Below are 72,089 nucleotides of genomic sequence, written 5' to 3' on the forward strand. Positions count from 1 at the left end.
GGTTTCATGATTTGAAATAAAAAAAACTCCATTAAATTGTACATTCCTCTCATTTTGTGAACACATTTGTGTTCCCCTGTTAGTGAGCATTTCTCCTTTGCCAAGATCATCCATCCACCTGACAGGTGTGGTCTATCAAAGTTGATAAGGCATGATAAGTACACAGGTGCACCTTGTTGGATCCATAAAGGTGCTGTTTTGTCCACAATGCTACTGATGTCAAGTTTTGTAGGAGCGTGCAATTGGCATGCTGACTGCAGGAATGTCCACCAGAGCTGTTGCCAGAGTGATTGAGTGGTAATTCCTCTACCATAAGCCGCCTCCAATGTTGTTTTGGCTAATATGGCAGTATGTCCAACTGGCCTCACAACCGTAGACCACATGTAACCACGCCAACCCAGAACCCACACATCTGGCTTCACCTTTGGGATGGTCTGAGGGTGGGTGCTGAAGAGTTTTTCTGTCTAATAAAGCCCCTTTGTTAGGAAACAACTCATTCTGTGCCTGGCTCCCCAGTGGGTGGGCCTTTCCACTGCTGCACCCCTGCCCAGTCATGTGTAATCCATAGATTAGGGCCTAATGAATTTATTTAAATTGACTGATTTCCTTTAATGAACTTGTACTCAGTAAAATATTAAAGTTGTTGCATTTTATATTTTCCTGTATATATTTACATTGTCTGTCCGTGAGAGGTGTTGTGGATAGTCTGTGATTTCAGGTTGTACTTGTAATATGGTTTTCATCTGTACCAATGACTTTATGCTGACCTTCATGCATTCCAGTTCTGGTCTGGGACTGTAGAATTCAGGGATTTCTTTTTGGTTAATAAATGACAATTATTGATGCTTGTCACGTGTACTGAAGACATGGTCAGAGAGTGTATTTAGCAGGACCCAAAGTGTAATTTGTGGACAGTGTGTCACCTGCTGCCACTGCAAGGATCAACATCTGTAGTCCTAGTGGCCTGCTGCATGTACAGCTCTATCAGCGAATCGACATTTATGGGTGTGTCGGTGACATAGAATACACATTGTTGTAGCCTCGAGTCTCGCCATTGGTAGAATTTATAAAGGCGGTTTCTTCTGGTTAAAAATCACTGCAAGCCAGGAGTGGCTTCTTTGCGGCCCTTCTTGACACCAGGCCATCCTCCAAAAGTCTTTGCCTCACTGTGCGTGCAGATGCACTCACACCTGCCTGCTGCCATTCCTGAGCAAGCTCTGTACTGGCGGTGCCACGATCCCGCAGCTGAATCAACTTTAGGAGACGGTCCTGGCGCTTGCTGGACATTCTTGGGCGACCTGAAGCCTTCTTCACAACAATTCAACCGCTCTCCTTGAAGTTCTTGATGATCTGATAAAAGGTTGATTTAGGTGCAATCTTACTGGCAGCAATATCCTGGCCTGTGAAGCCTTTTTTGTGCAAAGCAATGATGAATCAATCGCTGGTTGAAAACTGTTTTCTGCCACTCTCAAAAGAAAGAATTTTGAGATAATTGTCCCTCTTTCTGGGACTCACCCACAAACAGGCCCAAGCCTGGCCTGTTGAGGAGTGACGGACTGCATCCTAGCTGGAGGGGTGCTCTCATCTTATCTGCGAACATAGACAAGGCTCTAACTCCCTTAGCTCCACAATGAAATAGGGTGCAGGCCAGGCAGCAGGCTGTTAGCCAGCTTAGTGGAGTCTGCCACTAGCACAGTCAGTATAGTCAGCTCAGCTATCCCCATTGAGACCGTGTCTGTGCCTCGACCAAGGTTGGGCGAAACTAAACATGGCGGTGTTTGCCTTAGCAATCTCACAAGAATAAAGACCTCCTCCATTCCTGCCGTTATTGAAAGAGATTGTGATACCTCACATCTCAAAATAGGGCTACTTAATGTTACATCCCTCACTTCCAAGGAATTTATAGTCAATGGACTAATCACTGATCATAATCTTGATGTGATTGGCCTGACTGAAACATGGCTTAAACCTGATGAATTTACTGTGTTAAATGAGGCCTCACCTCCTGGTTACACTAGTGACCATATCCCCCTTGCATCCCGCAAAGGTGGAGGTGTTGCTAACATATACGATAGCAAATTTCAATTTACCCAAAAAAAACGACGTTTTCGTCTTTTGAGCTTCTAGTCATGAAATCTATGCAGCTTACTCAATCACTTTTCATAGCTACTGTTTACAGGACTCCTGGGCCATATACTGCGTTCCTCACTGAGTTCCCTGAATTCCTATCAGACCTTGTAGTCATAGCAGATAATATTCTAATTTTTGGTGACTTTAATATTCACATGGAAAAGTCCACAGACCCACTCCAAAAGGCTTTCGGAGCCATCATCGACTCAGTGGGTTTTGTCCAACATGTCTCCGGACCTACTCACTGCCACAGTCATACTCTGGACCTAGTTTTGTCCCATGGAATAAATGTTGTGGATCTTGTTTTTCCTCATAATCCTGGACTATTGGACCACCATTTGATTACGTTTGCAATCGCAACAAATAATCTGCTCAGACCCCAACCAAGGAGCATCAAAAGTCGTGGTATAAATTCTCAGACAACCCAAAGATTCCTTGATGCCCTTCCAGACTCCCTCTTCCTAGCCAAGGACGTCAGAGGACAAAAATCAGTTAACCACCTAACTGAGGAACTCAATTTAACCTTGCGCTAGATGCAGTTGCACCCCTAAAAACAAAAAACATTTGTCATAAGAAACTAGCTTCCTGGTATACAGAAAATACCCGAGCCCTGAAGCAAGCTTCCAGAAAATTGGAACGTAAATGGCGCCACACCAAACTGGAAGTCTTCCGATTAGTTTGGAAAGACAGTACCGTGCAGTGTCGAAGAGCTCTCACTGCTGCTCGATCATTATATTTTTCCAACCTAATTGAGGAAAATTAAAACAATCAGAAATGTATTTTTGACACTGTCGCAAAGCTAACTTAAAAAGCAGCATTCCCCAAGAGAGGATGGCTTTCACTTCAGCAGTAATAAATTAATGAACTTCTTTGAGGAAAAGATCATAATCATTAGAAAGCAAATGATGGACTCCTCTTTAAATCTGAGTATTCCTCCAAAGCTCAGTTGTCCTGAGTCTGCACAACCCTGCCAGGACCTAGGATCAAGGGAGACACTCAAGTGTTTTAGTACTATATCTCTTGACATAATAATGAAAATAACCATGGCCTCTAAACCTTCAAGCTGCATACTGGACCCTATTCCAATGAAACTACTGAAAGAGCTGCTTCCTGTGCTTGGCCCTCCTATGTTGAACATAATAAACGTCTCTCTATCCACCGGATGTGTTCCAAACTCACTAAAAGTGGCAGTAATAAAGCCTCTCTTGAAAAAGCCAAACCTTGACCCAGAAAATATAATAAACTATCGGCCTATATCGAATCTCCCATTCCTCTCAATTTAAAAAAAAAAAGCTGTTGCGCAGCAACTCACTGACTTCCTGAAGACAATGTATACGAAATGCTTCAGTCTGGTTTTAGACCCCATCATAGCACTGAGACTGCACTTGTGAAGGTGGTAAATGTCCTTTTTATGGCGTCAGACTGAGGCTCTGCATCTGTCCTCATGCTCCTAGACCTAAGTGCTGCTTTTGATACCATCGATCACCACATTATTTTGGAGAGATTGGAAACCCAAATTGGTCTACACAGAGAAGTTCTGGCCTGGTTCAGATCGTATCTGTTGGAAAGATATCAGTTTGTCTCTGTGAATGGTTTGTCCTCTGACAAATCAACTGTAAAATTCGGTGTTCCTCAAGGTTCCGTTTTAGGACCACTATTGTTTTCACTATATATTTTACCTCTTGGGGATGTCATTCGAAAACATAATGTTAACTTTCACTGCTATGCGAATGACACACAGCTGTACATTTCAATGAAACCTGTGTTTCAGACATAAGGATGTGGATGGCTGCAAACTTTCTACTTTTAAACTCGGACAAAACAGAGATGCTTGTTCTAGGTCCCAAGAAACAAAGAGATCTTCTGTTGAATCTGACAATTAAGCTTGATGGTTGTACAGTCGTCTCAAATAAAACTGTGAAGGACCTCGGCGCTACTCTGGACCCTGATCTCTCTTTTGACGAACATATCAAGACTGTTTCAAGGACAGCTTTTTACCATCTACGTAACATTGCAAAAATCAGAAAGTTTCTGTCCAAAATCGATGCAGAAAAATAAATCCATGCTTTTGTTACTTCTAGGTTAGACTACTGCAATGCTCTACTTTCCGGCTACCTGGATAAAGCACTAAATAAACTTCAGTTAGTGCTAAATACGGCTGCTAGAATCCTGATTAGAACCAAAAAAAAGGATCATATTACTCCAGTGCCTCTCTACACTGGCTTCCTGTTAAGGCAAGGGCTGATTTCAAGGTTTTACTGCTAACCTACAAAGCATTACATGGGATTGCTCCTACCTATCTCTCTGATGTGGTCCTGCCGTACATACCTACACGTATGCTACGGTCACAAGACGCACACCTCCTAATTGTCCCTAGAATTTCTAAGCAAATAGCTGAAGGCATGGCTTTCTCCTATAGAACTCAATTTTTATGGAATGATCTGCCTACCCATGTGAGAGACGCAGACTCGATCTCAACCTTTAAGTCTTTATTGAAGACTCATCTCTTCAGTAGGTCCAATGATTGAGTGTAGTCTGGCCCAGGAGTGTGAAGGTGAACGGAAAGGCTCTGGAGCAACGAACCACCCTTGCTGTCTCTGCCTAGCCAGTTCCCCTCTCTCCACTGGGATTCTCTGCCTCTAACCCTATTACAGGCACTGGCTTACTGGTGCTCTTCCATGCCGTCCCTAGGAGGGGTGCGTCACTTGAGTGGGTTGAGTCACTGACGTGGTCTTCCTGTCTGGGTTGGCGCCCCCCCTTGGGTTGTGCCGCGACGGAAATATTTGTTGGCTATACTCGGCTTTGTCTCAGGATGGTAAGTTGGTGGTTGAAGATATGCCTCTAGTGGTGTGGGGGCTGTGCTTTGGCAAAGTGGGTGGGGTTATATCCTGCCTGTTTGGCCCTGTCCGGGGATATCATCGGATGGGGCCACAGTGTCTCCTGACCCCTCCTGTCTCAGCCTCCGGTATTTATGTATGCTGCAGTAGTTTATGTGTCGTGGGGCTAGGGTCAGTCTGTTATATCTGGAGTATTTCTCCTGTCTTATCCGGTGTCCTGTGTGAATTTAAGTATGCTCTCTCCAATTCTCTCTTTCTTTCTTTCTCTCTCTTGGAGGACTAGGACCATGCCTCAGAACTACCTGGCATGATGACTCCTTGTTGTCCTTAGTCCACCTGGCCGTGCTGCTGCTCCAGTTTCAACTGTTCTGCCTGCGGCTATGGAACCCTGAACTGTTCACTATGATTACTATTATTTTACCATGCTGGTCATTTATGAACATTTGAACTTGGCCATGTTCTGTTATAATCTCCACCCGGCACAGCCAGAAGAGGACTGGCCACCCCTCATAGCCTGGTTCCTCTCTAGGTTTCTTCCTAGGTTTTGGCCTTTCTAGGGAGTTTTTCCTATCCACCTTGCTTCTACCCCTGCATTGCTTGCTGTTTGGGGCTTTAGGCTGGGTTTCTGTACAGCACTTTGATATATCAGCTGATGTAAGAAGGGCTATATAAATACATTTGATTTGATGATGGCACGTGTTTCCTTGCAGGAAACCATGGTTGACAGAGGAAGAACAATAATTCCAAGTACCACCCTCCTTTTTAGGCTTCCAGCCTGTTATTCTTAACTCAATCAGCATGACAGAGTGATCTCCAGCCTTGTCCTCGTCAACACTCACACCTGTGTTAACGAGAGAATCACTGACATGATGTCTGTGTTCTGTCAGACAGGTAGCTCTTTATCCACAACATAGCAGGGGGTGTAAAGCCATAACGCATACGTTTCTCCAGCAGCAGACTATGATCGATAATGTCAAAAGCTGCACTGAAGTCTAAGAAAACAGCTCCCACAATCTTTTTAGCATCAATTTCTCTCAGCCAATCATCAGTCATTTGTGTAAGTGCTGTGCTTGTTGAATGTCCTTCCCTATAAGCATGCTGAAAGTCTGTTATGAATTTGTTTACTGTAAAATAGGATTGTATCTTGTGAAACACCGTTTTTTCCAGAAGTTACTAAGGGTTGGTAACAGGCTGATTGGTCGGCTATTTGAGACAGTAATGGGGGCTTAACTATTCTTGGGTAGCGGGATGAGTTTTACTTCCTTCCAGGCCTGAGTGCACACACTTTCTAGTAGGCTTAAAATGAAGATATGTCAAATAGTAACCATTTTCCTGTTTGACCGCTAGATTTAAGTGTATTATGACACCTCCATAATCTCATGTCGACTAGCCTATCATGACAGTTGGCTACAGCAGCACGTGCCAAATCCAGGGCTGCCGTTCAGTAAATTTTTATGTTCTTTAACATTCAATTGAACGGAAACGGTGCTGTACTGAACGACCAGTTGAGAAACGGTGAAGGGTTTGGATGTGGGTTGGGGTTGGGGAATGCTGTCAGTATGTCCACTACCCTTTTAAATACATCACTCATTGCTTCAAGCCACACCCACCAAACGGTAGCAAACGTACCTCAAAGTCGGTTAAAGAATGTACAAGAACGTTTTGGGGAAACGTGTCGTTCAGCACAACCGGTTCGGCAATGTAGCAAACGTTCAAGCGAACTGAACGCACCTCAAGAGTAGGTACATATTTGTTTACATGAACTACTTCATCACGCACAGACTCTATTTGATGGAAACACATCCCTGGTGGGAAAATAGTTTTAAGAATATTCGCATGAACTTCTGTCGCCAATTGGATGGAAACCTAGCTACTGTCTGCATGCAAATCAGAGCAGAGGGTTTGCCCTCTGAAGTGTCACTGTTGACATTCTGTAACCACGTTTCCATCCACAAAAAAATCATAACAGCTGTGATGGAAACGGGATGTTTTGGTACTGTTTAATAAATGCAGACCGATAATTTGTTTATTCGACATGGTAGGATCTTATAGTGTCTGTAACATGTATTATGCAAGAAATGCCGGTGAATTCTTCTTTATGCCCAAATATTGATATAATAACCATCATAAGAAAGTTCTCTTGGAGTCACACGACGATATGGTGTGTGTGGTGCTCCCACTACGACTTGGGAAAGTATGCAATTTATTAGGCTACAGATTTTTTTTTCGTGCAATTTCTCTGTTATACTAATCTATAATGAGCCTTTGGTTGATCAATGGGGCGAACGCCTGATAGGCTGAGCTGAGGTCACGCAAACGCACATTTTAAAGTCGAACGCTACGTTCAGCAAAGAGACTTCGACTGTCATCAGGTAGACAACCAAGATCATGGATAATAAAAAATAGAAAGGGTGCCTACAATCCTAAAAAAGAGAACATTCTACATTTTCACCTCACTCAAAGCGTGCTATTTTCTGGGTGGCTAAAACCCTAATTTGGTCAAAGAGTGTTATCATCATTATTCCTGTAATGTAAGTGTCTGCCCTGCCCCTGCCCCTGTACCCTCGCTGGGGCCTGCTGCTCTGAAGAGCAAGCCACTCTCCTCTCCCCCATGTGCTCAAGAGAAAAATGTGTTCTGATAATATAACATTTCAAAATGCAATTGCGGGGGTAAAAAAAAACACAGCTTTCAAGCTTCGTACCCTTGTCCCTGTCGAAGAGTGGAGGGTTTCATTTTTCTGTAGGTATAAATTATATTTCTCATCTCTTAATATTCAGCTCAATAGCAACTATTTTAGAATCAATATATTTTATATGGCTTTTAGATAAAGAGCTGTATCCACGCATTTCACACACCGGCCATTATGAGGGAATAGGCCAATAGGTCTCATTGGTAGTAGACTACAACTGCAACTTTTCTTTTTAGGGCAAAATGCACTGTTGGATGAATACATGGCTACTAGCAGTGGGTATTATATTTAGAGTCGGTGATATAGTTAATGTGTTTTGAGTTTCCACTTCCTCAGGTGTTCAAACCCCAAATGAATTAGCCTATGATATTTTGGGGCGGCAGGTATCCTAGTGGTTAGAGTGTAGGGGGGGCAGGTATCCTAGTGGTTAGAGTGTAGGGGGGGCAGGTATCCTAGTGGTTAGAGTGTAAGGGGGGCAGGTATCCTAGTGGTTAGAGTGTAAGGGGGGCAGGTATCCTAGTGGTTAGAGTGTAGGGCGGGCAGGTATCCTAGTGGTTAGAGTGTAGGGCGGGCAGGTATCCTAGTGGTTAGAGTGTAGGGCGGGCAGGTATCCTAGTGGTTAGAGTGTAGGGCGGGCAGGTATCCTAGTGGTTAGAGTGTAGGGCGGGCAGGTATCCTAGTGGTTAGAGTGTAGGGCGGACAGGTATCCTAGTGGTTAGAGTGTAGGGCGGGCAGGTATCCTAGTGGTTAGAGTGTAGGGTGGGCAGGTATCCTAGTGGTTAGAGTGTAGGGCGGGCAGGTATCCTAGTGGTTAGAGTGTAGGGCGGGCAGGTATCCTAGTGGTTAGAGTGTAGGGCGGGCAGGTATCCTAGTGGTTAGAGTGTAGGGCGGGCAGGTATCCTAGTGGTTAGAGTGTAGGGGGGGCAGGTATCCTAGTGGTTAGAGTGTAGGGCGGGCAGGTATCCTAGTGGTTAGAGTGTAGGGCGGGCAGGTATCCTAGTGGTTAGAGTGTAGGGCGGGCAGGTATCCTAGTGGTTAGAGTGTAGGGCGGGCAGGTATCCTAGTGGTTAGAGTGTAGGGCGGGCAGGTATCCTAGTGGTTAGAGTGTAGGGCGGACAGGTATCCTAGTGGTTAGAGTGTAGGGCGGGCAGGTATCCTAGTGGTTAGAGTGTAGGGTGGGCAGGTATCCTAGTGGTTAGAGTGTAGGGCGGGCAGGTATCCTAGTGGTTAGAGTGTAGGGCGGGCAGGTATCCTAGTGGTTAGAGTGTAGGGCGGGCAGGTATCCTAGTGGTTAGAGTGTAGGGCGGGCAGGTATCCTAGTGGTTAGAGTGTAGGGGGGGCAGGTATCCTAGTGGTTAGAGTGTAGGGCGGGCAGGTATCCTAGTGGTTAGAGTGTAGGGCGGGCAGGTATCCTAGTGGTTAGAGTGTAGGGCGGGCAGGTATCCTAGTGGTTAGAGTGTAGGGCGGGCAGGTATCCTAGTGGTTAGAGTGTAGGGCGGGCAGGTATCCTAGTGGTTAGAGTGTAGGGCGGGCAGGTATCCTAGTGGTTAGAGTGTAGGGGGGGCAGGTATCCTAGTGGTTAGAGTGTAGGGGGGGCAGGTATCCTAGTGGTTAGAGTGTAGGGCGGGCATGTATCCTAGTGGTTAGAGTGTAGGGCGGGCAGGTATCCTAGTGGTTAGAGTGTAGGGGGGGCAGGTATCCTAGTGGTTAGACTGATGGGCCAGTAACCAAAAGGTTGCTGGATCGAATCACCGAGCTGACAAGGTAAGAATTTGTCATTCTGCCGCTGAACAAGGCAGTCTGTTCCCCGGTAGGCCGTCGTTGTAAATAAGAATTTGTTCTTAAACTGACTTTCCTAGTGAAATAAAGGTTGCATTTAAACTAACACACAAATAGTCTGGCTGGTTAGGACGTAAGGACAGCTAGGCGTGATTCATTTCTTTACTTGGATGCACCGGTTCACGATTATCTGCACTAACTTGTACAGTTGGTGGCAACCAGCCCACATCACTGCACCCCTTGGCGTAAGTTGTCACTAACTTGTACAGCCCATGACTTGGTCGGAATCAAATCATGTTATGAAGTCATTCATAATGATTTAGTCTATTTATTATACTTTTTAATAAATCATTATGAATGACTTTATAACATGATTACTCATGATTTGATTCCCGACCAAATCATGTACTGGTGCCGCCGACTGTAGAAGTTAGTGACACAACTGACACCAAGAGTGGAGGGATGTGGGCTGGTGTTAATAAAATGCCAGGGCTGAATTCTTGTCCCAGTCTGCCCCTGACCTATCCCCACTGTATTTACTAGCTGTTGGCTAGAGTACACATGCCAAGACCTTGCAGGCACATTTGCTATGTATGCAAAAAAAAACAACACTATCGGTATAGTTGAAAATGTGACGGAAACACATTGAACTTTATATTTTTATTCAGTACATGAAAACGTAGTTTCTTTATGCACATTTTTTAATATTCGTATGAAAATCGGTCGCCAATTGGATGGAAACCTAGCTTGTAATGCTTATTATACCACCTCTCTCATTGACTTCCCAAACCTCGGCCTGGTCTGCTTGGTCTGGTCTCCCTTGTAAACGTTCCCGGAAGTCTCGCGATGTTGCGCCTCTGGGATTAGAAACTCTGTGGTAGCAGCGTCTGTCACGGCAAACTTGTCTCCACGCAGCCACAGCGCTCAGTTGCAGATAATCGTGAACCGGCGCATCCAAGTTCAGCCGTTTATCACGCCTAGTGGTCCTTACGTCCTAACCAGCCAGACTATTTGCGATGACGTGTCTCCCATCTGTCCGCTACCGCAGCTGAAAAACAACAAATCAAACATCTCAATTTAAACATTTTAGAAGTGTTTATGCTGCCGTTATGGCAGGCCTGCATCGCACGCGTATATTCGGTAAGTATGTTTTTTTATTATGGCAGTTCTGCGCCGCTATTTCAGTGTCGCATGATTGGATACGCGGTCGATTTAGTCTACTCTTCCATTTGTTGCATTTGGTTGTTGAAACATTGGCTGATACAAGATTATGAATGAATCTATCGTTTCAATTATCATTGCAATTGTTTATTCTCACATGATGATGACTGTGGATTATCAACAGAAGCCATAATAAACCCTGCCGTATAGGATTTATAGTGATCATAAGGCTTGCTACCGTATTTTCCAAAGCAATATCCACAGACGCATAAAACTGTCAACATCATTCTAATGCCCAAGAGGCCTGCATGTATGGAAGGAAAGAAAAATAGGCTCAATCTATCATTGGCAACAAACTGCTTTGTTGAACGTGAGGTTCATTAGAAGTGCACTGATGGTTGCAATAGAGTGAATTCAAGAAGACCTGTGTTTGAATTTGAAACCTAAATCTGTCCAAGTAAGAGAAGTGTCATTTTAGTGAATTTACAATAATGTTCTAACAACATTAAATAACCCTAATTTGAATTTAGTTCTTTAACCTTTTCATAATCTAGTATCAGGACACGCTTCATATGATCCTCTAGAATCAGGACACGCTTCATATGATCCTCTAGAATCAGGACACGCTTCATATGATCCTCTAGAATCAGGACACGCTTCAGATTGTAATCTATGATCATGACACGCTTCATATGATCCTCTAGAATCATGACACGCTTCATATGATCCTCTAGAATCATGACACGCTTCATATGATCCTCTAGAATCAGGACACGCTTCATATGATCCTCTAGAATCAGGACACGCTTCATATGATCCTCTAGAATCATGACACGCTTCATATGATCCTCTAGAATCATGACACGCTTCATATGATCCTCTAGAATCAGGACACACTTCATATGATCCTCTAGAATCATGACACGCTTCATATGATCCTCTAGAATCATGACACGCTTCATATGATCCTCTAGAATCAGGACACGCTTCATATGATCCTCTAGAATCAGGACACGCTTCATATGATCCTCTAGAATCAGGACACGCTTCATATGATCCTCTAGAATCATGACACGCTTCATATGATCCTCTAGAATCATGACACGCTTCATATGATCCTCTAGAATCAGGACACGCTTCATATGATCCTCTAGAATCAGGACACGCTTCATATGATCCTCTAGAATCATGACACGCTTCATATGATCCTCTAGAATCATGACACGCTTCATATGATCCTCTAGAATCATGACACGCTTCATATGATCCTCTAGAATCAGGACACGCTTCATATGATCGTCTAGAATCAGGACACGCTTCATATGATCCTCTAGAATCATGACACGCTTCATATGATCCTCTAGAATCAGGACACGCTTCATATGATCCTCTAGAATCATGACACGCTTCATATGATCCTCTAGAATCATGACACGCTTCATATGATCCTCTAGAATCAGGACACGCTTCATATGATCCTCTAGAATCATGACACGCTTCATATGATCCTCTAGAATCAGGACACGCTTCATATGATCCTCTAGAATCAGGACACGCTTCATATGATCCTCTAGAATCATGACACGCTTCAGATTGTAATCTATGATCATGACACGCTTCATATGATCATATAGAATCATGACACGCTTCAGATTGTAATCTAGAATCAGTCTAAGGCACTGCATCTCAGTGCTAGAGGCCTCACTACAGACCCTGGTTCGATTCCAGGCTGTATCACAAACAGCCGTGATAGAGCGGCGCACAATTGGCCCAGCGTTGTCCGGTTTAGGGTTTGGCCGCGGTAGGCGGTCATTGTAAATAAGAATTTGTTCTTTAACTAACTTGACCAAGTTAAAAAAAAATAACAAAGAAAATTAAACATACTTCAAATGTTAATCTAGAACCATGACAATCTTTAGATTATAATTTAGAATCATCACACGCTTCAAATGTTAATCTAGAACCATGACAATCTTTAGGTTATAATTTAGAATCATCACACGCTTCACATGTTAATCTAGAACCATGACAATCTTTAGATTATAATTTAGAATCATCACACGCTTCAAATGTAAATCTAGAACCATGACAATCTTTAGGTTATAATTTAGAATCATCACACGCTTCACATGTTAATCTAGAACCATGACAATCTTTAGATTATAATTTAGAATCATCACACGCTTCACATGTTAATCTAGAACCATGACAATCTTTAGATTTATAATTTAGAATCATCACACGCTTCACATGTTCATCTAGAACCATGACAATCTTTAGGTTATAATTTAGAATCATCACACGCTTCACATGTATGCCTATCAAATACGGTGTTGGTTTAAACATTTTAGGATAAGGGTTACTGTTCAAAACTGTGAATGAAGCATGTCTGTAGACAACTGGAACGCAATCTTTAATGTTGATGAAGAAGTGCTAGAGACTAGTCTAGGTCAAGAGAGGGCTATTCATTCTGATATTGTGGCTATGCTCTTGCAGCCTGGTCAATGCATCAGACATAATTAATGAGCACAGTCAAACCTGGTTGGAGATGAGCCAACTAATAGAGAGCAGACAAATTATCTTCACAAGTTTCCCTCAGATAAATGGCTTACCCTTTAACACATAGGTCTAATAGTGCAGGTTTGGCAAGTAACTGATTACAGCTGCGTGTAATCTGATTACAAAATGAAAATAACAAAACATTTCAGAAAGGATGTTTGCGAAATAAATACATTATGACACCTTTTCTGTTTCTTTCAATGACTTTCAATTCAGCTGTGAAAAAAGACAGAGACCACTATGATGACAAACCAAATGATGACCACCAATCAGAGACCACTGTGATGACACACCAAATGCATTTCATGGATCCACCCAACCATGTAAATGTGTTGGGCATCTGGCATGTATTGCTTGAGAAATTGTAAACAGTCATATGGCATGCCAGCGACAGATTGGGGACCAAGTAACATCCCTTCACCAGATCCAGTTGAATAATTTCGTAGTTTTCATAGTTTGTATTATTGCCTCTCATATTCTCATAATAGCCAACGAGAATATGACTGATATTACCTCATTGTTCTCTATGACTGATATCACCCCGTTGTTCTCTATGACTGATATTACCCCGTTGTTCTCTATGACTGATATCACCCCGTTGTTCTCTATGACTGATATTACCCCGTTGTTCTCTATGACTGATATCACCCCGTTGTTCTCTATGACTGATATCACCCCGTTGTTCTCTATGACTGATATTACCCCGTTGTTCTCTATGACTGATATCACCCCGTTGTTCTCTGACTGATATTACCCCATTGTTCTCTATGACTGATATCACCCCGTTGTTCTCTATGACTGATATCACCCCATTGTTCTCTATGACTGATATTACCCCGTTGTTCTCTATGACTGATATCACCCCGTTGTTCTCTATGACTGATATTACCCCGTTGTTCTCTATGACTGATATCACCCCGTTGTTCTCTATGACTGATATTACCCCGTTGTTCTCTATGACTGATATTACCCCGTTGTTCTCTATGACTGATACTACCCCATTGTTCTCTATGACTGATATCACCCTGTTGTTCTGTATGACTGATATCACCCCGTTGTTCTAGTGGTCCAGTGCTGTGACATACTGTAGAATACATTTGGGTTCTAGCACAGGCCCAGACAGAACAAGGGCAGCATTTCTGTACAGTTTACTCCTCTATCTCTCCAAATCCCTCGCTTCACCAGCTCTGTGATATGCGTTTACCTCAACACATTGTCTTCTTCTGCACTGGCTGGCTCACTGGCTGACTGGCTAACTGGTTGGTTGGCTGACTGGCTGGCTAGCTGACTAGTTGGCTGGCTGGCTGACTGGCTAGCTGACTAGTTGGCTGGCTGGCTGGCTAGCTGACTAGTTGGCTGGCTGGCTGCCTGGCTGGCTGGCTAGCTGACTAGTTAGCTGACTGGCTGACTGACTCACAACATGAGGAACGATTCAATATCCAAAATACTGTAACGCCGATGTTCCCCCAAATGGAAATAACCTTGACTGAATGCTACTTTTATACAAGAAGCTGGCGATGGAGGGACAGATATATTAAGCCTTATTACATGGTTATTTACTATGCTGATATAGATATTAAGCCTTATTACATGGTTATTTACTATGCTGACAGTGATATTAAGCCTTATTACATGGTTATTTACTATGCTGATATAGATATTAAGCCTTATTACATGGTTATTTACTATGCTGACAGATATATTAAGCCTTATTACATGGTTATTTACTATGCTGATATAGATATTAAGCCTTATTACATGGTTATTTACTATGCTTACAGATATATTAAGCCTTATTACATGGTTATTTACTATGCTGACAGTGATATTAAGCCTTATTACATGGTTATTTACTATGCTGATAGAGATGTTTAGTAGCTGTTTATGCTTCTCCATCCTGTATTTCACTGACTGCTTCAGAAGGAACCAGGATAGGGTTGTCTTCTACCTCTGACATCCAGACAGATATCAGACCTATCCTGAGTCAGACAGATATCAGACCTATCCTGAGTCAGGCAGATATCAGACCTATCCTGAGTCAGACAGATATCAGACCTATCCTGAGTCAGACAGATATCAGACCTATCCTGAGTCAGACAAATATCAGACCTATCCTGAGTCAGACAGATATCAGACCTATCCTGAGTCAGGCAGATATCAGACCTATCCTGAGTCAGGCAGATATCAGACCTATCCTGAGTCAGACAGATATCAGACCTATCCTGAGTCAGACAGATATCACACCTATCCCGAGTCAGACAGATATCACACCTATCCTGAGTCAGACAAATATCAGACCTATTCTGAGTCAGACAGATATCAGACCTATCCTGAGTCAGACAGATATCAGACCTATCCTGAGTCAGACAGATATCAGACCTATCCTGAGTCAGACAGATATCACACCTATCCCGAGTCAGACAGATATCACACCTATCCTGAGTCAGACAGATTCACACCTATCCTGAGTCAGACAGATTCACACCTATCCTGAGTCAGACAGATTCACACCTATCCTGAGTCAGAGAGATATCACACCTATCCTGAGTCAGACAGATTTCACACCTATCCTGAGTCAGACAGATATCACACCTATCCTGAGTCAGACAGATATCACACCTATCCTGAGTCAGACAGATATCACACCTATCCTGAGTCAGACAGATATCAGACCTATCCTAAGACAGACAGATATCAGACCTATCATGAGTCAGATATCAGACCTTTCCCGAGTCAGACAGATATCAAACCTATCCTAAGTCAGACAGACCTATCCTGAGTCAGGCAGATATCAGATATATCCTCAGTCAGACAGATATCAGACCTATCCTGAGTCATATCAGACCTATCCCGAGTCTGTCATATCAGACCTATCCCGAGTCAGACTCATATCTGACCTATCCTGAGTCACTCATATAAACCTTTGTGTATGAGTCTCTGTCCACTTTCCCTGCAGCTCACAGTTTTCTGCTGTGAACAATGTGCACTGCTGGCAGCCATGCCAAGAGACCAGGGACTATAAATCTTACTACTACCCACAGTTAAAGCTACCTAGCAGCCTACGCAGTGCTGCAAAGTCAGCCTCTGTCTGTCTGCAGCCCAGCCGTCCTCCTACAGCAAGCAGCCAGCATCCTGGAACCCATGCAGAGCAGGTAGAATAGTAATTCATCATGAATGCACATTGTAGGACAGATAACTGATTGATTACTGATGGAGATACCAGTTGGTAGTATAACGACCCGAACCATTCACATGTACACTGACACTGATCATGTGGTTTCACTACTTCATCCTTGTAAAGGATGTGAACGATGTCCCCTGTGATGCAGTGGTTGTAAAGGATATGAACGATGTCCCGTGTGATGCAGTGGTTGTAAAGGATATGAAGGATGTCCCCTGTGATACAGTGGTTGTAAAGGATATGAACGATGTCCCCTGTGATGCAGTGGTTGTAAAGGATATGAACGATGTCCCCTGTGATGCAGTGGTTGTAAAGGATATGAAGGATGTCCCCTGTGATGCAGTGGTTGTAAAGGATATGAACGATGTCCCATGTGATGCAGTGGTTGTAAAGGATATGAACGATGTCCCATGTGATGCAGTGGTTGTAAAGGATATGAACGATGTCCCCTGTGATGCAGTGATTGTAAAGGATATGAACGATGTCCCCTGTGATGCAGTGGTTGTAAAGGATATGAACGATGTCCCATGTGATGCAGTGGTTGTAAAGGATATGAACGATGTCCCCTGTGATGCAGTGGTTGTAAAGGATATGAACGATGTCCCCTGTGATGCAGTGGTTGTAAAGGATATGAACGATGTCCCCTGCGATGCAGTGGTTGTAAAGGATATGAACGATGTCCCCTGTGATGCAGTGGTTGTAAAGGATATGAACGATGTCCCCTGTGATGCAGTGGTTGTAAAGGATATGAACGATGTCCCCTGTGATGCAGTGGTTGTAAAGGATGTGAACGATGTCCCCTGTGATGCAGTGGTTGTAAAGGATGTGAACGATGTCCCCTGTGATGCAGTGATTGTAAAGGATATGAACGATGTCCCCTGTGATGCAGTGATTGTAAAGGATATGAACGATGTCCCCTGTGATGCAGTGGTTGTAAAGGATACGAAGGATGTCCCCTGTGATGCAGTGATTGTAAAGGATATGAACGATGTCCCCTGTGATGCAGTGATTGTAAAGGATATCAAATCAAATATAATTTTGTTGGTCACATACACGCGTTGAGCAGATGTTATTGCGGGTGTCGTGAAATGCTTGTGTTTCTGTCTCCGACAGTGCAGTAATATCTAACAAGTAATATCTAACAGTTTCACAACATACACTCAATACACACAAATATAAGTAAGGAATGGATTAGGAATATACACTACCGTTCAAAAGTTTCACTTAGATATGTCCTTGTTTTTGAAAGAAAACATAACATAAAATTGATCAGAAATACAGTGTAGACATTGTTAATGTTGTAAATGACTATTGTAGCTGGAAACGTCAGATTTTTAATGGAATATCTACATAGGCGTACAGAGGCCCATTATCAGCAATCATCACTCTTGCGTTCCAATGGTATGTTGTGTTAGCTAATCCAAGTTTATATTTTTGAAAGTTTAATTGATCATTAGAAAACCCTTTTGCAATTATGTTAGCACAGCTGAAAATTGTTGTTCTGATTGAAGAAGCAATAAAACTGTCCTTTAGACTAGTTGAGTATCTGGAGCATCAGCATTTGTGGGTTTGATTACAAGCTCAAAAAGGCCTGAAACAAAGACCTTTCTTCTGAAACTCGTCAGTCTATTCTTGTTCTGAGAAATGATGGCTATTCCATGTGAGAAATTGCCAAGAAACTGAAGATCTCGTACAAAGCTGTGTACTACTCCGTTCACAGAACAGCGTGAACTGGCTCTAACAAGAATAGATAAGGCGGGGCTTTACCTAGCAAAGACTTATAGATGACCTGGAGCCAGTGGATTTGGCGAAAAATATTTAGCGAGGGCCAGCCAACAAGAGCATACAGGTCGTAGTGGTGGGTTGTATATGGGGCTTTGGTGGCAAAACGGAGATCACTGTGATAGACTACGTCCAATTTGCTGAGTAGAGTGTTGGAGGCAATTTTGTAAATGACATCGCCGAAGTCAAGAATCGGTAGGATAGTCAGTTTTACGAGGGTATGTTTGGCAGCATGAGTGAAGGAGGCTTTGTTGCGAAATAGGAAGCCGATTCTAGATTTAATTTTGGATTGGAGATGTTTGATGTGAGTCTGGAAGGAGAGTTTACAGTCTAACCAGACACCTAGGTATTTGTAGTTGCCCACATATTCTAAGTCAGAACCGTCCAGAGTAGTGATGCTAGTCGGGCGGGCAGGTGCGGGCAGCAATTGGTTGAAGAGCATGCATTTAGTTTTAGTTTTAAGATACAGTGCCATAGTATAGAGTACAGTATATACATATGAGATGGGTGATGCAATATTTACAAACAATTAAAGTGACTAAGATACCGTAGAATAGTATAGAGTACAGTTTACACATATGAGATGAGTAATGCAGATACAGATACATTATTAAAGTGGCTAGTGTTTCATTTCCTTAAAGTGGCCAGTGATTCCTAATCTATGTCTATAGGCAGCCGCCTCTGATGTGCTAGTGATGGCTGTTTAACAGTCTGATGGCCTTGAGATAGAAGCTGTTTTTCAGTCTCTCGGTCCCAGCTTCGATGCACCTGTATTGACCTCGCCTTCTGGATGATAGCAGGGTGAACAGGCAGTGGCTCGGGTGGTTATGGTCCTTGATGATTTTCTTGGCCTTCCTGTGGCATTGGGTGCTGTAGGTGTCCTGGAGGGTAGAACGTTTGCCCCAGGTGATGGGTTGTTGATGCAGTTGCCATACCAACCGGTGATACAGCCTGGCAGGATGCTCTCGATTGTCCATCTGTAAAAGTTTGTGAGGGTTTTAGGTGTTAAGCCAAATTTATTCAGCCTCCTGAGGTTGAAGAGGCGCTGTTGCAGTGTGGGTGGACCATTTTAGTTTGTCCGTGATGTGTACACCGAGGAACTTGAAGCTTTCCACCTTCACCACAGCGGTCCCTCTGCTGTTTCCTGAAGTCCACGGTCATCTACTTAGTTTTGTTGACGTTGAGTGAGAGGTTATTTTTCTGGCACCACACTCCCGGAGCCCTCACCTCCTCCCTGTAGGCTGTGTCATTGTTGTTGGTAATCAAGCCTACTACTGTTGTGTCGTCTGCAAACTTGATGATTGAGTTGGAGGCGTGCATGGCCACACAGTCATGGGTGAACAGGGAGTACAGGAGGGGGCTGAGCACGCACCCTTGTGGGGTCCCAGTGTTGAGGATCAGCGAAGAGGAGGTGTTGTTTTCTACCTTCACCACCTGGGGGTGACCCGTCAGGAAATCCAGGACCCAGTTGCACAGGGCGGGGTTCAGACCCAGGGCCCCAAGCTTAATGATGAGTTTGGAGGGTACTATGGTGTTGAATGCTGAGCTATAGTCAATGAACAGCATTCTTACATAGGTATGCCTCTTGTCCAGATGGAACAGGGCAGTGTGCAGTTTGGTGGCCATTGCATCGTCTGTGGAGCTTTTGGGGAGGTAAGCAAATTGAAGTGAGTCTAGGGTGGCAGTTAAGGTGGAGGTGATATGATCCTTGACTAGTCTCTCAAAAACTAGTCTCTCAAAAACACTTCATGATGACAGAGGTGAGTGCTACTAGTCATTTAGTTCAATTACCTTTGCTTTCTTAGGTACAGGGACAATAGTGGCCATCTTGAAGCATGTGGGGACAACAACTGGGATAGGGAGATATTGAATATATCTGTATGAAGGGTGTCCAATGCAGTGCAGTGATTGTGAGTGCACCTACAGCAGACAGCAGGATCCTGGAAACTATTGCGAGCAGAGAATAGTCATTTATCATGCTATTGATCACCATGATGGGAAGATGCCTATGAAAATCCTGTAATGCAGATGACAAAGTAGCTGGAACCTGTGTCATTCTACTACATGTCATTCACACATATATACACACACACGCACACACACACACACACACACACACACACACACACACACACACACACACAAAGATGAAGAATCACACACAAAATCAATGTCCAGTGGGGTACAGAGCAGCGATTGCACATGTGAAGGATGCCCTTGCAGTGTGGGGCCACTGGTTGTGAGAACAGTCCAAAAAGTGAAGGATACGGTTCACTTCCAGATGGTTAACAACATTGGTCCTTACAGAGATCATCAGGAGAGCAGAGAGGAGTCAGTCATAATGACAATCTAGCCTTAACATCACTACTGTAACGCTTGGACTTCATACTTATTTGACTTATTGACATTTTTTATTTGATTACTACTGTAATGTTGATTACTACTGCAATGTTGACTACTGTACTGCAATGTTGATTACTACTGTAATGTTGATTACTACTGCAATGTTGACTACTGTACTGTAATGTTGATTACTGTAATGTTGACTACTACTGTAATGTTGATTACTACTGTAATGTTGATTACTACTGTAATGTTGATTACTACTGCAATGTTGACTACTGTACTGTAATGTTGATTACTGTAATGTTGATTACTACTGTAATGTTGATTACTGTAATGTTGACTACTACTGTAATGTTGACTACTGTAATGTTGACTACTGTACTGTAATGTTGATTACTGTAATGTTGACTACTACTGTAATGTTGACTACTGTAATGTTGACTACTGTACTGTAATGTTGACTACTGTACTGTAATGTTGACTACTACTGTAATGTTGACTACTGTAATGTTGACTACTGTACTGTAATGTTGACTACTGTACTGTAATGTTGACTACTGTAATGTTGACTACTGTGCTGTAATGTTTACTACTGTAATGTTGACTAATGTGCTGTGATGTTGACTACTGTAATGTTGATTACTGTACTGTAATGTTGACTAGTGTAATGTTGACTCCTGTACTGTAATGTTTACTGCTGTACTGTAATGTTGACTAGTGTAATGTTGACTAGTGTAATGTTGACTACTGTAATGTTGACTACTGTAATGTTACACTACTGTACTGTAATGTTGACTACTGTAATGTTGACTACTGCAATGTTGACTACTGTACTGTAATGTTGACTACTGTAATGTTGACTATTGTAATGTTGACTACTGTAATGTTGATTTCTGTAATGTTGACTACTGTAATGTTGACTATTACTGTAATGTTGACTATTACTGTGATGTTGACTAATGTACTGTAATGTTGACGACTGTACTGTAATGTTGACTACTGTAATGTTGATTACTGTAATGATGACTACTGTAATGTTGACTACTGTAATGTTGACTACTACTGTAATGTTTACTACTGTAATGTTGACTACTGTAATGTTGACTACTGTAATGTTTACTACTGTAATGTTGACTACTACTGTAATGTTGACTACTGTAATGTTGACTACTGTAATGATGACTACTACTGTAATGTTGACTACTGTAATGTTGACTACTACTGTAATGTTTACTACTGTACTGTAATGTTGACTACTGTAATGCTGACTACTACTGTAATGTTGACTACTACTGTAATGTTGACTACTGTAATGTTGACTACAGTAATGTTGACTACTGTAATGTTGACTACTACTGTAATGTTGACTACTGTAATGTTGACTACTGTAATGTTGACTACTACTGTAATGTTTACTACTGTACTGTAATGTTGACTACTGTAATGTTGACTACTGTACTGTAATGTTGATTACTGAAATGTTGACTACTACTGTAATGTTGATTACTGTAATGTTGACTACTACTGTAATGTTGACTACTGTAATGTTGACTACTACTGCAATGTTGACTACTGTACTGTAATGTTGATTACTGTAATGTTGATTACTACTGTAATGTTGATTACTGTAATGTTGACTACTACTGTAATGTTGACTACTGTAATGTTGACTACTGTACTGTAATGTTGATTACTGTAATGTTGACTACTACTGTAATGTTGACTACTGTAATGTTGACTACTGTACTGTAATGTTGACTACTGTACTGTAATGTTGACTACTACTGTAATGTTGACTACTGTAATGTTGACTACTGTACTGTAATGTTGACTACTGTACTGTAATGTTGACTACTGTAATGTTGACTACTGTGCTGTAATGTTTACTACTGTAATGTTGACTAATGTGCTGTGATGTTGACTACTGTAATGTTGATTACTGTACTGTAATGTTGACTAGTGTAATGTTGACTCCTGTACTGTAATGTTTACTGCTGTACTGTAATGTTGACTAGTGTAATGTTGACTAGTGTAATGTTGACTACTGTAATGTTGACTACTGTAATGTTACACTACTGTACTGTAATGTTGACTACTGTAATGTTGACTACTGCAATGTTGACTACTGTACTGTAATGTTGACTACTGTAATGTTGACTATTGTAATGTTGACTACTGTAATGTTGATTTCTGTAATGTTGACTACTGTAATGTTGACTATTACTGTAATGTTGACTATTACTGTGATGTTGACTAATGTACTGTAATGTTGACGACTGTACTGTAATGTTGACTACTGTAATGTTGATTACTGTAATGATGACTACTGTAATGTTGACTACTGTAATGTTGACTACTACTGTAATGTTTACTACTGTAATGTTGACTACTGTAATGTTGACTACTGTAATGTTTACTACTGTAATGTTGACTACTACTGTAATGTTGACTACTGTAATGTTGACTACTGTAATGATGACTACTACTGTAATGTTGACTACTGTAATGTTGACTACTACTGTAATGTTTACTACTGTACTGTAATGTTGACTACTGTAATGCTGACTACTACTGTAATGTTGACTACTACTGTAATGTTGACTACTGTAATGTTGACTACAGTAATGTTGACTACTGTAATGTTGACTACTACTGTAATGTTGACTACTGTAATGTTGACTACTGTAATGTTGACTACTACTGTAATGTTTACTACTGTACTGTAATGTTGACTACTGTAATGTTGACTACTGTACTGTAATGTTGATTACTGAAATGTTGACTACTACTGTAATGTTGATTACTGTAATGTTGACTACTACTGTAATGTTGACTACTGTAATGTTGACTACTACTGTAATGTTGATTACTGTAATGTTGATTACTACTGTAATGTTGACCACTGTAATGTTGACTACTGTACTGTAATGTTGATTACTGTAATGTTGACTACTGTACTGTAATGTTGACTACTCTACTGTAATGTTGACTACTGTAATGTTGACTACTGTGCTGTAATGTTTACTACTGTAATGTTGACATGTGCTGTGATGTTGACTACTGTAATGTTACATTACTGTACTGTAATGTTGACTACTGTAATGTTGACTACTGTACTGTAATGTTGACTACTGTACTGTAATGTTGACTACTACTGTAATGTTGATTACTGTTCTGTAATGTTGACTACTGTACTGTAATGTTGACTACTGTACTGTAATGTTGACTACTGTAATGTTGACTACTGTACTGTAATGTTGATTACTGTACTGTAATGTTGACTACTGTAATGTTGATTACTGTACTGTAATGTTGACTAGTGTAATGTTGACTACTGTACTGTCATGTTGACTGCTGTACTGTAATGTTGACTAGTGTAATGTTGACTAGTGTAATGTTGACTAGTGTAATGTTGACTAGTGTAATGTTGACTAGTGTAATGTTGACTAGTGTAATGTTGACTGCTGTACTGTAATGTTGACTAGTGTAATGTTGACTAGTGTAATGTTGACTACTGTAATGTTGATTTCTGTAATGTTGACTACTGTAATGTTTACTATTACTGTGATGTTGACTAATGTACTGTAATGTTGACGACTGTACTGTAATGTTGACTACTGTAATGTTGATTACTGTAATGATGACTACTACTGTAATGTTGACTACTGTAATGTTTACTACTGTACTGTAATGTTGACTACTGTAATTTTTACTACTGTAATGTTTACTACTGTAATGTTGACTACTGTAATGTTGACTACTACTGTAATGTTGACTACTGTAATGTTGACTACTGTAATGTTGACTACTACTGTAATGTTGACTACTGTAATGTTGACTACGGTAATGTTTACTACTGTACTGTAATGTTGACTACTGTAATGTTGACTACTACTGTAATGTTGACTACTGTAATGTTGACTACAGTAATGTTGACTACTGTAATGTTGACTACTACTGTAATGATGACTACTGTAATGTTGACTACTGTAATGTTGACTACTACTGTAATGTTTACTACTGTACTGTAATATTGACTACTGTAATGTTGACTACTACTGTAATGTTGACTACTGTAATGTTGACTACTGTACTGTAATGTTGAGGGAGCTAGCGCACAACCTTTATACCTGCTGTAAGTTTGATTTGATTTGATACTCCACATGAATACCCTGCAACTCGCTGCAGCTCCCGAGTGGCGCAGTGGTCTAAGGCACTCCATCTCAGTGTTTGAGGCGTCACTACAGACACCCTGGTTTGAATCTAAGCTGCATCACAACCAGCTGTGATTGGGAGTCCCATAGGGCGGCGCACAATTGGCCCAGCGTCGTCCGGGTTTGGCTGGGGTGGGCCCTCATTATAAATAAGAATTTGTTCTTAACTGACTTGCCTTGTTAAATAAAGGTTACATAAAACAAACAAAACATTGGCTGCTATCTGATCCAGTGAACAGAGAGAATCTGACTCCAACAGGGAGATTTAGAGGGAATCTGACTCCAACAGAGAGAGATTTAGAGGGAATCTGACTCAAACAGGGAGATTTAGAGAGAATCTGACTCAAACAGGGAGATTTAGGGGCAAGAGAGAATTGGATCAACTGAAGAAGCAAAATATTTTGCACAATCACTCAGGGATCATCCTAAAATCCTGTTCCAAGTAAAGAAACAATTATCAAGAGTATCAATTTGATTTAATCCACAATGACTATCATTGATGCTGTTCTTGTTGCTGTTGTTTATGTGCATTGGGCGTGTATGAGCTAACTACATGTGAGGTCAGTAGTGTCCATTCACATCACATATTGGTCAATGAAATTACATTGAAAGTAATGTTTTGTGAGTGGTAAAACTCCAGAAACATGGTCATAGCGGTTGTTTTGGAGTGTCTGAGATGGAACTGCGTTAGAACTGTCAAATCCACAAGTGGCTCCTTGCATTTTACCTAAAGCGGACATTGCCATTGGCTGCAGGGAGTCGCATTAACAGAATACAGCCTGGTTTACAGGTTGGAACACTGGAATGTGAGATGTAATCTACACCTCCATTAGGAACACTGGAATGTGAGATGTAATCTACACCTCCATTAGGAACACTGGAATGTGAGATGGAATCTACACCTCCATTAGGAACACTGGAATGTGAGATGTAATCTACACCTCCATTAGGAACACTGGAATGTGAGATGGAATCTACACCTCCATTATGATGATAGAAACCCTCATTATTTAGTTGAATGATTTTTCTATTTTCTATACAGCCTACACTTTCTCCTTCTGAACTTGTAACGTGAGTGGGACGGGTGTGGCAATGATCTCAAGATGGCTTCCAACGCAGTTCCATCTCCAAAACATCCGCTAATCGGGTGTCTGCTATCGCCAGTTAGCTTGATTTGATTGGACCTATTCCATAGTCTTTCTCCTGTGACCTTCAAGTCTTGTCCTTGAAGCTAAATGTAGAATACAGCACTGTTGTATACGTCAGCCCCTCAGTGATGAAGAGCTGCTTTCCAAATGGCACCCTGTTCCCTGCATAGTGCACTTCTTTTGACCAGAGCCACTATGTAGGTAATGGGGAGTCATTGGGAAGGTACCCAAGGTTAGCCACAGGCGCAGCCATGTGGGAACTTAGGGAGCACAGAGCCAGAGCAGTACTATGATAGTTGGCCAATAGCCCAGTGTAATGGATGTGGTTCAGTGGAACATGTTTCCATGATGCCATTCGTTGCCTGAGACCTGCCTGAAGGCTTGTGTTAGCTCCCTGAGCTCTAGCCTTTAGCTCGGCGGGCTAACACAAGCCGTATGGTGTGACTGTTCAGGAGATGTAGGATCAAACCCAGTTGATCACAGCAGTAGTGTTAGCCCGCTGAGCTAAAACCAAGGCATGCTATGTAGCCTACCAGCAGAGATACCAACATAGGCCCCTAGCCCCCTAAACCCCTAGCCCTTAAACCCCTAGCCCCTAACCCTTAAACCCCAAGCTCCTGTACTCCTAAACCCCTAGCCCCTGCAGACTGGCAAGTTATCCAGTGGAGGGTTGGGGGTTTCTCACTTCTGCTAACTTTTATTTATGCATTAGCTGCTGAGAGGAAGAGACCCAGAAAAGTCACTTGCTTCTGAACATCCGCTCTGGCTGTATCAGTGAAGGGATTTAAATGTTTACTTCTCTGTGAAGCTTTTTATCTTGCAGCTGGGAGAGATTGGAAACTTTTTATCTTGCAGCTGGGAGAGATTGGAAACTTTTTATCTTGCAGCTGGGAGAGATTGGAGCTATTTAGCTGGTGGCTGGGAGAGATTGGAACTTTTTAGCTGGTGGCTGTGAGGAATTTAAGCTTTTTAGCTTGTGGCTGGAGGGATTGAAGATTTTTAGCTGGTGGCTGGGAGGGATTGAAGATTTTTAGCTGGTGGCTGGGAGGGATTGAAGATTTTTAGCTTGTGGCTGGGAGGGATTGAAGATTTTTAGCTTGTGGCTGGAGGGATTGAAGATTTTTAGCTGGTGGCTGGGAGGGATTGAAGATTTTTAGCTTGTGGCTGGAGGGATTGAAGATTTTTAGCTGGTGGCTGGGAGGGATTGAAGATTTTTAGCTTGTGGCTGGAGGGATTGAAGATTTTTAGCTTGTGGCTGGAGGGATTGAAGATTTTTAGCTTGTGGCTGGAGGGATTGAAGATTTTTAGCTGGTGGCTGGGAGGGATTGAAGATTTTTAGCTTGTGGCTGGGAGGGATTGAAGATTTTTAGCTTGTGGCTGGAGGGATTGAAGATTTTTAGCTTGTGGCTGGGAGGGATCGAATAATTTTAGCTGGTGGCTGGGTGCGATTGAAGATTTCTGGTACATACAGTACCATGAGCCTCATTCTTTGCTCTGCTTAGGAGCCCTAGCTTTACACACACACACACACACACACACACACACACACACACACACACACACACACACACAAGTGATGTGTTTGGAGAGCCAGCAGAGACAGAGCCACACCAGGAAGAGAACAGTGATGGGTTTGAGTTTTAATCAATGTGACAGAAGTTCTGCCAGCTCCACTGGCTTGTCCTTATCTAACTACAAGCCTCTGTGACTCTGCATATAAAAGCCACGGCTTGGTAAATGGAAAATGTGTTTTGAAGGAATAAACCTCTGTCTTGTCTTGGTAACTCTTTCTGCCATGTGGCTGGGCCGGTGTCCTGGCGTGTTGAAAAAGCCTGTTTTACAAGACTCCTTGACTCTGCATAGAGAAAGCCACGGCTAGGATGGAAAATGTATTTGGGGAATATGGAATAAACCTCTTTTGGTAGTCTCTCTTAACAGACTGTTAACTTAATCGAGGTAGCTGGCCTGCGCACACAATATTTGGTTCTATGTTCCACGATTGGTATTACTGTCTTGCCTCTTGGTGACACTTATTGCCATGTGGTCAATGACCTGGGCCTGGCCTGGTGACAGAAACACAGGGGATTAAGCCCAGTGTGACACCATAGTGTAGTAAGCATGTTCAGACAGTGTGGAGTGTGATACTACGCTGTTTGGACTCTAGGCCTTACTAAGCCATCTGGGACAGGCTGGGGTTAAGACTATGCTGTGGACAGGCAGCGGACTGCTGGGGTTAAGACTAGGCTGTGGACAGGCTGGGGACAGGCAGCGGACTGCTGGGGTTAAGACTAGGCTGGGGACAGGCTGGGGACAGGCAGCGGACTGCTGGGCTTAAGACTAGGCTGGGGACAGGTTGGGGACTGCTGGGGTTAAGACTAGGCTGGGGACAGGTTGGGGACAGGCTGGGGACTGCTGGGGTTAAGACTAGGCTGTGGACAGGCTGGGGACAGGCAGCGGACTGCTGGGGTTAAGACTAGGCTGGGGGACAGGCTGGGGACAGGCAGCGGACTGCTGGGGTTAAGACTAGGCTGGGGACAGGTTGGGGACTGCTGGGGTTAAGACTAGGCTGGGGACAGGTTGGGGACAGGCTGGGGACTGCTGGGGTTAAGACTAGGCTGTGGACAGGCTGGGGACAGGCAGCGGACTGCTGGGGTTAAGACTAGGCTGGGGACAGGCTGGGGACAGGCAGCGGACTGCTGGGGTTAAGACTAGGCTGGGGACAGGTTGGGGACAGGCAGCGGACTGCTGGGGTTAAGACTAGGCTGGGGACAGGTTGGGGACAGGCAGCGGACTGCTGGGGTTAAGACTAGGCTGGGGACAGGTTGGGGACTGCTGGGGTTAAGACTAGGCTGGGGACAGGTTGGGGACAGGCTGGGGACTGCTGGGGTTAAGACTAGGCTGGGGACAGGCTGGGGACAGGCAGCGGACTGCTGGGGTTAAGACTAGGCTGGGGACAGGTTGGGGACAGGCAGTGGACTGCTGGGGTTAAGACTAGGCTGGGGACAGGTTGGGGACAGGCAGCGGACTGCTGGGGTTAAGACTAGGCTGGGGACAGGCTGGGGACAGGCAGCGGACTGCTGGGGTTAAGACTAGGCTGGGGACAGGTTGGGGACAGGCAGCGGACTGCTGGGTTAAGACTAGGCTGGGGACAGGTTGGGGACAGGCAGCGGACTGCTGGGGTTAAGACTAGGTTGGGGACAGGCAGCGGACTGCTGGGGTTAAGACTAGGCTGTGGACAGGCTGTGGACAGGTTGGGGTTAATAATAAGCTGGGAAAAGGCTGGGGTTGACTAGACTGGGGACAGACTGGGGTTAAGGAGGCAGGGAAGTGGCAGTAGAGTGTACTAGACAGGAGAAAGTGTCTTAGCAGGTTAAGTGCTTAGTTACCTCATTGTCCATCTGTCTCGGCCATGCCAGTGTCCTATCCTTTGGCCAGTCACCTACAACAGCTGCTTTAAATACACACAGGCCATATAAGACAGCTGCTTTAAACTGACCATCCTACGGATCCTCGACTTCGGCGATGTCATCTACAAAATAGCCTCCAATACCCTACTCAATAAATTGGATGCAGTCTATCACAGTGCCATCCGTTTTGTCACCAAATCCCCATATACTACCCACCACTGCGACCTGTACGCTCTCGTTGGCTGGCCCTCGCTTCATACTCGTCGCCAAACCCACTGGCTCCAAGTCATCTACAAGACCCTGCTAGGTAAAGCCCCACCTTATCTCAGCTCGCTGGTCACCATAGCAGCAACCTGTAGCACTCGCTCCAGCAGGTATATCTCTCTGGTCACCCCCAAAACCAATTCCTCCTTTGGCCGCCTCTCCTTCCAGTTCTCTGCTGCCAATGACTGGAACGAACTACAAACATTTCTGAAACTGGAAACACTTATCTCCCTCACTAGCTTTAAGCACCAGCTGTCAGAGCAGCTCACCGATTACTGCACCTGTACATAGCCTATCTATAATTTAGCCCAAACAACTACCTCTCCCCCTACTGTATTTATTTATTTAGCTCCTTTGCACCCCATTATTTCTCTCTCTACTTTGCACATTCTTCCACTGCAAATCTACCATTCCAGTGTTTTACTTGCTATATTGTATTTACTTCGCCACCATGGTCTTTTTTTTGCCTTTACCTCCCTTATCTAACCTCATTTGCTCACATTGTATATAGACTTATTTTTCTATTGTATTATTGACTATGTTTGTTTTACTCCATGTGTAACTCTATGTGTCGAACTGGTTTGCTTTATCTTGACCAGGTCGCAATTGTAAATGAGAACTTGTTCTCAACTTGCCTACCTGGTTAAATAAAGGTGTTCTCAACTAGTCTACCTGGTTAAATAAAGGTGTTCTCAACTAGCCTACCTGGTTAAATAAAGGTGTTCTCAACTGGCCTACCTGGTTAAATAAAGGTGTTCTCAACTGGCCTACCTGGTTAAATAAAGGTGTTCTCAACTGGCCTACCTGGTTAAATAAAGGTGTTCTCAACTGGCCTACCTGGTTAAATAAAGGTGTTCTCAACTAGCCTACCTGGTTAAATAAAGGTGTTCTCAACTGGCCTACCTGGTTAAATAAAGGTGTTCTCAACTGGCCTACCTGGTTAAATAAAGGTGTTCTCAACTTGCCTACCGGGTTAAATAAAGGTGTTCTCAACTGGCCTACCTGGTTAAATAAAGGTGTTCTCAACTAGCCTACCTGGTTAAATAAAGGTGTTCTCAACTGGCCTACCTGGTTAAATAAAGGTGTTCTCAACTAGCCTACCTGGTTAAATAAAGGTGTTCTCAACTGGCCTACCTGGTTAAATAAAGGTGTTCTCAACTGGCCTACCTGGTTAAATAAAGGTGTTCTCAACTTGCCTACCTGGTTAAATAAAGGTGTTCTCAACTTGCCTACCGGGTTAAATAAAGGTGTTCTCAACTGGCCTACCTGGTTAAATAAAGGTGTTCTCAACTTGCCTACCGGGTTAAATAAAGGTGTTCTCAACTTGCCTACCTGGTTAAATAAAGGTGTTCTCAACTGGCCTACCTGGTTAAATAAAGGTGTTCTCAACTGGCCTACCTGGTTAAATAAAGGTGTTCTCAACTGGCCTACCTGGTTAAATAAAGGTGTTCTCAACTGGCCTACCTGGTTAAATAAAGGTGTTCTCAACTGGCCTACCTGGTTAAATAAAGGTGTTCTCAACTGGCCTACCTGGTTAAATAAAGGTGTTCTCAACTGGCCTACCTGGTTAAATAAAGGTGTTCTCAACTTGCCTACCTGGTTAAATAAAGGTGTTCTCAACTTGCCTACCGGGTTAAATAAAGGTGTTCTCAACTGGCCTACCTGGTTAAATAAAGGTGTTCTCAACTTGCCTACCGGGTTAAATAAAGGTGTTCTCAACTTGCCTACCTGGTTAAATAAAGGTGTTCTCAACTGGCCTACCTGGTTAAATAAAGGTGTTCTCAACTGGCCTACCTGGTTAAATAAAGGTGTTCTCAACTGGCCTACCTGGTTAAATAAAGGTGTTCTCAACTGGCCTACCTGGTTAAATAAAGGTGTTCTCAACTGGCCTACCTGGTTAAATAAAGGTGTTCTCAACTGGCCTACCTGGTTAAATAAAGGTGTTCTCAACTGGCCTACCTGGTTAAATAAAGGTGTTCTCAACTTGCCTACCTGGTTAAATAAAGGTGTTCTCAACTAGCCTACCTGGTTAAATAAAGGTGTTCTCAACTGGCCTACCTGGTTAAATAAAGGTGTTCTCAACTTGCCTACCTGGTTAAATAAAGGTGTTCTCAACTTGCCTACCTGGTTAAATAAAGGTGTTCTCAACTTGCCTACTTGGTTAAATAAAGGTGTTCTCAACTTGCCTACCTGGTTAAATAAAGGTGTTCTCAACTTGCCTACCGGGTTAAATAAAGGTGTTCTCAACTTGCCTACCGGGTTAAATAAAGGTGTTCTCAACTAGCCTACCTGGTTAAATAAAGGTGTTCTCAACTAGCCTACCTGGCTAAATAAAGGTGTTCTCAACTAGCCTACCTGGTTAAATAAAGGTGTTCTCAACTTGCCTACCTGGTTAAATAAAGGTGTTCTCAACTAGCCTACCTGGTTAAATAAAGGTGTTCTCAACTTGCCTACCGGGTTAAATAAAGGTGTTCTCAACTAGCCTACCTGGTTAAATAAAGGTGTTCTCAACTTGCCTACCGGGTTAAATAAAGGTGTTCTCAACTAGCCTACCTGGTTAAATAAAGGTGTTCTCAACTTGCCTACCGGGTTAAATAAAGGTGTTCTCAACTAGCCTACCTGGTTAAATAAAGGTGTTCTCAACTAGTCTACCTGGTTAAATAAAGGTGTTCTCAACTTGCCTACCGGGTTAAATAAAGGTGATAAAATAAAATAAAAAATACACACTATGGTATAAGACAGCTCTACAGTATGTAGCCACAATTGTAGAACACAACTGTAGAAAAATGGCAGAGAACAAGGCTATTTGACTGCTATTTATCTGATCCAAAAACAGTTGACAGTGAAAATCTTGTCTTGGTTTATTTCCCAGCTGATTTAAGCTGGTACTTACCTGGTATTAACTAAGAACTGTGTGGAAATCTTTCTTTCCTTCACTCTTTCTTTCCAGGCTCCATCTCACTGTTGTTCCTGTTGTCCTGTGACACCCTGTTGAGTGATGGACCACCCACCTTGCTGTCCACCTCCCAGCCCTCTCCTCTGTCCCTCATTGACCTGGATCTAGATGTGGAGGAGCAGCCTGAGATGATGACCGGTAGGTTAGAGGAGCGGGCCAGCAACTAGTGGGTTGCTGGTTCATTTCCAATATCCGACTGAAACATCTGGTATGGCAACTGGAGCCTCACTGGCATCAGTACCCTAGATGCAATCTGGTATGGCAACTGGAGCCTCACTGGCATCAGTACCCTAGATGCAATCTGGCATGGCAACTGGAGCCTCACTGGCATCAGTACCCTAGATGCAATCTGGCAGGGCAACTGGAGCCTCACTGGCATCAGTACCCTAGATGCAATCTCCTGCCGTTGTGCCTTTGAGCAAGGTCCAGGGAGAGTGTTTGTATCTTTGGGGTCGGGCTATAAGCAAAATACAAATGTCTGTGGATTGACAATAAAGTAAATAATAAATCAAGACAATAAAGTATAATTTTTTCTCTGTAGTTCCAGGCAGCCCCACCACGGTACCAGGCCTAACCTCCCAGGGACGGGAGACCTCCCAGCAGGACACGTCCCAGGAGTCCTCAGGGTTCTTCAGTGAGGACGGTGAAGACAACAAGCCTCTCCAGTCCTCTGTTCATCTCTGGGACGATGTCAGAGACCAAGTCAACATCACTGATCTAGACAGGAAGTCCCTCAGAGGTACGTAGACTATGTATATGACAGTGGTATGTCCTTCCTGTCAGACTTCAGAGTTCCCCTGCTACACCTTGTCCATTATTTCGTGCCAAGGACAGGAGAAAGACAAGGAAGACCCTCGATAGCGGGAATACATGGCAGCAGGTAACGTGTCTCAAACAGCAGCACCAGACACACTGTAGAAGTGATTATGGTACTGCTGAAATGGGTATAGTTCGGCTCAGAACTGTTTATTTTGGTAGGCTGGGCACAGGCAGAGCACTGCAGAGAAAGTGGAGTCTGACTCGTGCATTATGCAGAAGGGGGAATGGGAATATCTTTCACAGGCCAAAGTGGCAGACCTGGATTCAAATCATATTTGAAATAATTGAAAATACTTAATCTGTGCTTGATTGAACTCGCCTAGCTTAAAAGACAAATGGAATAGTCCCAAAATGGCAAATCCCCACCCACATGGTACTCCAGGCAGGCTAGAGCAGACACTAAAATATCTGAAAGATTTCAGTTAGTATTTGAACCCAGGGCTGTACCACGGTGGCAAATGGGATTCCACGCTTCAGATATCAGGTGGAGTCGACTTTCAGGCAAAAAAACACCAGCAGCAGTTTAGTCTCTGTAGCCTGTGTGGTTATATAGTCTAGTTTAGCCTGGTGGTTCAGTCTATGTGCTGTCAATAGGAGTTGGCAAGACAGCACAAACAGATCTGGAACCAAGCTATGGTTTTGGAACCGAGTCTGTTTGTGTTTTTAGCTAGGTCCTCTCTGTCTCTGTTCGTTCAACGACATGACGAACATGAATGACTCGACAGAGATAGAAGAGTTACAGTGTCTGCAGTACAGTTACCGGACTCATTGTTATGCCAGTTGCCTTTCAGCATTAGCTCAGTCCTCCTCTCTTTCTTAGTACTAAAGCCTCTCTCTTTAACCCACTGACCTCAGAGATCACTGAACAGACGACACAAAGGAATCCATGTGGGGACATGCTGTCACTCTCAGTTTTCTATTCCAGAACGACAGGGTTTAATCTGTGGCTGGGAAATCGTTTCTGAATGTACATCGTGTTTCAATGGGACTGACTGTAATTCTGGGGGGGGCTGCCACTTTCAAGTTTCGAGTTTTGTTGTCATGTGTGCAAGTACAGTAGAATGCCTTTCTTGCAAGCTCTTTCCCAACAATGCAGTAATCAGTATCAGTACAAAAAATATTATAATATAAAGTAAAGTAGAACAAAAACACATGAGAAATAGAAATAGGAAGAACACGAGAAATTAAGTAAGCTATATTACAGGCTCAGTTCTAGGGCCAGTACTGATAATGTGATGGGATACTGGAGTGATGGAGGTAGATAGGGGTAAGGGGACTAGGCATCAGGATATATGATAAACAGAGTAGCAGCAGTGTATATAATGATCATATGTGAGTGTGTGTGTGTGTGTGTGTGTGTTTGTATATGTGAGCAAATGAAGTGTGTGTGTGTGTGTGTGTGTGTGTGTGTGTGTGTGTGTGTGTGTGTGTGTGTGTGTGTGTGTGTGTGTGTGTGTGTGTGTGTGTGTGTGTGTGTGTGTGTGTGTGTGTGAATGAGTGTGTGTGTGTGTGAATGAGTGTGTAGAGATCTGTGAGTGTACAAAATAAAAAAGGTCAATACCTGCCTGTAGTCCGTATAGCCCTTTTGTTAGCTATACATCAGTCTGGTATGGTTTGGCGGTAGAAGCTGTTCAGGAGCCTGTTGGTGTTGGACTTGCCGTTTGGAAGCTGAGAGAACAGTCTATGGCTTGGGTAGCTGGAGTCTTCAACCATTTTCCGGGCCTTCCTGTAACACCGCCTGGATGACAGGTAGCTCGGGCCCAAGTGATGTACTGGGTTGTCCGCACCACCCTCTGTAGCGCCATGCGATCGAAGGCGGTGCAGTTGCCATACCAAGTAGTGACGCAGTCAGTCAAGATGCTCTCAATGGTTTCAGCAGTATAACTTTTTTTTGAGGATTTGAAGGCTCATGCCAAACTTTTTCAGTAGGGATTGACATTCCTGTCTGTGTTGTGGATAATAAATGTGTCTCAGACACACTGACACATGTCACATGTCACATCACAGAGTTAAAGAGCCTCCCTGAGTTAAACCTAATCTGTTACCGCATTCCAAATAAAACAACAAAGTAATTCATCGGTTACTACTGTGTGTACTAGTAAATACCTGGTCATCACTGTACTCTAAAATCAAGTACTACCATTTCTTCTTGATTTTCTCAGGTTACAGTCAAACCCTCTCCCAGTCCTCCACCTCTCCTATGGAGGAACCCAGACAGGGGAACCACACTTCTCCTTTCATGACTGCAATGGAGAACCTGGAGCGGGAGTTATGGGAGATGGAGAGAGAGTCCAGTGGCCTCCCCGTAGAGCCTGGCTATGCCCAGAACCAGGGCCTGTCTACCACCACCACCATCCCTGCTGCTGACCCGGTGGTTCCTGTAGACTCCACCACCTTAGACCCACAATATGTCCCTGTACACGGGGGCCAGGAATCACCTCCTGGGGACACAGTGGAGGTAGAGGTAGCAGAGGAGGAAGAGGAGATGGATGGGGAGATGAAGAGGGAGAGTCCCACCACTGAGCCTGACGTCTCCATCGCCACCTCCAGACCCACCCTCCCAGAGGTGGGTGTCTTCCCCAGCTTTGGGCCCCTCCAGCCAGACAACATTCATACAGAAGACCGGGAGGAGGTGGTGGAGGAAGAGGATGAAGAGGAAGAGGAGACAGTGGTCCTTGGAGGACCTGGGAGTGACAGGGGGAGAGGAGGGTCCATCTCTCCCCTGACCACGGTCCCCTCTGCTTCTTTGGCCCCCACAGTTGGCTTCACAGAGGACGCCTGGGATCGTCTGGAGGATGGGAGGGAGGGCCAGGAGGAGGAGGAGAGGAGGCAGGAGGAGCAGGAGGTTAAAAATGGAGGAACAGAGCTGTTAACAGAGACAGAGATCCTCCATGGTGCACACTTCTCACAGGAGATACAGCAGGTACAGGTTCAAGTTCAAGTTCAGGTACAGGTACAAGTTCAGGTACAGGTTCAGGTTCAAGTTCAGGTACAGGTACAGGTACAGGTTCAAGTTCAGGTACAGGTACAGGTACAGGTTCAAGTTCAGGTTCAGGTTCAAGTTCAGGTACAGGTACAGGTACAGGTTCAGGTACAGGTACAGGTACAGGTACAGGTACAGGTACAGGTACAGGTTCAGGTACAGGTTCAAGTTCAGGTACGAGTACAGGTTCAAGTTCAGGTTCAAGTTCCTCCATTCAAGTTCAAGTTCAGGTTCAGGTACAGGTACGAGTACAGGTTCAGGTTCAAGTTCAGGTACAGGTACGGGTTCAGGTACAGGTTCAAGTTCAGGTACGAGTACAGGTTCAAGTTCAGGTTCAAGTTCCTCCATTCAAGTTCAGGTTCAGGTACAGGTACGAGTACAGGTTCAGGTTCAAGTTCAGGTACGGGTTCAGGTACAGATTCATGTTCAGGTACAGGTACGAGTACAGGTTCGGGTACAGGTTCGGGTACAGGTTTGGGTACAGGTTCAGGTACGGGTTCAGGTACGGGTTCAGGTACAGGTTCAGTAGTATCTCTCATGTAGTTCAGTAAACTATGATCATATGATGAGTAACCTGAGACCTGAAGACTTTGTTAACTCCCTGAGGTAATGCCCAAGCTTTAGTTCAGCGGGTTACCACTTAGGACACTCTAGTTTGAACCCACTCTGTCACACTATTGAACTGTGTATTTTGAGGGTTGTAAATTGGTTTAACAACCTCGTGCTTGCTCATATTAACTCCTCTCTTCGTGTAACCACCAGGTGATCTGTGTGGACTGGAGCGATCTGGCTGGGAAGGGTTACATCATCCTCAACATGTCAGACAGCGTTGACTGTGTGAGTACCACAACGTTGAGGACCATAAAGTGACTAACTAAACTCAGCAAAAAAATAAACATCCTCTCACTGTCAACTCCGTTTATTTCCAGCAAACTTAACATGTGTAAATATTTGTATGAACATATCAAGATTCAACAACTGAGACATAAACTGAACAAGTTCCACAGATGTGTGACGGACAGAGATGGACGAATGTTTCCCTGAACAAAGGGGGGGTAAAAAAAAAAGAAGTAAAGTCAGTATCTGGTGTGGCCACCAGCTGCATTAAGTGCTGCAGTGCATCTCCTCCTCATGGACTGCACCAGATTTGCCAGTTCTTGCTGTGAGATGTTACCCCACTCTTCCACCAAGGCACCTGCAAGTTCCCGGACATTTCTGGGGGGAATGGCCCTAGCCCTCACCCTCTGATCCAACAGGTCCCAGACATGCTCAATGGGATTGAGATCCGGGCTCTTTGCTGGCCATGGCAGAACACTGACATTCCTGTCTTGCAGGAAATCACACACAGAACGAGCAGTATGGCTGGTGGCATTGTCATGCTGGAGAGTGTCAGTATGAGCCTGCAGGAAGGGTACCACATGAGGGAGGAGGATGTCTTCCCTGTAACGCACAGCGTTACAAGCTCAGTCCAATGATGCTGGGAAGTTATTTGGATTTTTACTAATTATCTTTGAAAGACAGGGTCCTGAAAAAGGGACGTTTCTTTTTTTGCTGAGATTACATCATGCCGATTTTATAGGACCATAGTAATGCAGCACTATATTGCTGCTGTTTCTCAGACAATTCCCTACAATAATTTCATGCCTACTAGTTGAATCTATAATTGAATCAATATGGCATGATGGGATGCCATCAGCCTGGTTAAACTGTAGTGAGTGTAGTGTTCAGTCTGTTTTTAACCAGGCTCGCCAATAGATTCAGATTAGCTCCATTGTTGTCCTTCACTGTGAGACAAACAGGAGTTAACAGACAGACAGAAGACAGCCCTTCCTGTCCTCTGACAGTCGGCCCTTAAACACAACATCCTCCTCGCCATCCGCCACACCCCATCCATCACCCAAGAGTCTTCCGTCACCATGGAAACAGCACAAAGCAATGCGATTATAATCAATGTGACCTTTTGGGTTGTCACGCCAACCGCTGCAGAGTAACCAGTAGTACCCAGCAGGGAGGAAGAGAGAAACTCTCAGATCCACAGAACGACATGTTTTGTTTTGGAAACAGCAGCTCCTACACGGGAGTGTGATTAATTCAACGCAATACTTGGCAGTAGATTGATTTATTAAAACATGCATGCAATGACAACAACAGACAACATCACCACCTGGCCTTGTCTTTTATCCTCCACTGTTAAACAGTTGTGTATTTGTTTGTCTGTCTGTCTGTTTACTCTACCTTATCCTCAGGCCCCAGATCTTTTTTGTTTCTGCTAGTTCCCTAACTTCATAGGAGTTGGTTAAAAGCACAAAGCAAACTGATCTGACAGCAATCAGGCTACCTGGTTCCCCTGTTTTCACTGTGACCGTGACCTTTGACCTCTCCTTTTGTTATCAGGATGAGATCCGTGTGGAGAGTGGGGACCGGCTTTTGGAGCTACACTGTTAGAAAAAATGGTTCCAAACATTCCAAACAGCTACACAAACCCTTTTGGGTTCCATGTAGACCCCTCTGTAAAAAGGGCTCTACATGGGGTTCTACCTGGAACAAAAAGGGTTCTTCAAATTGTTCTCTTATGGGGACAGACGAAGAACCCTTTTAGGTTCTAAATACATTCTAGAACCTAAAAGAGTTCTACGGCTGTCCCCATAAAATAACACTTTGAAGAACCCTTTTTGGTTCGATGTAGAACCATTTTGGTTCCAGGTAGAACTCTTTTAGGTTCCAGGTAGAATCATTTCACATAGGGTAGAACATGTTAAACAAAAGGTTTCTACCTGGAACCAAAAAGGGTTCTCCTATGGGGACAACCTAAGAACCCTTTTGGAGTGTAGCTTTTAAGTGTAGAGACAGCCTTCTCTAACTAACTAACTTTGCCCTAACCCTGTGACATCTCTGTCTCCTGGTCAGGATGAGTTCCGTGTGGAGAGTGGGGACCGGCTCCTGGAGCTACTAGAAACAGCCTTCTCTAGGAAGATGGACAGTCCTCAGGGCTCCTGGCTCATCTCTCTCTCTAAACCCACCATGCAGGACCACCAGCTGCTCATCACACTGGCCAGCGAACACGGTAAGAGAATGTCTACAGACATACTCTATGACATCATTGGGTAGGACCTATGACTGTGTGTAGGACCCAGCTCTGGTTCACTTTCTCCCTTCATTCAAGTTCCAGGCCTACTTAATGGGCATGTTTCTACTGGAGATCATTAAGCAATGTGTGATTTTGAGTCAAGTTCTTCTGGAGTGGAGTACAAAACATGCTTACTTGGGCTTGTGCATATAATTGATTTATTTCTGAAATCTGCCTGTCTTTTAGGAGTTATTGCCACCAAGGATGTGCTGTCGATGTTAGGTGAGATAAGGAAAGGTTTACACGAGGTAAGACGCTTTTGTTCATTGGAATTTACAACCTTATATATGTTACAGCTAGCTGTACAGTAGTTTTTTAGTCTGATCCACATAGTAGGAATAGACTGAGCATAAACAGCATCTCTGGGACTAGGCTAGTAATTCATCTATCTGGACCAACCAGGCTAGTAATTCATCTGTCTGGACCAGGCTAGTACAGTGCCTTGCAAAAGTATTCACCCCCCTTGGCATTTTTCCTATATTGTTGTCTTACAACCTGGAATTAAAATAGATTTTTGGGGGGTTTGTATCATTTGATTTACACAACATGCCTACCACTTTGAAAATGCAAAATACTTTTTCTTGTAAAAACAAACAAGAAATAAGACAAAAACACTGAAAACTTCAGCGTGCATAACTATTCACCCCCCCCCAAAGTCAATACTTTGTAGAGCCACCCTTTGCAGCAATTATAGCTGCAAGTCTCTTGAGATATGTCTCTATAAGCTTGGCAAATCTAGCCACTGGGATTTTTGCCCATTCTTGAAGGCAAAACTGCTCCAGCTCCTTCAAGTTGGATGGGTTCCTGTTTGTCTGTCTGTCTGTTTACTCTACCTTATCCTCAGGCCCCAGATCTTTTTTGTTTCCGCTAGTTCCCTAACGTCATAGGAGTTGGTTAAAAGCACAAAGCAAACTGATCTGACGGCAATCAGGCTACCTGGTTCCCCTGTTTTCACTGTGACCGTGACCTTTGACCTCTCCTTTTGTTATCAGGATGAGATCCGTGTGGAGAGTGGGGACCGGCTTTTGGAGTTACACTGTTAGAAAAAATGGTTCCAAAAGGGTTCTTCAGCTGTCCCCATAGGAGAACCCTTTTTGGTTCCAGGTAGAACCCTTTTTGGGTTCCATGTAGATCCCTCTGTAAAAATGGCTCTACATGGGGTTCTACCTGGAACGAAAGGGGTTCTTCAAATTGTTCTCCTATGTGGACAGCCGAAGAACCCTTTTAGATTCTTGACACAATCTAGAACATTAAAGTGTTCTTTGGCTGTCCCCATAAAATAACACTGAAGAACCCTTTTTGGTTCCATGTAGAACCATTTTGGTTCCAGGTAGAACTCTTTTGGGTTCCATGTAGAATCATTTCACATAGGGTACAACATGGAACCCAAAAGGTTTCTACCTGGAACCAAAAAGGGTTCTCCAATGGGGACAACCAAAGAACCCTTTTGGAGTGTACAGCAATCTTTAAGTCATACCACAGATTCTCAATTGGTTGGATTGAGGTCTGGGCTTTGACTAGGCCATTCCAAGACATTTAAATGTTTCCCCTTAAACCACTCAAATTTTGCTTTAGCAGTATGCTTAGGGTCATTGTCCTGCTGAAAGGTGAACCTCCGTCCCAGTCTCAAATCTCTGGAAGACTGAAACAGGTTTCCCTCAAGAATTTCCCTGTATTTAGCGCCATCCATCATTCCTTCAATTCTGACCATGATGATGAAAAACATCCACCACAGCATTTTTGTTTTATTACCTTAATTTAACCAGGCAAGTCAGTTATGAACAAATTCTTATTTTCAATGACGGCCTTGGAACAGTGGGTTAACTGCCTTGTTCAGAGACAGAATGACAGATTTTTGCCTTGTCAGCTCGGGGATTCGATCTTGCAACCTTTTGGTTACTAGTCCAACGCTCTAACCACTAGGCATGATGCTGCCACCACCATGCTTCACTGTGGGGATGGTGTTCTCGGGGTGAAGTGAGGTGTTGGGTTTGTGCCAGACATAGCATTTTCCTTGATGGCCAAAAAGCTCAATTTTAGTGTCATCTGACCAGAGTACCTTCTTCCATATTTTTGGGGAGTCTCCCACATGCCGTTTGGCAAACACCAAATGTGTTTGTGTTACGGTGCGTGAATGAGGACCCAAAAGCGAATTAACTTAAACAGAGCTTCTTTAATTACCAAACATAGGTAGGCTCAGACGGACCGGCAGATTCCGACAGGACAAGACAAGGTTACAGCAAACATGACGACAGTCTGGTTCAGGCATGAAACACAACAAACAAGAATCCGACAAGGACAGGAGCAGGAACAGAGAGAGATATAGGGACCTAATCAGAGGGAAAAAGGGAACAGGTGGGAAAAGGGGTGACGAGGTGGTTAGGAGGAGACAAGGCACAGCTGGGGGAAAGAGGGGGAGAAAAGGTAACCTAACAACGACCAGCAGAGGGAGACAGGGTGAAGGGAAAGGACAGAGACAAGACACAACATGACAGTACCCCCCCACTCACCGAGCGCCTCCTGGCGCACTCGAGGAGGAAACCTGGCGGCAACGGAGGAAATCCTCGATCAGCGCACGGTCCAGCACGTCCCGAGAGGGAACCCAACTCCTCTCCTCAGGACCGTACCCCTCCCAATCTACGAGGTACTGGTGACCACGGCCCCGAGGACGCATGTCCAAAATTCTACGGACCCTGTAGATGGGTGCGCCCTCGACAAGGATGGGGGGGGGGGGGGGAAGACGAGCGGGGGCGCGAAGGACGGGCTTGATGCAGGAGACATGGAAGACCGGGTGGACGCGACGAAGGTATCGCGGAAGAAGAAGTCGAACTGCGACAGGATTAATGACCCGAGAAATACGGAACGGACCAATGAACCGCGGGGTCAACTTGCGAGAAGCCGTCTTAAGGGGAAGGTTCTGAGTGGAGAGCCAAACTCTCTGACCGCGACAATATCTAGGACTCTTAGTTCTACGCTTATTAGCAGCCCTCACAGTCTGCGTCCTATAACGGCAAAGTGCAGACCTGACCCTCTTCCAGGTGCGCTCGCAACGTTGGACAAAAGCCTGAGCGGAGGGGACGCTGGACTCGGCGAACTGAGATGAGAACAGCGGAGGCTGGTACCCGAGGCTACTCTGAAAAGGAGATAGCCCGGTCGCAGACGAAGGAAGCGAGTTGTGGGCGTATTCTGCCCAGGGGAGCTGTTCTGACCAAGACGCAGGGTTGCGAAAAGAAAGACTGCGTAAGATGCGACCAATAGTCTGATTGGCCCGTTCTGCTTGACCGTTAGACTGGGGGTGAAAGCCGGAAGAGAGACTGACGGAAGCCCCAATCAAACGGCAAAACTCCCTCCAAAATTGAGACGTGAATTGCGGACCTCTGTCCGAAACGACGTCTGACGGAAGGCCATGAATTCTGAAAACATTCTCGATGATGATTTGTGCCGTCTCTTTAGCAGAAGGAAGCTTAGCAAGGGGAATGAAATGAGCCGCCTTAGAGAACCTATCGACAACCGTAAGAATAACAGTCTTCCCCGCTGACGAAGGCAGTCCGGTGACAAAATCTAAGGCGATGTGAGACCACGGTCGAGAGGGAATAGGAAGCGGCCTGAGACGGCCGGCAGGAGGAGAGTTACCGGACTTAGTCTGCGCGCAGACCGAACAAGCAGCCACGAAACGACGCGTGTCATGCTCCCGGGTGGGCCACCAAAAACGCTGGCGAATGGAAGCAAGCGTACCCCGAACGCCAGGGTGGCCGGCTAACTTGGCAGAGTGAGCCCACTGAAGAACGGCCAGACGAGTAGGAACGGGAACGAAAAGAAGGTTCCTAGGACAAGCGCGCGGCGACGGAGTGTGAGTGAGCGCTTGCTTTACCTGCCTCTCAATTCCCCAGACAGTCAACCCGATAACACGCCCCTCAGGGAGAATCCCCTCGGGGTCAGTGGAGGCTACTGAAGAACTGAAGAGACGAGACAAAGCATCAGGCTTGGTGTTCTTAGAGCCCGGACGATAAGAAATCACGAACTCGAAACGAGCGAAAAACAGCGCCCAACGCGCCTGACGCGCATTAAGTCGTTTGGCAGAACGGATGTACTCAAGGTTCCTATGGTCAGTCCAAACGACAAAAGGAACGGTCGCCCCCTCCAACCACTGTCGCCATTCGCCTAGGGCTAACCGGATGGCGAGCAGTTCGCGGTTACCCACATCATAGTTACGTTCCGACGGCGACAGGCGATGAGAAAAATACGCGCATGGGTGGACCTTGTCGTCAGAGAGGGAGCGCTGAGAAAGAATGGCTCCCACGCCCACCTCTGACGCGTCAACCTCGACAACGAACTGTCTAGAGACGTCAGGTGTAACAAGGATAGGAGCGGATGTAAAACGATTCTTGAGGAGATCAAAAGCTCCCTGGGCGGAAACGGACCACTTAAAGCACGTCTTGACAGAAGTAAGGGCTGTGAGAGGAGCTGCCACCTGACCGAAATTACGGATGAAACGACGATAGAAGTTCGCGAAGCCGAGAAAGCGCTGCAGCTCGACGCGTGACTTAGGGACGGGCCAATCAATGACAGCTTGGACCTTAGCGGGATCCATCTTAATGCCTTCAGCGGAAATAACAGAACCGAGAAATGTGACGGAGGAGGCATGAAAAGTGCACTTCTCAGCCTTCACAAAAAGACAATTCTCTAAAAGGCGCTGGAGGACACGTCGAACGTGCTGAACATGAATCTGGAGTGACGGTGAAAAAATCAGGATATCGTCAAGGTAAACGAAAACAAAGATGTTCAGCATGTCTCTCAGGACATCATTGACTAATGCCTGAAAGACAGCTGGAGCGTTAGCGAGGCCGAAAGGAAGAACCCGGTATTCAAAGTGCCCTAACGGAGTGTTAAACGCCGTCTTCCACTCGTCCCCCTCCCTGATGCGCACGAGATGGTAAGCGTTACGAAGGTCCAACTTAGTGAAAAACCTGGCTCCCTGCAGGATCTCGAAGGCTGAAGACATAAGAGGAAGCGGATAACGATTCTTCACTGTTATGTCATTCAGCCCTCGATAATCTATGCAGGGGCGCAGAGACCCGTCCTTCTTCTTGACAAAAAAAAACCCCGCTCCGGCGGGAGAGGAGGAGGGGACTATGGTACCGGCGTCAAGAGCTACAGACAAATAATCTTCGAGAGCCTTACGTTCGGGAGCCGACAGAGAGTATAGTCTACCCCGGGGGGGGGTGGTTCCCGGAAGGAGATCAATACTACAATCATACGACCGGTGTGGAGGAAGAGAGGTGGCCCTGGACCGACTGAACACCGTGCGCAGATCGTGATATTCCTCCGGCACCCCTGTCAAATCACCAGGCTCCTCCTGTGAAGAAGAGACAGAGGAAACAGGAGGGATAGCAGACATTAAACATTTCACATGACAAGAGACGTTCCAGGAGAGGATAGAATTACTAGACCAATTAATGGAAGGATTATGACAAACTAGCCAGGGATGGCCCAAAACAACAGGTGTAAAAGGTGAACGAAAAATTAAAAAAGAAATGGTTTCACTATGATTACCAGAAACAGTGAGGGTTAAAGGTAGCGTCTCACGCTGAATCCTGGGGAGAGGACTACCATCCAGGGCGAACAAGGCCGTGGGCTCCTTTAACTGTCTGAGAGGAATGTCATGTTCCCGAGCCCAGGTCTCGTCCATAAAACAGCCCTCCGCCCCAGAGTCTATTAAGGCACTGCAGGAAGCTGACGAACCGGTCCAGCGTAGATGGACCGACAAGGTAGTGCAGGATCTTGAAGGAGAGACAGGAGTAGTAGCGCTCACCAGTAGCCCTCCGCTTACTGATGAGCTCTGGCCTTTTACTGGACATGAAGTGACAAAATGACCAGCGGAACCGCAATAGAGACAGAGGCGGTTGGTGATTCTCCGTTCCCTCTCCTTAGTCGAGATGCGGATACCTCCCAGCTGCATGGGCTCAGCACCCGAGCCGGCAGAGGAAGATGGTAGTGATGCGGAGAGGGGGGCAACGGAGAACGCGAGCTCCTTTCCACGAGCTCGGTGACGAAGATCAACCCGTCGCTCAATGCGAATAGCGAGTTCAATCAAGGAATCCACGCTGGAAGGAACCTCCCGGGAGAGAATCTCATCCTTTACCTCTGCGCGGAGACCCTCCAGAAAACGAGCGAGCAAAGCCGGCTCGTTCCAGCCACTGGAGGCAGCAAGAGTGCGAAACTCAATAGAGTAGTCTGTTATGGATCGATTACCTTGACATAGGGAAGACAGGGCCCTGGAAGCCTCCTCCCCAAAAACAGATCGATCAAAAACCCGTATCATCTCCTCCTTAAAGTCCTGATACTGGTTAGTACACTCAGCCCTTGCCTCCCAGATTGCCGTGCCCCACTCACGAGCCCGTCCAATAAGGAGAGATATGACGTAGGCGACACGAGCAGTGCTCCTGGAGAAAGTGTAGGGCTGGAGAGAAAACACAATATCACACTGGGTGAGGAACGAGCGGCATTCAGTGGGCTCCCCAGAGTAACACGGCGGGTTATTGATTCTGGGCTCCGGAGATTCGAAAGCCCTGGAAGTGGCCGGTGGATCGAGGCGGAGATGGTGAACCTGTTCTGTGAGGTTGGAGACTTGGGTGGCCAGGGTCTCAACGGCATGTCGAGCAGCAGACAATTCCTGCTCGTGTCTGCCTAGCATCGCTCCCTGGATCCCGACGGCTGAGTGGAGAGGATCCGAAGTCGCTGGGTCCATTCTTGGTCGGATTCTTCTGTTACGGTGCGTGAATGAGGACCCAAAAGCGAATTAACTTAAACAGAGCTTCTTTAATTACCAAACATAGGTAGGCTCAGACGGACCGGCAGATTCCGACAGGACAAGACAAGGTTACAGCAAACATGACGACAGTCTGGTTCAGGCATGAAACACAACAAACAAGAATCCGACAAGGACAGGAGCAGGAACAGAGAGAGATATAGGGACCTAATCAGAGGGAAAAAGGGAACAGGTGGGAAAAGGGGTGACGAGGTGGTTAGGAGGAGACAAGGCACAGCTGGGGGAAAGAGGGGGAGAAAAGGTAACCTAACAACGACCAGCAGAGGGAGACAGGGTGAAGGGAAAGGACAGAGACAAGACACAACATGACAGTTTGCTTATTTTTTTCTTTAAGTAATGTCTTTTTTTCTGGCCACTCTTCCGTAAAGCCCAGCTCTGTGGAGTGAATGGCTTAACGTGGTCCTATGGACAAATACTCTAATCTCCGCTTTGCAGCTGCTTCAGGGTTATCTTTGGTCTCTTTGTTGCCTCTCTGATTAATGCCCTCCTTGCCTGGCCCTTGAGTTTTGGTGGGCAGCCCTCTCTTGGCAGGTTTGTTGTAGTGCCATATTCTTTCCATTTTTTAATAATGGATTTAATGGTGCTCTGTGGGATGTTCAAAGATTTGGACAGTTATTTATAACTCAACCCTGATCTGTACTTCTCCACAACTTTGTCCTTGACCTGTTTTGACCTTGGTCTTCATGGTGCAGCTTGCTTGGTGGTGGCCCTTGCTTAGTGGTGTTGCAGACTCTGGGGCCTTTCAGAACAGGTGTATATATACTGAGATCATGTGACAAATCATGTGACACTTAGATTGCACATAGGTGGACTTTATTTAATGAATTATGTGACTTCTGAAGGTAATTGGTTGCACCAGGTCTTATTTAGCAAAGGGGTGAATACATATGCACACACCACTTTTCATTTAATTATAATTTCTTTTTTTGAAACAAGTAATTTAATTTAATTTCACTTCACCAATTTGAACTATTTTGTGTATGTCCATTACATGAAATCCAAATAAAAATCAATTTAAATTACAGGTTGTGATGCAACAACATAGGAAAAACGGCAAGGGGGGATGAATACTTTTGCAAGGCACTGTATATTCATCTGTCTGGACCAGGCTACTAATTAATCAGTCTGGATGAAACTGAACTGTTCCATATGTCTGGTTCTGCTTCCAGATTGGCATCCAGAGCTACAGCAGTGCTAGCACCTGTCACTCCAGACCCAGTCAGACGCGTAGTGACTACGGGAAGCTGTTTGTGGTCCTGGTGATCATAGGTTCTGTCTGTGTGGTCATCATCGCCTCTGGTCTAATCTATATCTGCTGGCAGAGACGCCTGCCTAAGCTGAAGACTAGGGTAAGACCAGTTTGATGACTGCCTAAGCTAGAGACTAGGGTAAGACCAGTTTGATGACTGCCTAAGCTAGAGACTAGGGTAAGACCAGCTTGGTAACTTTCTAAGCTAGAGACTATGGTAAGACCAGCTTGATAACTACCTAACCTGAAGACTATGGTAAGACCAGCTTGGTAACTGCCTATCCTGAAGACTAGGGTAAGACAAGCTTGATAACTGCCTACCCTGAAGACTAGGGTAAAACCAGCTTGATAACTGCCTAAGCTCGAGACTAGGGTAAGACCAGCTTGATAACTGCCTAATCTGAAGACTATGGTAAGACCAGCTTGATAACTGCCTAAGCTCGAGACTAGGGTAAGACCAGCTTGATAACTGCCTAATCTGAAGACTATGGTAAGACCAGCTTGATGACTGCCTAATCTGACGACTATGGTAAGACCAGCTTGCTAACTGCCTAATCTGAAGACTAGGGTAAGACCAGCTTGATAACTGCCTATCCTGAAGACTAGGGTAAAACCAGCTTGATAACTTGGAAAGTGCTGGAATTTTTTTTGTTAGGAAGGAACGCATTGTAGAGGAGTTATTGGTGTGTTGTGCATACTATGTACTACATACTACAGACACACAAGCTCCCATACTCACAAACACACACGCACAGCCAACGCTCCGCTCCTGTCTCATGTACTATATATATGTAGAGACAATAAACACTGGACACTTCCCATTTCTTTTATACAGTTTTTCACACTGTGTGTATTCATATAGTGGATTATTCACATAGCTTATTCTAATATATCTACAAATGTACGTGGCATTTTGTTACACTATTTATATACACCACGTACTTATATAGTGGGATTCCTAACATTGTAATATATTTCCTGCTCTACATATCAGTCTAAGTACATCTTGTTTGTGTACATACTCAGATTGTATTTGGATTACTGACAGTGTTATTTGGTTTGTTAATTGGATATTCGTTCTGACATTCTTGATTTCTCCTTTTCTAGTTTTGGATTCTTTGTGTACTTGCTTGACATTTGAATGCACTGTTAGGAGCTATTAGCATAACCAGTATTTCGCTGCAGCCGCTATAACATCTGCTAAACAGTGTACTCGACCAATAAACTTTGGTTAGATTTGATTTGACTAGTTTTACCAATGCAATGAAAGACTTGCATTCCAGTTTGTTCATGTGTAAGTCATTTTATATCATTGACGTTATTAAAACAAACAAAAAATTCTTCTCCTGGTCTCTCCCAAGACTCGAGGTGAGGAGCTTCATTTTGTGGAGAACGGCTGCCATGACAACCCCACCCTGGACGTGACGAGTGACGGGGGACAGCCGGAGATGCAGGAGAAGAAACATCACCATTACCAACACGCTAACGGACTGACGGCTGGGACCGGGTCTGGGGGGGTGGCCGGGGGGGAGGGAGGGAGTAGTGGCTGGCAGGTCCTGGTCAACAAACCTGGAGGGAAGGAAGAGGATAATATGGAAGAGGACACACACCTTTAGTAAAGAGACGAAGAAGAGTGAAGGAAGATGGAAAAAGGGTAGCCTGGATCCAGATCTATTTGTGCTGTCTTGCCGACTTCTATGGTCATTGTCACATTTGGCTTGGTAAAGACGGCACAAACAGACCTGGGAGTCGGACTAGGCTAGAAAGAGAAGAAGAGAAAGAGAGAGATGAAGAAGCAAAAAATCATCAGTGTTGTGAAACTTGTGAATGCATCGGCTGTCAAATTAGAAACACACGTGAAGTAAACTAATCAGACGAAACAACTTCTTTAAGCTACTTAGATGTTTTATCTATTGACTATGATTATATGATATGGACTTGATCATCTACTCTGCTTTCCTTTTTTTTGTCAACTAAGCATGATTCACATCTATTACTAAACACTGTACAGCGACAGGGACTTTTCAGAATGTTGAAACATTGAATGTTAGAATATCCAATCAGAGTGAATAGAGGAGATATCCCTCTGTTGTGAGTATGAATGTTCGTAGGGGAACTGCTGAAGTTAGGATATTGTATTTAACATGTTGAATGCAGACGCGATATGCTAGCTATTCTGTATTATGTCACGTTGGAATGACTCCTCTGTATCTGGTCAGTTCACACTGATCTTATTTCAAAATCACACAATAATTTGGAAGCGTCCATTACTCCCAGCCTCCTTACAATCAAGAATACGTCAATGAAATAACTAGTTTGGTTGCCGGATCTGATAGCTTTAGCAAACTGATCTCTGGCTGCTGTGGCATGGTAACAAACAAAGGGGTTGGCTAAAGCACGAGCACATCTGGCAACCAGACTGCAAAACAACAGAGCGAGGCTGGCAATATTTAAAACGCTTTCAGTTATATCACACTGAATTAATTGATTATAAGCACAGCTAATATTGTTTTGGGCTATTAACTGTAGAAGTGAAGGCCTGTAAATATGAATGTATTTTGAAATCATGCTGCTAGAATTTCTTCTGTGGCATTAATGACATTCTGTCATTTAAATGTGAACAATATATCTTCTCTGCCTGGCAGTATTGCCACTGCTTCAAAATGGTGGGATATGTTTTTAGTGCACAGTCAGCTTGAGGTCAGCTTATTTTACAGAAAGCGAACAATATCACCAAGCAGGCATGCTGGCACACATCTCCCATAGCCTACACTGTGCTTGGCCTATAAGTATTTGAAACGCTTAAATCAGTAACACAAGCTAAAACTGTTTTGTGTCTGTGTGTTTGTGTGTGTGCGTGCGTGCGTGCTAGTGTGTGTTTGTGTGTGTGTGTGTGTGTGTGGGGGGGGTAGCTTCCAAAACTAGTAAGATCTTATATTGGAGGGATAGGCTACTAAACCAATGCTGTCCCTTCCTTGTTTGTTGTATTTCGCATGACTAAACAAGCAGATAGCCACTATGTGTTTAAAATTCTGTATTGGAGGGTTGACCTCGCCAGGGTCGTGTTCATTAGGCATCAAACGGAAGAAAACTGACTGAATCAGGGAGGGACTACTTGACTTGTCCAATAAGAAACACACATTTTCATATTCCGTTGCAAGATGTTTTAAAACATTTTCCATTGCGTTCCCTAATGAACACGGCCGAGGAAAGTTCAGAGAATAGGAGAACCAATTAATTTATATATACACTAAATGACTGATAGGGGGCGCTGTGTTGAAGCCTCTGTGCCTCCATCTTGGTACTCCTCCTCCATTGTAATGAAGCCAATGCGCAGCCATCTTGGTACTCCTCCTCCATTGTAATGAAGCCAATGCGCAGCCATCTTGGTACTCCTCCAATGTAAAACATTTTTTGGGAAGCTATATAAATCCATTTATTAATGTCTACATTAGTTTTAAATTATATCATGTGAGCTAAACATATATATATATATATATATATATATATATATAAGTAAAACATACTATTTAGAGATTATTAATGTTACTGTCCCCACTACAACCACAAAAATTGCTTTAAAATGTAATTTTGTCCTTAAAATGTCATTTTGAAATACTGTAGAATTACATTCATTCCTATGGAGGACTGCTCCTACTGGGGAGTACCAGTATGGCGTCCCGAAGGCTAACAAAACCTCTCAATGGCCAATACATATCATTGGTCTGAGAAATCAGCAGTAGGTCTGTGTGGGCTGCTCCGATGTAATGCTCGTGCAGTGTTGTCTCTATCCACTTGAAAGCTACACTGAAATAAGTGTGGCTCAGTGTTGTTAAAATGTCGATGTTATTGTCGAAGTAATATCGCATCTTTAAGTGTCATCAAGTTCTGTGTGTGTTATTTCTATTAGAAGTGTACTGACCTTGTCCCCAGGCTCCATTGCTACGACAGAGAGAGAGAGAGAGAGAGAGAGAGAGAGAGAGAGAGACAGAGAGAGAGACAGAGAGAGAGAGAGAGATGGCTGGAGACCAGATTAGAAGATTTGTTACTTTTGATTTATAAATTAACATGATTTCTAGGTTTTCTCACAACTTTTTGTGCAATTTTTTTAAATATATTTTTTATTCATATTAGTTTTCATTAATCTTTCACTGTTTTGGATTTATGTATCATGTAATATATAGAAAATAAACGTTTGGGAAATGTTCCTTTGGTAAGACTGCTTACAGCCTTTGTGATATTGTAAAATGCTACAATAGCACCATCTAGTGTATACTATCAAAGTAAAGGGCCCGTTCTGGAAGCATGTGTTCTAGAATCTGAATATTCAGGACTTTTTGACAATGGTTTGATGACACCATCTGATTGGTTGATGATGGCTTGATGATGTCAGCAGATTTGTTGATGTCAGCTGACTGGTTGATGATGTCAGCTGATTAGTTGATGGTGTCAGCTGATTGGTTGATGACGGCTTGAGGATATCAGCTAATTGGTTGATGATGTCAGCTGATTGGTTGATGATGGCTTGATGTCAGCTGACTGGTTGATGATGTTAGCAGACTGGTTGATGGCTTGACGATGTCAGCTGATTGGCTGATGATGGGTTGATGTCAGCTGATTGGTTGAAGATTGCTTGACAATGTCAGCGGATTGGCCCAATAGATGATAAGAAACAATGTCAACAAGATTTTGTTTGCTGATTTAATTTATTATTTAACCTTTATTTAAATAGGCAAGTCCGTTAAGAACACATTCTTATTTACAATGACGGCCTACCAAAAGGCAAAAGGCCTCCTGCGGGGACGGGGCGGGAATAAAATAATAATAATATATATATATAAATTAGGACAAAACACACATCATGACAAGAGAAACAACACAACATTACATGAAGAGAGACCTAAGACGACAACACAGCATGGTAGCAAAACAACATGACAACAACTTGGTAGCAGCACAAAACATGGTACAAACATTATTGGGCACAGACAAGAGAGCCTTACCTACCGATCTATAAATTATGTCTCTGTAATCTAGCACGGGTAGGATGGTCATCTGAAGCAGGGTTAGTTTGGCCACTGGGGTGAAAGAGGAATGATTACGATAGAGGAAACCAAGTTTAGAATTAACTTTAGCCTGCAGCTTTGATATGTGCTGAGAGAAGGACAGCGTACCATCTAGCCATACTCCCAAGTACTTGTATGAGGTGATTACCTCAAACTCTAAACCCTCAGAGGTAGTAATAACACATGTGGGAAGAGGGGCATTCTTCTAACCAAACCACATGACCTTTGTTTTGGAGGTGTTCAGAACAAGGTTAAGGGTAGAGAAAGCTTGTTGGACACTAAGAAAGCTTTGTTGTAGAGCATTTAACACAAAATCTGGGGAGGGGCCAGCTGAGTATAAGACTATATCATCTGCATATAAATGGATGAGAGAGCTTCCTACTACCTGAGCTATGTTGTTGATGTAAATTGAGAAGAGTGTGGGGCCTAGGATCGAGCCTTGGGGTACTCCCTTGGTGCCAGGCAGTGGCTGAGACAGCAGATTTTATGACTTTTTACACTGCACTCTTTGAGAGAGGTAGTTAGCAAACCAGGCCAAAGACCCCTCAGAGACAACAATACTCCTTAGTTGGCCCACAAGAATAGAATGGTCTACCGTATCAAAAGCTTTGGCCAAGTCAATAGAAATAGCAGCATTAGTTTGACACATGGGTGAGTAAACAATAAAAAACACTATTGTGGTAGCACTAAAATGTGCTATCAATGTATTTCCAGAGTTTTTTCTGGATCCAAATGGGGCTTAGGTGGTGGGTGTGACTGTTATAAAGCAAATTCTTCACATTTTGCCATGTAACGGAGATAAAATGTTTCAGTTATAAAAACAATTTGACATGGCTTGTGCTATGTGAGTGACTCAAAAAACGATAACAAAATCAATGGGGGCCCCATGCCATGACAAAAATACTCCTGAATGCATCAATTTGGGAATTTAAAATTCTCCCTGACTGTTATTGTGGTGATTGTTAAGTTCTTATAGATAAATATATAAGTCTGCTATCTTTCCAATAAACTTTAGATCTGGTTTAAGTTGTTTTAAGTTTACACTCAAAAACGTTTTACCATTCCGGGAATTATTGGAGATAGGCGGACTGAAAAAACCTTTAGGCCAGAACTTTTCTGTGCAGAAAAAAACCCTGATTTCATACAGATTTGTGCAGGCAGTTTCGTTATATTTTCAGATGTTCCAGCCATGTTGTTGTAATGGTTTTTACATGGAAGATGGGAGAATTTACATATTTTCCCATTATTAAAACACTGCATCATAACATCCAATGGTAGTACATTTAAATAAACGTTTTATTTGTTTTTTAAACCACACAAAGTTCTCAAGACTTGAAATCACATCAGTCCAATAACTGAACTGTCATCTGCAGTCACTCACCAGGCCAGAGTTGTACAATCCAACAACTGGACTGTCATCTACAGTCACTCACCAGGCCAGAGTTGTACAATCCAACAACTGGACTGTCATCTACAGTCACTCACCAGACCAGAGTTGTACAATCCAACAACTGGACTGTCATCTACAGTCACTCACCAGGCCAGAGTTGTACAGTCACTCACCAGGCCAGAGTTGTACAATCCAACAACTGGACTGTCATCTACAGTCACTCACCAGGCCAGGTTTGTACAGTCACTCACCAGGCCAGAGTTGTAAAGTCACTCACCAGGCCAGAGTTGTACAGTCACTCACCAGGCCAGAGTTGTACAGTCACTCACCAGGCCAGAGTTGTACAGTCACTCACCAGGCCAGAGTTGTACAGTCACTCACCAGGCCAGAGTTGTACAGTCACTCACCAGGCCAGAGTTGTACAGTCACTCACCAGGCCAGAGTTGTACAGTCACTCACCAGGCCAGAGTTGTACAATCCAACAACTGGACTGTCATCTACAGTCACTCACCAGGCCAGAGTTGTACAATCCAACAACTGGACTGTCATCTATAGTCACTCACCAGGCCAGCGTTGTACAGTCCAATAACTAATCTACAGTCACTCACCAGGCCAGAGTTGTACAATCCAATAACTAATCTACAGTCACTCACCAGGCCAGAGTTGTACAATCCAACAACTGGACTGTCATCTATAGTCACTCACCAGGCCAGAGTTGTACAATCCAATTACTGGACTGTCATCTATATTCACTCACCAGGCCAGAGTTGTACAATCCAATTACTGGACTGTCATCTACAGTCACTCACCAGGCCAGAGTTGTACAATCCAATTACTGGACTGTCATCTACAGTCACTCACCAGGCCAGAGTTGTACAGTCACTCACCAGGCCAGCGTTGTACAGTCCAATAACTCATCTACAGTCACTCACCAGGCCAGCGTTGTACAGTCCAATAACTAATCTACAGTCACTCACCAGGCCAGAGTTGTACAATCCAATAACTAATCTACAGTCACTCACCAGGCCAGAGTTGTACAATCCAATAACTAATCTACAGTCACTCACCAGGCCACCGTTGCAAATAAGAAATTGTTCTTAACTGATTTGCCTGGTTAAAGGAAAGTGGACTAAAATAACTCACCCTCGGAGACAAAGAAGTGTGCTGTGTAGAAGGATGCTCTGACGGAGGCAGCAGAGTGGACCATGCCTGGTTTATCTACCCACTCAAAGGGACTCTTCTCAGGGTGCCACTGGACAGCATAGAACGGATAGCGATTCGCTACCAGAGAGGAAACAGATGAAAATGTACAATCTAGGCTCTATTTACAGTATAGCCACTGGAACAGTCTACAATGGGTAGCGATTCCCTACAACAAGAGAGCAGACCAATGAAAACATTCAGCTTTTCAATAGAACCTCGAGGCTCCGGTTACAGTGTGGCTAACGAGGACCTGGGGTCTTGATAATCAATACACTGAGGTGAATGCATTTTGAACCCCTGCCGTTGCAAGTATCCCATGGTTAGAACACTCTCACTTGATGACCAAATGAACCTTGTGACTAAAGTCTCTCTAGCCATGTTCAGACACTGTACAGTCCCTTCCATGGTAGAAACTCTTTCTGTCTGTGTTGGTGGTCAGAACCGTGTAGAAATGTTGCAGCTTCAGTGGTTAAGGGCGCTGTACTGCAGTGCCAGCTGTGCCATCAGAGACTCTGGGTTCGCGCCCAGGCTCTGTCGTAACCGGCCGCGACTGGGAGGTCCGTGGGGCGACGCACAATTGACCTAGCGTCGTCCGGGTTAGGGAGGGCTTGGCCAGTAGGGATGTCCTTGTCTCATCGTGCACCAGCGACTCCTGTGGCGGGCCGGGCGCAGTGCGCGCTAACCAAGGTTGCCAGGTGCACGGTGTTTCCTCCAACACATTGGTGCGGCTGGCTTCCGGGTTGGATGCGCGCTGTGTTAAGAAGCAGCTGGTTGGGTTGTGTATCGGAGGATGCATGACTTCCAACCTTCGTCTCTCCCGAGCCCGCACGGGAGTTGTAGCAATGAGACAAGATAGTAGCTACTAAAACAATTGGATACCACGAAATTGGGGAGAAAAAAGGGGGTAAAATTCAAAATGTTGCAGCTTGGCATTCCGGCTGTAGTTCTGCTGACATGAATCACAACGTTCATTCGTTCTTTTGTAACATTCTGGAATCAAAAAGGTTACAGTGATATAATTGAATATAATTGAATGTCTCTCTACGTCACACTATAGTGAGGCTGAGAAGGAAGTTCCTAGCTCTAGTCTAGGTCATGGGAGAACAGAAGAGGGTGGAATTAGCTATATTCTGGTAACTCTGACGCGTTTTCAGATAGCTTCAGACAGGGACGGGTTCAGGTGGTATTATGTCACAGAGGTTTGAAAAATGTATTAGTTGTTCTAACCTTTTTTTTCCCTCCTTTCCCTAAAGCCAGTCAGCCTGAACCTGTAGTCAGTACGTCAGCCAGCCAGTCAGAACCTGTAGTCAGTACGTCAGCCAGCCAGTCAGAACCTGTAGTCAGTACGTCAGCCAGCCAGTCAGAACCTGTAGTCAGTACGTCAGCCAGCCAGTCAGAACCTGTAGTCAGTACGTCAGCCAGCCAGTCAGAACCTGTAGTAGGTACGTCAGCCAGCCAGTCAGAACCTGTAGTCAGTACGTCAGCCAGCCAGTCAGAACCTGTAGTAGGTACGTCAGCCAGTCAGTCAGAACCTGTAGTCAGTACGTCAGCCAGTCAGCCTGAAACTGTAGTCAGTCAGCCAGCCAGTCAGCCAGTCAGAACCTGTAGTCAGTCAGAACCTGTAGTCAGCCAGCCAGTCAGAACCTGTAGTCAGCCAGCCAGCCAGTCAGTCAGAACCTGTAGTCAGTACATCAGCCAGTCAGCCTGAACCTGTAGTCAGTCAGAACCTGTAGTCAGCCAGCCAGTCAGTCAGAACCTGTAGTCAGTAAGTCAGCCACTCAGCCTGAACCTGTAGTCAGTCAGCCAGCCAGTCAGTCAGAACCTGTAGTCAGTAAGCCAGCCAGTCAGCCTGAACCTGTAGTCAGTCAGCCAGCCAGTCAGCCTGAACCTGTAGTCAGTCATCCAGCCAGTCAGTCAGCCTGAACCTGTAGTCAGTAAGTCAGCCAGTCAGCCTGAACCTGTAGTCAGTCAGCCAGCCAGTCAGTCAGCCTGAACCTGTAGTCAGTAAGTCAGCCAGTCAGCCTGAACCTGTAGTCAGTATGTCAGCCAGACAGCTTGAACCTGTAGTCAGTCAGCCAGCCAGCCAGTCAGAATCTGTAGTCAGTCAGCCAGTCAGTCAGAACCTGTAGTCAGCCAGCCAGCCAGTCAGCCTGAACCTGTAGTCAGTAAGTCAGCCAGTCAGCCAGCCAGTCAGCCAGTAAGTCAGTCAGAACCTGTAGTCAGTAAGTCAGCCAGTCAGCCTGAACCTGTAGTCAGTAAGTCAGCCAGTCAGCCTGAACCTGTAGTCAGTAAGTCAGCCAGTCAGCCTGAACCTGTAGTCAGTAAGTCAGTCAGTCAGCCGGTCAGAACCTGTAGTCAGTAAGTCAGCCAGTCAGCCTGAACCTGTAGTCAGTAAGTCAGCCAGTCAGCCTGAACCTGTAGTCAGTAAGTCAGCCAGTCAGCCTGAACCTGTAGTCAGTAAGTCAGTCAGTCAGCAGGTCAGAACCTGTAGTCAGTAAGTCAGCCAGTCAGCCTGAACCTGAACCTGTAGTCAGTAAGTCAGTCAGTCAGCCAGTAAGTCAGTCAGTACCTGTAGTTAGTCAGCCAGCCAGTCAGTCCATTAGTCAGTCAGTACCTGTAGCGATAGACTCCAGCTGTGGAACTTGGAGGTGATGTTGTCTTCTGACAGAGACAGGAGCAGGTCTCTGGGAAAGGCCTTGAACAGGCGGCTTTTCATGGAAGCTGTGTTAAAACAAAGATAACGAAAACCTTAAACTAGAATCCTTAGTTGCTACCGACATTTTTGGACTTATAAAGTAATGATATATACCCCTTGATTCTTAAAGAATATAGCTTAGTTCCACTGTCGTACCCCATCAGAAACCAAAATAAGCTTTTTTTGCTCCAATATTTGTAAACAACTTCAATGTAAACAAACACTGTACAGCCTGAAAACATGGTTAAAACAATCATTTTGATATCATCGGTGGTCAGTCCTTGCATCCATAGCTCTGTCTATGCATTTGAAAGAGGTCAGTTAAATCCAGGCACATTCCTCAGCTTTTTAACAAAACAGAGGTGGGCTGATTGCCTTGTTATTGTTTCAACTGCAGAGTCTAGCTATAAAGGATGAAAATCCATTGGCAAGATCAATTATCAGTTCATTTTGGTCAAGAGGACGTTCTCATTTAAAGCAGGCAATGTAAAACGCAATGCAACACGATTTAAAAGGTCTAGGTAGTCCCTCCTGGTTTCAGTCAGTTTTGTTTACTATTTGGTGCCCAATGAACACAATCTTGTACTCCTATGAGAGAACTTGATCTGTGCAAGTGTACAAGTCCAATATGAACAGTGGTGGAAAAAGTACCCAATTGTCATACGTGAGTAAAAGTGTAAAGATACCTTAATAAAAAATGACTGAAGTAAAAGTAAAAGTCACCCAGTAAAATTCTACTTGAGTAAAAGTCTAAAAGTATTGGGTTTAAAATATACTTAAGTATCAAAAGTAAAAGTATAAATCATTTCAAATTCCTAATATTAAGCAAACCAGATGGCACCATTTATTTATTTATTTTTTATTTACGAAAGGTCAGGGGCACACTCCAACACTCAGACATAATTTACAAACAAAGCATGTGTGTTTAGTGAGAGGCCGCCAGATCAGAGGCAGTAGGGATGTTCTGTTGATAAGTGTGTGAATTGAACCGTTTTCTGTTCTGCTAAGCATTCAAAATGTAACGGTTATTTTTGGGTGTCAAGGAAAATGTACGGAGTAAAAAGTACAATATTTTCTTAAGGAATTAAGTAAAAGTAGTCAAAAAATATGAATAGTAAAGTACAGATACCCCCAAAACGACTTAAGTAGTACTTTAAAGTATTTTTACTTAAGCATTTTACACCACTGAATATCAATATTCATAGGCAAACACAGGCCTATACACATACAGAATGCAGAAACACAGTATTGTCTCTGACCTGGGGTGAATGTGAAAGGCAGGGCCACAGCCTTGGTCTCTGTCGGAGTCAGAAGGTTCTTGTTGCTGGTCAGTACTGTCATCTGCTGAAGGCCCTGGCACGTGCCCCATATGGGGAAGTAATCAGTTGGTCTGGAAGACAAAACACGAGCATGAAACAACAGGAGTACTGCTCAACGGGTGCTGCTCAACAGGTGCTGCTCAACAGGTAGAAGTAATATAGTGGAAGCTGAACAACTACAATGCTAATACCTAAATCAGACACTTCAGATCTGTAAACATAGAAACATTAGGGACAAGGGGAAGAGGTAGGGCGCAAAATGGAACCCGCTGTCAGTGTCATAAACTGTGGGTACCATATATTGGACATTTAACAATGTATTAATTATTTGAAAACATTTTATAGTTATTCAATACATTTATCGTCAATGAAGGATAAAAAACAAATATAATTCTGGTGGGTATGGAATACCTTGATAGCCAGATCACAGAAAATCTTTGACAGACGACTGAACTGGGAAGTCTGCAGATCTACACCCCCACCTGGTAGCAGCAGCCTACAACAACCAATCAATGAATCAATGAATCAATCAACCAATCAAATAGCCTATAGTCCTTCACATTTGAATTATTCCCACAAAGGTATCTGATTACAGTTATATAAACAAGTGAACAATAATTTCACTCACCCGTTTATTGAGTTAAATATCTTCTCATACTCTTCATCGATTCTGTTTATTCTATCAGAGTAAGGAATGAAGGAAGTAAATTATTACAATCAGCTAACATACTTTGACACTCAACACACACTGAGAAAAAACTGGGAGGTGGATTACAAAGCCTTTCATTGTGCCTTATTTCCTAGCAAATCACTAGGCTTTGGCTTATCCGGGATAATGCACTGGCATTCAAGAGGCCCTGGTTCAAAGCACGTCAGTCACACATACTTTATGGGGACAACCCTGGCTCCAGCACTCTCCAGGTACTTTACATAGGAAGCAGCGATGTAGGAGGATCCCTGAGCATGAGGGTCTCCCACTATGTTCTCCTGGGCCAGGACACCTGAAATAACAAAACACTACATTACAATAGACTTTACATTACAATAGACTTTACATTACAATCAACTTTACATTACAATACACTTTACATTACAATACACTTTACATTACAATACCATACACTTTACATTACAATACACTTTACATTACAGTACACTTTACATTACAGTACACTTTACATTACAGTACACTTTACATTACAATACCATACAGTTTACATTACAATACACTTTACATTACAATACCATACACTTTACATTACATTACAATGCATTACAATACCATACACTTTACATTACAATAGACTTTACATTACAATACCATACAGTTTACATTACAATACACTTTAAATTACAACACCCTACACTTTACAACACATTACAATACACATTGCCATGCACTTTACATTACATTCCACTTTACATTTACAACATCACATTTTACATTACAATACACTTTACATCTCAAGAGACTATTTAGTTGCTTAGCCCTACATTCCTTTGGTGCATTTACATACTGTATATAAACTGCTTTAAAACCTACTTTCACAAAACCTGCTTTGCTGCTAGAAACCTTTATTAATGATTGCCATTTAGCCTACCTGGCTACACAAAAGGAACTCCCTATGTAAATATTGAAAAGTCTATAACTATACAATAGCTACATGAGGATTCGTGTTGATCAATGAAAAACATGAAATCTAAGAATTAAAAATAAATATAAAAAAATCGATACAATTTACAGTCAAGATGTCATTCTGATGTGAGAGTTCTCCCTTTCCACTTCCTATAAAATGGACAGTTTACATGCTGACATTGGTACAATATGGCCCCAGAACATTCTAGAATAAAACAGATCAAGATGTTACATACGGAGCATTTCTGAGACACATACTGCTATGGGTGTAAGATGGCACAGTGATCAACGCCTCTGTCTCGTCATTTAACATTCAAACACTACAAGACACCGGGAGAAGCACACCGCAAGAACCGCAACCGGAGAACTCATTCACCTCGGATAGCCTACCACACAAACATAAAATAAATAACATAAAAACATATATAATTCCCAGACACTCTTGTCCTCCTGCTTAAATGATCAGCAGCACAGTGTGATGATGGTATCGGTGAGAAGGATGATGAGGTGTGTAAGTCTACTGCGGTTGCATGACTCATCCCTGGATTCTCTCCCGCGTGGCGAGGACATGCGGGAAAAATCGCATCTCGGTTTCACTCACGTGTGAAATCATGAAAACCCACCTAATGACACAAATCATATGGACATGCGCGACATATCTCAACCAGGCTATAACACTAAAGGCAAAACCTAAAGTAGGCTATTAATAACATGAAAGGATGGGAAAATCGCACGTTCAATAAACTTTCGACCTCTCAAATCGGATACACCCTGGAACGCACCCATCTGCGTGGTTTTGCGGGGCGCTTTTGCATTGATTGACTGCTATTTATTGTTTATCAGGGTCGAGCTGAGGTAGGTAAATTATTAATCGCCATGAATGAAATCAACATTTGAAGGATACTGAATGTACGCAGCGCTGGTACTGTGCATCTCATGTAAATCTACTTGCTTAACAGTTTACTTCTGTGAACAAATCGAACATACCCTTTCACCACAAGGAATTCTGGGAAACTGTTCAAAAATGGCGGATGAAGTTGAACAGGTTGGCGTTAGCTAAACGTTTTATGATCAATCTTTCTCTGTGCAAAACATTTATTTATTTAGACTCGAGTAGGGAAATAGACTTGTACACCGGTTTGTATCAGTAGATTACGCCAACAGCATCATTGCAAAAACATGGGTGTGGGTTTTAATTGGCAAGAGAGGCTAGCTAGCATGGTGATTAGCAGCCATCGCTATCAATCGTAGCAAACAAGCTAGCGTGTATATTAGTCAAGTCGCTAACCAGACACTAATGTTGAATACAATTATATTGAAACTTACTCTGCCGATTGGCCGTGGTGTTGGTCGAATTTTGAGATAACATATCCATCGGAAAGTAACGCTGTTGATAACCCAACTTCAAAACGCGGGTCTAAGATTATGGCAAATGTTTTGCTCATGAACAAAGGCACGTGCTATAACAATTCGGGTAAACGAGACTTTGGATACTGTAGATATTTTATAGAAAATGTCGAGTAGTTGAAGGATTAACACCATGGACAATAGGCAGAGTACGTGTAAATAGTAGGTTTTAAACATTCCGGCTTGTAGAGGACCTTAGAGAGACATTTCCATAATCAAACACTGTCATGTTCCAGGCGGTGAATTTAGAAATTCAACGTCTGGTCCCCAGGCAAGGGTAATGGGTTTGAATAGATGTAGACCAGCGCACTAACGCCCTGGACCAGAGCTCTACGCGAAGTAGACACACACAGAGGTCTTGTAACTTTAAATGTATTCATATCTATAGTCTATGCTTGAAATGTGATTCTAACACAAGTTAGGCTACTTATTGACAACCATTTTAGCATGAAAACGATATCTAGTGTGAACAACTTCCTAACCCATTTTGGTTTGTGTTGCAGCAAACGACCACCAACACAGTGGAGGAGCCCCTGGATCTGATCAGGCTCAGTTTGGATGAAAGGATATATGTTAAGATGAGAAACGACCGAGAACTCAGGGGCAGATTGAACGTAGGTAGTTAGTTAGTTGTATGACCGTGGTGATCATCTTGGTTGCTTTTGTAATGTTGCCGAATGTTTGAACAATGATGTAGTCTAAGCAATACGGCACAAGGGGATGTGGTATATGGCCAATATACCATGGCTAAGACCTTAGCCATGGTATATTGGCAATATATCACAAAACCCTGAGGTGCCTTATTGCTATTACAAAATGCTTATCAATGTAATTAGATCATTAAAAATAAACTTTTTGTCATACCTTGACCTTACGGCTGTCAGCAAATCAGCATTCAGGGCCCGAATCACCTAGTTTATAATGTTGTGTATAGCTGTCACCCTGAATGCGAGCTTTATCATCTTGTCTCGCCGAACTATAGGCCTGCATAAGTCTAATGCGTTTTTATCTTTGTTCCAGGCCTACGATCAGCACTTGAACATGATCTTGGGAGATGTTGAGGAGACGGTGACAACAGTAGAGATTGATGAGGAGACGTATGAAGAAATTTACAAGGTATGAAAAAGGGCTTACGCCACCTTTTCAACTGCAGAAATTTCAGCTACACCAGGGCTTGGCCTAAAGTCTCAGACTTTAGTGAAGGGTTCTCCAACCCTGTTCTTGGAGAGCTGCCCTGCTGTAGGTTAACTCTAACCCTGTTCCTGGAGAGCTGCCCTGCTGTAGGTTAACTCTAACCCTGTTCCTGGAGAGCTGCCCTCTTGTAGGTTTTAACTCCAACCCTAATCTAGCACACCTGCTTCTAATAATTATCTGGTTGATAAGCTGAATCAGGCTAGTTACACCATAGGAGGCCCCTAGATTGTCCTACTGAGAGGAAATGCACCAAAGGGGCCCCCTAGATTGTCCTACTGAGAGGACATGCACCATAGGGGGCCCTAGATTGTCCTACTGAGAGGAAATGCACCGTAGGGGGGCCCTAGATTGTCCTACTGAGAGGAAATGCACCGTAGGGGGGCCCTAGATTGTCCTACTGAGAGGAAATGCACCGTAGGGGGGCCCTAGATTGTCCTACTGAGAGGAAATGCACCGTAGGGGGGCCCTAGATTGTCCTACTGAGAGGAAATGCACCAAAGGGGGCCCCTAGATTGTCCTACTGAGAGGACATGCACCATAGGGGGCCCTAGATTGTCCTACTGAGAGGAAATGCACCGTAGGGGGGCCCTAGATTGTCCTACTGAGAGGAAATGCACCGTAGGGGGGCCCTAGATTGTCCTACTGAGAGGAACTGAACCATAGGGGGGCCCTAGATTGTCCTACTGAGATGAAATGCACCGTAGGGGGGCCCTAGATTGTCCTACTGAGAGGACATGCACCATAGGGGGCCCTAGATTGTCCTACTGAGAGGAAATGCACCGTAGGGGGGCCCTAGATTGTCCTACTGAGAGGAAATGCACCGTAGGGGGGCCCTAGATTGTCCTACTGAGAGGAAATGTATTTATTTTATTTATTTCACCTTTATTTAACCAGGTAGGCAAGTTGAGAACAAGTTCTCATTTACAATTGCAACCTGGCCAAGATAAAGCAAAGCAGTTCGACACATACAACAACACAGAGTTACACATGGAGTAAAACAAACATACAGTGAATAATACAGTAGAAACAAGTCAATATACGATGTGAGCAAATGAGGTGAGAAAAGGGAGGTAAAGGCAAAAAAAAGGCCATTATGGCAAAGTAAATACAATATAGCAAGTAAAACACTGGAATGGTAGATTTGCAGTGGAAGAATGTGCAAAGTAGAAATAAAAATAATGGGGTGCAAAGAAGCTAAATAAATAAAAGAAATACAGTAGGGAAAGAGGTAGTTGATAGGGCTAAATTATAGATAGGCTATGTACAGGTGCAGTAATCTGAGCTGCTCTGACAGCTGGTGCTTAAAGCTAGTGAGGGAGATAAGTGTTTACAGTTTCAGAGATTTTTGTAGTTTTTGTAGCCAGTGGGTTTGGCGACGAGTATGAAGCGAGGGCCAGCCAACGAGAGCGTACAGGTCGCAATGGTGGGTAGTATATGGGGCTTTGGTGACAAAACGGATGGCACTGTGATAGACTGCATCCAATTTGTTGAGTAGGGTATTGGAGGCTATTTTGTAAATGACATTGCCGAAGTCGAGGATTGGTAGGATGGTCAGTTTTACACGGGTATGTTTGGCAGCATGAGTGAAGGATGCTTTGTTGCGAAATAGGAAGCCAATTCTAGATTTAACTTTGGATTGGAGATGTTTGATGTGGGTCTGGAAGGAGAGTTTACAGTCTAACCAGACACCTAGGTATTTGTAGTTGTCCACGTATTCTAAGTCAGAGCCGTCCAGAGTAGTGATGTTGGACAGGCGTGCAGGTGCAGGCAGCGATCGGTTGAAGAGCATGCATTTAGTTTTACTTGCGTTTAAGAGCAATTGGAGGCCACGGAAGGAGAGTTGTATGACATTGAAGCTTGCCTGGAGGGTTGTTAACACAGTGTCCAAAGAAGAGCCAGAAGTATACAGAATGGTGTCGTCTGCGTAAAGGTGGATCAGAGACTCACCAGCAGCAAGAGCGACATCATTGATGTGTACAGAAGAGAGTCGGTCCAAGAATTGAACCCTGTGGCACCCCCATAGAGACTGCCAGAGGTCCGGACAGCAGGCCCTCCGATTTGACACACTGAACTCTATCAGAGAAGTAGTTGGTGAACCAGGTGAGGCAATCATTTGAGAAACCAAGGCTGTCGAGTCTGCCGATGAGGATGTGGTGATTGACAGAGTCGAAAGCCTTGACCAGATCAATGAATACGGCTGCACAGTAGTGTTTCTTATCGATGGCGGTTAAGATATCGTTTAGGACCTTGAGCGTGGCTGAGGTGCACCCATGACCAGCTCTGAAACCAGATTGCATAGCAGAGAAGGTATAGTGAGATTCGAATTGGTCGGTAATCTTTTTGTTGACTTGGCTTTCGAAGACCTTAGAAAGGCAGGGTAGGATAGATATAGGTCTGTAGCAGTTTAGGTCTAGAGTGTCACCCCCTTTGAAGAGGGGGATGACGGCGGCAGCTTTCCAATCTTTGGGAATCTCAGACGACACGAAAGAGAGGTTGAACAGGCTAGTAATAGGGGTGGCAACAATTTCGGCAGATCATTTTAGAAAAAGAGGGTCCAGATTGTCTAGCCCGGCTGATTTGTAGGGGTCCAGATTTTGCAGCTCTTTCAGAACATCAGCTGACTGGATTTGGGAAAAGGAGAAATGGGGACGGCTTGGGCGAGTTGCTGTGGGGGGTGCAGTGCTGTTGACCAGGGTATGGGTAGCCAGGTGGAAAGCATGGCCAGCCGTAGAAAAATGCTTATTGAGATTCTCAATTATAGTGGATTTATCAGTGGTGATCGGAAACACTATCTTCAGTGCAGTGGGCAGCTGGGAGGAGGTGTTCTTATTCTCCATGGACTTTACAGTGTCCCAGAACTTTTTTGAGTTAGTGTTGCATGAAGCAAATTTCTGCTTGAAAAAGCTAGCCGTGGCTTTTCTAACTGCCTGTGTATAATGGTTTCTAGCTTCCCTGAAAAGCTGCATATCACGGGGGCTGTTCGATGCTAATGCAGAACGCCATAGGATGTTTTTGTGTTGGTTAAGGGCAGTCAGGTCTGGGGAGAACCAAGGGCTATATCTGTTCCTGGTTCTAAATTTATTGAATGATGCATGCTTATTTAAGATGGTTAGGAAGGCATTTAAAAAAAAATAACCAGGCATCCTCTACTGACGGGATGATACACCATAGGGGGCCCTAGATCGTCCTACTGAGAGGAAATTCACCGTAGGGGGGCCCTAGATTGTCCTACTGAGAGGAAATGCACCATAGGGGGCCCTAGATTGTCCTACTGAGCGGAAATGCACCATAGGGGGGCCCTAGATTGTCCTACTGAGAGGAAATGCACCATAGGGGGGCCCTAGATTGTCCTACTGAGAGGACATGCACCATAGGGGGGCCCTAGATTGTCCTACTGAGAGGAAATGCACCATAGGGGGGCCCTAGATTGTCCTACTGAGAGGACATGCACCATAGGGGGGCCCTAGATTGTCCTATCAGTGATGGGGCGACCACCCTCTGTTTTTTTCCCTTCATTGTCAACTGTGTGTCTGAGATCTAACCCAAGAATAGCTGTTATGGCTGAAATGTTTATTTCTGTCGTTAAATATCCCCCTGGAGAAGTGATTTGTAGGTATTTGTAAAAACATTTACATTCATTACCCCTAGAAAAGGAATTGGGGGTTCTTGTTTGTCACAGATCTCCAAACCAAGTCGAAGTGACGATCAAATCTATTTTCATGAAATTCTGCATTGCTTAAATACATGTATTTTTATAGTTGGTAGTGTGCTGGCGCTCTTCTTACCAAGATTTCTGGATCCCAGAAGAGGTGCTCAGACAGCCCTAGGAATGTAACACTGAAATGCTGAAAGAAGGTTCAGTACGGCAATTTAATTTAAATCGTGTGGTTTTCTATTTTTCAGTCAACGAAGAGGAACATCCCCATGTTGTTTGTGAGAGGTGACGGAGTCGTCTTGGTCGCTCCTCCTCTCAGGGTGGGCTAGCAGCTAACCGTGTTCTGCTGTGTTCCTGGATCCTGAAGGATTAAAAAAAATGGTGTAGTTGACAAATCGCAAATAATTATTTAGTCGTTACCTTTTGCGAGTTTTGAATGACCAATGGTTTTAAGTTGATGCAGAATAAATATTATTTGGCCTGTTATTTTAGTTAGATTGCTCTGGGAATTGTGTAGAACATTGATATTACCCCATAAAATTAAATGCATTAACCGAGGTAATGGTTTCATTCAGTTTTGAAATTGTTCCAAATACCATTGTCTATTCCCCAACATGTTAGGTTGTTTTAATCTTACATGTTCCACTGTACTGCACAGTATTTTTGGTTTCTGTCAAAGTTTGTGGTCTTTTATGCTTTTGTAATGAACATGTTAACTAACGCTGAGACAAGAAATCATGTCCTCAGATGCGCCAGTAGTCATTTTGTTATTAAGTTCGGTCTGATGGTCACTTGACTGTTAAAGAAAACCCATTGTTAATAAAGTTAAGAGTTTTGAGTATTACGTTTGGAATGAGTCCTGTATTTTCTTCTCAGCCTTGCAACAAAAAAAAAAAAGTAACATTTTCTCCAACAAATATGAATTACAACCACCCCTGTAATGCGTTTATAGTATTAATATGAATGATCAAATGTATTAATGTCAAAAATATCGTAGTGAATACACATTTAAAGCATAGCATTTTTCGTTGCACGTTTTTTTTCAGTCCATTCCTTTTTGATATCGAATGCACCCTGAGGAGAAGCCTGTCTTTACTTCTAGAACCACTAGGTGGCAGTATTAACACACCTAGCGTCTCACAGGGGGGAGGGAATGCACCATGAGGAGAAGCCTGTCCATTACTTCTAGAACCACTAGGTGGCAGTATTAACACACGTCTAGCATCTCACAAGCCACACACCTCTGTAATTTTCCATTGCTTAAGGGTGGAGGAGATAGCAAATTGTGTTTTGACTTAAAATCCACTTGATTGAGGAGGAGAGGCGGGCAGGCTGAGGTCTGCACTTCCATAGTTTCACATTGAGAGCGTGCCTGTTCAATATGCATTGTATAACAGGCGGATGAAATAGAATGCATTTAGCTTTCTTTTGCAAGGAACTCTTGTAGACATCTTCAATATTTATTCTGCCTCTATTCAAACACATGGGTTTACAAACCACCGCCCCACAAAAGTGAAATCTTGTGTGCAAAGGACGCAATCTTTCATGTTCACACTTGCCCCATCGGATCATTTCAACAGGCAAATAATTGGGTGCATTTCAATTCTGTAATAATTACACGTAGCTTGCTGCATAGTATCCATTATTACATTAATTGAGTATCAAATAATTACAAATATAATCAGACTGGCAATCAGTTCCTTTGATCTCCCTCTGAACCAACTATGCTAATGGCCACAGAGAAATGTTAAACAACTCTGAAATAACGAAGCAGTTTGACAAAGCGGAACGATGACAAAGTTCAGAGCATTTATCTTGGGTTTTTGTTTTGACAAGATGTAAAGACTACTGCTGTTACTGGGCAGACCTGATGAATCAATTTGATATGACATTTAATTGAAATGTTAAATGTGTCTATATGGATACAATACCAACAAACTGCAGTTATATTGTATTAGGTGCAGAGATGGGGTCAAGACCAGTTTTTTCTACTGTGTTATTGACTTGTTTATTGTTTACTCCATGTGTAACTCTGTGTTGTCTGTTCACACTGCTATGCTTTATCTTGGCCAGGTCGCAGTTACAAATGAGAACTTGTTCTCAACTAGCCTACCTGGTTAAATAAAGGTGAAATAAAAAATAAAATAAAATAAAAATCTACACACAATGACAATGCGAAAACAGCTTTCATAAAAATAAAAACAGAAATATCTTATTTACATAAGTATTCAGACCCTTTGCTATGAGACTCCAAATTGAGCAGAGGTGCATCCTGTTTCCATTGATAATCCTTGAGATGTTTCTACAACTTAATTGGAGTCGACCTGTGGTAAATTCAATTGATTGGACATGATTTGGAAAGGCACACACCTGTCTATATAAATGTCCTACAGTTGACAGTGCATCTCAGAGCAAAACCCAAGCCACGAGGTTGAAGGAATTGTCCGTTGAGCTCTGAGACAGGATTGTGACGAGGCACAGATCTGGGGAAGTGTACCAAAACATTTCTGAAGCATTGAAGGTCCCCAAGAACACAGTGGCCTCCATCATTCTTAAATAGAAGTTTGGAACCACCAACACTCTTCCTAGAGCTGGCCGCCCAGCCAAACTGAGTAATCAGGGGAGAAGGGCCTTGGTCAGGAAGGTGACCAAGAACCTGATGGTCACTCTGACAGCGCTCTAGAGCCTGACAGCCGGCTTGGAGTTTGCTAAAAGGCACCTAAAGGATTCTCAGACCATGAGAAACAAGATTCTCTGATCTGATGAAACCAAGATTTAACTCTTTGGCCTGAATGCCAAGCATCACATCTGGAGGAAACCTGGCACCATCCCTACGGTGAAACATGGTGGTGGCAGTATCATGCTGTGGGGATGTTTTTCAGAGGAAGGGACTGGGAGACTAGTCAGGATCGAGGCAAAGATGAACGGATAGTACAGAGAGATCCTTGATGAAAACCTGCTCCAGAGGGCTAAGGACCTCAGGCTGGAGAAAAGGTTCAACTTCCAACAAGACAAGACCCTTAGCACACAGCCAAGACAACGCAGGAGTGGCTTCGGGACAAGTCTCTAAGACTCTTTGTGGCCCAGCAATAGCCAGGACTTGAACCCAATTGAACATCTCTGGAGAGACCTGAAAATAGCTGTGCAGCAACTCTCCCCATCCAATCTGACAGAGCTTAAGTGTATCTGCAGTGAAGAATGGGAGAAACTCTCCAAAAACAGGTGTGCCAAGCTTGTACCCAAGAAGTCTCGGCTGTAATCGCTGCCAAAGGTGCTTCAACAAAGTACTGAGTAAAGGGTCTGAACACTTACGTAAATGTGATATTTGAGTTTTGTATTTTTTATAAATTAGCTTCTTTAAAAAAATAATTTTAAAAAACTGGTTTTGTTTTGTCATTATGGGGTATTGTGTGTAAATTGATGATGAAAAAATGACCTCGAGACCCCGACCCTGTAGATCCACCTGTCTATAAGGAATCCCAGTATTCCCTCAACAGGCCTGCCCACCAGTGATTAGTAGTGTAGAGGAGCGATGTTTCAGAAAATCGATGCGAGATATTTGCGTTCCCTCCCAGACAGTGTGTTCTTTAGAGAATAGAAAAGTAACTTATTCTCCAGCCAGGAGGACCAACCTGTGTCCCAAATGACACTCTATTCACCATAAAGTGAACTACTTCTGACCAGAGCATTATGGGCCCCGGTCAAAAGTAGTGCACTATAAAGGGAATAGGTTGCCATTTGGGATGCATGCCAAATCATCTTCTTCCCACAGACTAATAATAACCATGTGACAGCAGTTTATCACCGAATATAGCTGAGAATGGGCGGGGGCCTGTGTTGATACAGTGGTAAGGCATGTGAACCTCACCGGGTAAAATCCCAAGAAACTATCTTTCTCTATCCCGTTGCCAGTTGTGCTTCAGTACTACCAGATACACTCACTCCACTGTCTTCTTGTGTAAAGACAACATTCGCCTTGTTCACATCCCAAATAGCACCCCATTCCCTATATAGTGCACTAATCTTGACCAGATCTTATGGGCCCTGGTGAAGTAGTGCACTATATAGAGAATAGGCAGTGGTTGACTTGGGCAGGAGCTCACCGTACCAGCACTTCAAATGTTCTACTGCTTGAGCTCCTGTTCCTCTTATAGAATGTTGGAGGAAAAGTATTGTGGAGCTCCTGTTCCTCTTATAGAATGTTGGAGGAAAAGTATTGTGGAGCTCCTGTTCCTCTTATAGAATGTTGGAGGAAAAGTATTGTGGAGCTCCTGTTCCTCTTATAGAATGTTGGTGGAAAAGTATTGTGGAGCTCCTGTTCCTCTTATAGAATGTTGGAGGAAAAGTATTGTGGAGCTCCTGTTCCTCTTATAGAATGTTGGAGGAAAAGTATTGTGGAGCTCCTGTTCCTCTTATAGAATGTTGGAGGAAAAGTATTGTGGAGCTCCTGTTCCTCTTATAGAATGTTGGAGGAAAAGTATTGTGGAGCTCCTGTTCCTCTTATAGAATGTTGGAGGAAAAGTATTGTGGAGCTCCTGTTCCTCTTATAGAATGTTGGAGGAAAAGTATTGTGGAGCTCCTGTTCCTCTTATAGAATGTTGGAGGAAAAGTATTGTGGAGCTCCTGTTCCTCTTATAGAATGTTGGAGGAAAAGTATTGTGGAGCTCCTGTTCCTCTTATAGAATGTTGGAGGAAAAGTATTGTGGAGCTCCTGTTCCTCTTATAGAATGTTGGAGGAAAAGTATTGTGGAGCTCCTGTTCCTCTTATAGAATGTTGGAGGAAAAGTATTGTGGAGCTCCTGTTCCTCTTATAGAATGTTGGAGGAAAAGTATTGTGGAGCTCCTGTTCCTCTTTTAGAATGTTGGAGGAAAAGTATTGTGGAGCTCCTGTTCCTCTTATAGAATGTTGGAGGAAAAGTATTGTGGAGCTCCTGTTCCTCTTATAGAATGTTGGAGGAAAAGTATTGTGGAGCTCCTGTTCCTCTTATAGAATGTTGGAGGAAAAGTATTGTGGAGCTCCTGTTCCTCTTATAGAATGTTGGTTCCAGGATGAGGATGAGATA

The 72,089-nt window shown here is 43.8% G+C and overlaps 2 protein-coding genes across 3 annotated transcripts; both read left to right on the forward strand.

Annotated features, from left to right (window-relative positions):
- Positions 1-10,210: 10,210 nt before the first annotated feature.
- podxl2 (podocalyxin-like 2) lies at positions 10,211-51,680 on the forward strand. Its single transcript, XM_021610722.3, has 9 exons — positions 10,211-10,576; positions 32,449-32,592; positions 32,996-33,193; positions 35,436-36,196; positions 37,019-37,093; positions 39,164-39,320; positions 39,570-39,631; positions 47,382-47,561; positions 48,823-51,680. Exons 1-9 carry the CDS (start codon positions 10,546-10,548, stop codon positions 49,075-49,077), a joined length of 1,863 nt encoding a protein of 620 aa, XP_021466397.3. The 5' UTR covers positions 10,211-10,545; the 3' UTR covers positions 49,078-51,680.
- A 9,627-nt stretch (positions 51,681-61,307) lies between these two features.
- Positions 61,308-67,870, forward strand: lsm3 (LSM3 homolog, U6 small nuclear RNA and mRNA degradation associated). 2 transcript variants are annotated; one of them, XM_021610723.3, is made up of 5 exons: positions 61,308-61,625; positions 61,730-61,815; positions 62,681-62,791; positions 63,198-63,293; positions 67,275-67,870. In XM_021610723.3, the coding sequence occupies exons 2-5, from the start codon at positions 61,795-61,797 to the stop codon at positions 67,353-67,355; spliced, it is 309 nt and encodes a 102-aa protein (XP_021466398.1). In that variant the 5' UTR covers positions 61,308-61,625; positions 61,730-61,794; the 3' UTR covers positions 67,356-67,870. The 2 variants fall into 2 exon arrangements, with proteins under 2 accessions (XP_021466398.1, XP_090098125.1); XM_090241999.1 differs by lacking the exon at positions 61,308-61,625 and having other exon boundaries at positions 61,716-61,815.
- Positions 67,871-72,089: the final 4,219 nt, after the last annotated feature.

The sequence above is a fragment of the Oncorhynchus mykiss genome, chromosome 7 (genome assembly GCF_057628025.1).
Source record: "Oncorhynchus mykiss isolate SJ-2025 chromosome 7, ASM5762802v1, whole genome shotgun sequence".
Classification (NCBI taxonomy): Eukaryota; Metazoa; Chordata; class Actinopteri; order Salmoniformes; family Salmonidae; genus Oncorhynchus; species Oncorhynchus mykiss.

What these genes read in the sequence shown, in the direction of transcription:
- podxl2 (XM_021610722.3), top strand. Translation starts at nt 10,546, where the DNA reads ATGGCAGGCCTGCATCGCACGCGTATATTCG. An exon ending in GCATCGCACGCGTATATTCG is followed by an intron (nt 10,577 to 32,448) that starts GTAAGTATGTTT and finishes CTTTCTTTCCAG; the next exon opens with GCTCCATCTCACTGTTGTTC. An exon ending in TCTCACAGGAGATACAGCAG is followed by an intron (nt 36,197 to 37,018) that starts GTACAGGTTCAA and finishes TGTAACCACCAG; the next exon opens with GTGATCTGTGTGGACTGGAG.
- lsm3 (XM_021610723.3), top strand. Translation starts at nt 61,795, where the DNA reads ATGGCGGATGAAGTTGAACAG. An exon ending in TGGCGGATGAAGTTGAACAG is followed by an intron (nt 61,816 to 62,680) that starts GTTGGCGTTAGC and finishes TTTGTGTTGCAG; the next exon opens with CAAACGACCACCAACACAGT. An exon ending in AACTCAGGGGCAGATTGAAC is followed by an intron (nt 62,792 to 63,197) that starts GTAGGTAGTTAG and finishes TCTTTGTTCCAG; the next exon opens with GCCTACGATCAGCACTTGAA.